At 41.4% G+C, this 72,089-nt stretch overlaps 1 long non-coding RNA gene across 1 annotated transcript; it reads left to right on the top strand.

The window, feature by feature from the left end:
• Positions 1–28,701: 28,701 nt before the first annotated feature.
• LOC131737353 (uncharacterized) lies at positions 28,702–47,365 on the top strand. The gene is made up of 3 exons (XR_009328975.1): positions 28,702–28,772; positions 43,238–43,280; positions 47,239–47,365. It is a non-coding gene; the product is annotated as an uncharacterized LOC131737353 (long non-coding RNA).
• Positions 47,366–72,089: the final 24,724 nt, after the last annotated feature.

The raw sequence follows: 72,089 nt of genomic DNA, 5'->3' as shown, positions 1-72,089 counted from the left end.
ACATATTGCAGTATATGTCAGTGGTACAATGCAGTAGACTTATGAAACTTTGTATAATGGTAGAGGACTATGAGAAGTAATGTCAGTAACTTAATGAAGCTGAATGGTTTGGCCTCCATATCGACATTTCGCCCACATTTTGCGTATTCCATAACAAGAACACTGTTGCATTGAAACTCTTCAAACTTTACACAGTTCTAGAGACCTATGAGATGATGGACATAATGATGTTTTGGCCACATTTTGCGCGTTTCACAACATGAACACCATTGTACGTAAACACTTCAAATTACACAGGGCTGTACAACCCTACATGAAGTAATGCCCACAGTTGAATGAAGATGATTGATCGCATGGATCTCACGATAACTGCTTGGAAGCCGTAAAGTTGCTCGCAACGCTAGTTCTTATTATTCTTTTTATTTTTTCCACCAAAAGTTGCTTGAAAACTGATGAAATTCGATAGGATGGTAGATACTTATGGGAAGTTGGTAAATGTTAATTGAATATATGTCGTAGGTCACATGGTTTGGCCGCCATATTGGATTGAAAAAAAAAACATTTTGCCTAAATGTAAAACTGCGTCTTTCGAAAACCTCTTATTGCAGGTTTTCGACTGGTGTTTGTAAGAAGCTGATAGGTTGTGTGGTATGGCAGCCATGCTGCATGATGTCATAAACACACGGTACAGATGTCATAATCACAAACTACAAATATCTTCTTCTCCCAAACCTCTAGTCCGATTGAACCAAAAATTGGCACACATAATCCTAGTCTTTAAGATTTGGTCAAGAGAAGTTGCTACAATAAAAAATATGGCGGCCACATTGGATGACATTATCAACATACAAAACTGGCTTACAAAAACTGTCTCTGAAACTGCTAGTCCGATTTAACCAAAACTTGTCACACATGATCCTAGTGTGGTTGTCTTGTAGAGTGCAGATAGAGCCATGGTTAGTATGAAACACATATAGTAATCCATGTATGCTCTATCAAAAAATGTCAAATGTAAAACTGGCTAATAACTCCTGAGAGAGTGCAGATAGGGTCGTGGTTACTATGGAACACATAGAGTAATATACACATTCCTCTTAAAATACAGCAGGCAGCTTGTGTATTGCAAAACTATAAAGAAGAAAAGGGGAGAATACAATGAATACTTCTTTTAACACTTTCTTAAATTTCATTTTGATGTGTTCTGGGCGTTTTGCCAAATGGAGGAGATAAGGAGTTCAGTCTTTGTGTTTTCCATGTATATATATGTACTAACTTTTGCAAGTCTGTAACCAGAACTGGAAGAGGGAGTGAAACTTGCTTGGAAACCATGGCTACACTGATAAGCAAGCCAGTTGGGAGCTACTTTAACTCCTTGGGTACAGGTACAGTGAAAGCAGCTAATGGGGTATGCTATTTTAAGCAATTAAATGTTATAAGTTTGAAGAAAAAAAAAAAAATTCAAGGACAGCTGAGTCGGTTAAGACCTATGGGTTTTTGTAACATCATTTCGAGAAAATAAATTAAAATTTTTAGCAACTTGGAAGTTTATTTTTCAAGTTTGTGAGATGTATTAATTATTATAACAGAGATAGCTGCTTGTAATAAGACAAAGAAAAACTCATATTTCAATAGAGACCTTGTGAATTAATAGCCGTAAAAGGTGAAACAGGTCGTTGAATCGAGAAGCAAGCACTTTTTTCTCTGTTACAAACTGCTGCATGAGGTATGCTTTCCCTAATAATAATAATGATAATAATAATAATAATAATAATAATAATACATTTAAAAATTATAAAATAAAATGAAACAAATAAACAAGGACCCATAGCATGAGCATTGGAATTTGCTGAACAGTTTCCTTATGCCCCAGTGATTTATGGGGCTTCATTTATAGAGGATGATCTTTAAATACCTTTCCAGCAGACCTTACTGTATAGAAATACATATATTTATGTAACTCCTGGGTGTGGGGAATGAAAAACATCCATTTCATAAAGCAGCAAGGATTTTGGAAACATGTTCATATGTGAAAAATTGAAGAAATAATAGTTTAAATGTTAACGCAAAATGAGCAAGTCATTATAAATGTTCCCTGGAATGAATAGAAAGTATAGGGGCATGTGTACAAGGTACAAATTGACTATTGCAAGTGTGAGCATTACAGTCCGGCTTCTACCACATATTCCGGATCTGGTACTGATTCTATCAAAAGAGCCAGAGGGGGAAAATGTCACAAATTAAACTAAAACCCATCTTCCCTTGTATAAGGTGCGATCACCTTTTTTGAGTGAAAGGTGCATGCGGCAGAGATAGATGGCTCTTTGATAGAAAAAGTTTAATTTATCTGAAGTCTTCCCACTGATGATGGGAATGAGAATGTAGAGATGGAAGCCCTGCTAACAAGATTTAAGTTTTTGCAGGTATCAGGCTTTTAAAGACACACCTGTGGTGGCTTTGACAAACTCACTGAGAGCAGAAACTGACCCAAGACTGTGACAGCTGCTGGAAGCAGTCTGATCTTTGGGATGCAAATTGAACATTTGTGAAACTGCATGTGTTAAAATGTTGCAATAACTGTACTGTGTTTTAACCCTTTGAGGTCCTATGTCAGACCAGGTCCGTCATTACAATTTTCCCTTTCTGGTCCATGTCGGACCCTGTCTGACATCATCAAAAAGACGTCATGCACAGGTCTCAAGTCGTTTTTTCTCCAGAAAAAGCAGAGAAAACCTTTCAATGGCCGAGTAGACTGATAGGAGCTGAGAGAAGCCGAAAAATAATAAATAAATAAAAGGGGCAGATCTGAGCAATACACAGTCTCTGCACCACAGAGATAACACGGACATAAACAAACAAGATAGCTGCTTCCGTGTCCAGCGCTCAAAGAATATCATGGACATTTGCCAAGCTTTTTGAGATGTTATAGTAATAAAATAATAACTTGGATCACATTATTGAGGAGTTTGGTGATAAAACGAGTGATCAGGAGATGATTTATCAGTATGCACGACTATGAAGAGGTATGTGATAAATACAGCGAACAAGGGGTGGGACGGGGCTGGAGATGCAGTACTGAGTGTCCTGTTGATATGCAGTGCCTTTTAAACCTGTTTTACTTTGAATAAAATTACTTTTAAACAGCGCGTGTAAAATAAACGGCATGTGTGAAAATAAATTGGACCTGACGTGCCTGACACACTGAATAAAGGGTTAAAAAATATAAAGCCAACAGAAATACTAAACATATTGTTAAAACACACTGTTCATACACAAAGTTATAATATGCTCTGTATTAACCTATAGTTATGTTAGCTCATTCTATATTCCTGTTTATTCTGTTATAACGGTTAAAAATATTATTGTATCTGTAAGTCTGAGTAAAAAGAGAGCTAGGTTGGGGACAAAACATCTGTGACATGAGCTAAGCTTGTCTTTGTCTGAACTACTGGTGCCAAGGCTTATGACCTTGAGGAGAAAGGCAGAAGCGAGCATCTCATTTAATTAACTTAAATGTTCACAGTCAAGTCTCTTATTTAGCTTGATCTGAAAGTAGTCTTTAAGCTAAACACATGTATTCTAGTATAATTCAACCAGAATATAAGTGTAAATGTTTTATAACAGAAGAACTGTAAGAGTTTGAAACTAAGAGAATATAGTGCAGAAAAGGGACTTAAAGTAAAAACCTTCAGTCAAAACATAACAATACCAGTCTGTGTCAAGCATATAGTAGGCTTGCCAAAGAGAAGGTAAGTAATCTTGGTAACCTTTGCTTGTTTGCAGTCGTGGGTAATTGAAGGAAATAACTTTTTGGCAACTAATGTGAGTTTTAATGTTTGGGGGGTTGTAATCCAAGGTTTCTATGATGAGTGATCTTTTACATAATAAGAAATACCTCCTCGTACAGGAAAGGGGAGTCAGTGGTGAACTATATATGGTTGCATTAAATCATAGACATTAATGAAGACCTGGTAAAAACAAGTGAGGGGGAGCAATAGCATAGGACCATGTTTAGATTTAGTAAGAATGCCATATGGCTAGGAAAATGCTTACAGAAGAGTCTTCTATTTATGATGAATGACCTCGACAGAGAAGCAGATGGTTTTTCACAGCCCTCATCCAATATGTTTTAGTTGATTGTTAAACCACATCTATACATGTAATAAAGCCAACCTATTAAGGAGGATGTCTTTGATGTTAAAAGGAAACTATATTTTAAACCCAGGTTTGAATAATTAAAGCAAAGTAGGTGTTATATATTAAACTCATCTTTCTATATGTATTCTTCATATACTTGCACTGTATTCACTTGTATGCTGTGTTCAGGAACAAAATAGAATAACATAAGTTCAAAAGTTCACCTTACATGTTTTGGAGATGTAGGAGAGGTGGACTATGGGATGATGACCAATTAATCTTTTAGAAGGAGTTACCGGGTGTTTTGAAAATGTTATTCACTTGAAGGGCATGAGCTGTCAGGGCATATTAATGTTTAAGATATAATTATGACTTCTGACATAAAAGGCAAACCAAAAACTATATAAAAACCGAGGTAAAATCCTAGTCAAGTATCATTCAGCTTGGTACTACAAGCTGATGTGATCCATACTCTGAAGATCTCTGATCAAGCTGATTGCTGTTTGGGTCGTAAAGAGAAATCTTTGCCTTTGAAGACAGTTCCTGTCCTTACACTATATTCTACACTTCCATATATATTTTGAAAGGTAAGAACTATTTTGAATGTATGCCTCTTTTATATTGATGCATTGCTATAAGGTATAGGATTTATGTTTTAGCTGTGGAGAGTGATATGTTAGATACGCTAGGATTTAGCGGTGGCCTTTTTTAGCTTGATGCATGCATAATTTAAGGGCAAAACATGTTATAACCATAAACGTATTGAAGTATTAATGCTATTATACCTGTTAAGGCACTGGACCTCCCAGATTGCCTGTCAGCTGGGATTCGACGTAGTCTGTAACTACTCAATCCATTTTTAAGCATTTAATAAACCGAAGGGGTACTAATACTACTGATTCATTAAAACTTCAAATCGTATGAGTCTGTGTGAGTTTCTTGATTATTAAAAGTCATCTGGATACGTTGGAAGCCCAGTGCACAAACGATCCACTTACAGGAGTCCGAAACATCTTTATGTCCTCCTGAATGTCTCCCCTGAGTTTAAGAGTGTGCTTAGAGCAGGGGTGTCAAACTCAAGTCCTCGAGGGCCACAGGGTCTTCTGGTTTTCATTCCAACCTAAGCTCTCAATTAACATAATTGATCTAATTATTTGCTGAATTTGACATATTTAATATTTTTCAAGGTCTTTTACAGTTGATGGTTTTAAAAATGCACTTGATTCAAGGTACACTACCTATGAAACATTTTGAGGCCTGAAGAGAAGTGTTAAATGTGTCCAGGTAATCAAATAATTAGATCAATTAAGTAATTGAGAGCTCGGGTGGAACGAAAGCCAGAAGACACTGTGGCCCTCCAGGAACTGAGTTTGACACCCCTGGCTTAGAGTATATATATATATATATATATATATATATATATATATATATATATATATATATATAAAGAGTACATGCAAATCTGACATTAGGCTTCCAGGCTCATAGGGGCCTTTGCTGGGATTCTTCTTCTTCTTCTTCTTCTTCTTCTTCTTCTTCTTCTTCTTATTTCCGACAAAAGTTGCTCAAAAACTCACAGAATTCGATAGGAAGTTGGTAAATGTTAATTGAACATATGTCGTAGGTCACATGGTTTGGCCGCCATATTGGATTGAAAAAAAACATTTTGCCTAAATGTAAAAATACTTCTTTCGAAAACCTCTTATTGCAGAGTGCTGAAAGTTGGTATACTTGTTGAGTGATAGTCCAAGATTAACTGGTGTTCGTAAGAAGTTGTGGCAAAGTGGTTAGCAGTGTGCAGGTGATCAATAAACAGACAAACAATTATAATCCAGGTGCAATGTTGTTTAATGGTTTATTAAATCCAATGGCCTGATGGCAAAACAACAGTAAATAATAACAATGGTAATGAAGCAATACAGCGGCGTGTATTGATTATTTGTAATCCGCGGGTTGGCCCTGAAATAATAACAGACCCGTTTTTAGTTCACCCACACGTAACACAAACACAAAAACAACACAAACACCAGTCCACAGTGCGTGCTCTAGTGCTCGTAGTGAATACAGTTCTTTAGTGTTAAACAAAAGTGCAGTGTTGTTGATCCAGGTTTAATGCTGGCCTTTGGCGACAGCTCCGGATCGTGTTAGCCATCCAAATAATTACAAACAGTATTATTAACGACAAACAAAAAGCTCACATTTCACAATACAGGTTCTCCTTCTGGTCCTTTAATATAACCATTCACAAAGGAAAAGATCACATCACTACGTCCCATTTTTATAATGTCATCCATGACCTCTTGGTCAACGAGCGCATCTGCTCCTCCAATCTGCGGATGCCACGCCGTTTTCCCGTCCGGGTCATTGAGTTCGTATACCGTAGCTTTGTCCCCTTTCTAGATGGCCGACTTCCACCTAACCCTGGGAATAAACTGTCATGCCATTTAGTCCAGGGTATTCTGTTCCCTTTATGCAGCTGCCTCGCAGGTTAGGAGGGAGATCTAACACCAAGAATCATTCGATCTCTATCATATATCCCACCGTTCAGAGTGGAGCCGAAGGAACACTCGGCTAAATCTGCTTTTCCCATTATTCCCCCCTCCCGGGAAAAATAATCTGCATTTTGGTGGTCTTTCCCCGCACGGTGTACCATGTGGTACATGAAGGGCTACAATGCCAGATGCCACCGAATTATCCAGGCATTGCTGTCCTTCATTGTGCTTAATTACTTGAGTGGGGTGTGGTCAGTGATGAGATCAAATGAATGTCCCAGCAGGTAGTATCGTAAAGAATGAGTAGCCCATTTAATGGCCAAACACTCCTTTTCGACTATGGAGTAGTTGCGTTCCCGAGGTAGCATTTTTTTTACGATGTACAGTATCGGGTGTTCTACTCCATCTACCTTTTGAGACAAGACAGCACCCAAACCCACATCCGAAGCGTCGGTGTGGAGGATGAATCTCTTAGTGAAGTCTGGAGTGATGAGAGCGGGGTCGTGGCAGAGTCTCTGCTTAACAGTATCAAATGCCCCCTGACATTCTACTGACCAATTAATTGAATTTGGTGCGCTCTTTTTGGTGAGGTCAACTAAGGGATTGACCACTGTGGCATACTCAGGGATGAATCTTCGGTAATAACCGGCTAACCCCAGTAGAGACCTCACCTGAGTCTTGGTTTTGGGGATTGCCACATCCACCAAAGCCTGGACCTTGGTGACACTGGGTTTCACCCTTCCGTTACCCATTATAAATCGCAAATATTGTGTCTTTGTTTTGCAAATGCACATTTTATCATAATTGAGATGCACGTTCGATCACAAAGTTTTATTAGCGTGGCTGGCCCTGAGGAAGGATCTCACAGATTGAAAAATCCTCTGGAAATCCCCCCATCTATCCAGGGCCAGCTGTGCGGGAAAGGGCTGGACAGACTCTCCGAGTCCATGCTGCATGTGGACTCGGTGTCCTCCTCCCTCTCCCTCAGCTCTCCATCGCCCCTCTCGATGGTAAAGCACAATGCCCTGATGTTGTTGTGTGAGCGCGTTGCACTTTATCTTGAGCTTCACTGGTCCTCCATGCGCCCCACCTCCAGGGGGACGCGGCGGGAGAGGCCGGTGGAGGGACCGTCGTGGGGACTGTCTGCACCCTCAACTTAGGAGACAGGCGCTCGGCGTACACTGCCGAGCCAGGTGATCTCAGCCCTGAAGGGACTGGCTGCTCTCTTTATAAACCCTGCACCTGGCTCTAATTTAGGTGCAGGTGATAACTAATAAAACAATTAAATTAGGGTTTTTCAGCCTGTGTCCTTCTGGGAGGTGTAGTCCTGTGTTCTCCCCGGACTACACTTTCTTACACATCCTCCCCCATGTGTGAAACACACCGACCATTCTACGGCCACCTCCACCCCTAAAACACAACTACCCACCCTCAAGTTCAAAGATTCCCATCTTCTCCTGATCCTTCAGGTGGGCTTGAGGATGGGTTGATTCCTCTGGCGACCTGGCGATGAGGTACCCAGACAGGGTGACCGGGGCGAGAGGCGTGCAGGCCGATCACGACACGACATCTGGGGCGTCTGGGTGAGCGGAGCAGGGTACCAGGTGCCTGGTGGTGCTCCGGACTGATCTTCAGGCCCAACGGCTGGAGGTCTGGGCATGCTGACCAGGTGTCCAGGAGCACAGGTTGCTGGACAGCACTGTTTTTCGGCAGACAAGCTCTCAGGTGTGGAGGTTGAGGTTGTAGTGGCAGTACAGATCTCACCTCCTCCTCCTTGTCTGAAGCCCGTGGTTCCGGAGATGGTAACGGCTTGTGACAGGATGGACGTGTGGTGACGCCAGGCCAGAGTGCAGGAACAGAAAAACAAAGGCAGTACTGCAGTGAAAAAGGCGTAGGGCGTGCCGTTTATTTTAAATAATACAAAAATAAAATAAATATTTAAACACAAAACACTGCTCACAGCAAAATAAAAGTTTAAACAAAATAAACTAAATAACCCATTCATCAGCAGAATGACTGGAGCTCGCCGTCTGCATAAAAATGATTTGCAGGTGTAACATGTTGACAGCTGAGAGACGAAATCGCTGTCTTCTGTGGACCAGAGAACATCTGAGGTGGCGGCAGAGAGAGTAGTGGAGTGTGTTATTCACTGATGAATGCTGTTTTGCCCTTGACAGACCTGACGGAAGACAACGTGTGTGGAGACGTCGTGGTGAGCGTTATGCTGACTGTTGCATTGTTCAAGCCAATTGTTGGGGCGGTGGAAGTGTGATGATGTGGGGAGGAATCTCCTTTAACACAAATAAGCCTTTGGTGAAGATTGAGGGCAATCTTACTGCTCAGCGATACATTGACAAAGTCCTTGAGTCAACAGTTTTCCGTTCCTGCAAGTCAATCCGGAAGTGTTGATTTTCCAGTAGGACAATGCAAGACCACAGAGTACTAGGATTACAATTGCACGACTTCAAGAAAACAATGTCAAGGTCTTGCTGTGGACAGCTTTTTCTCCTGACCTAAGTCTAGGGCTGTCAATTAATAGCAGTTAACTTCTGCGATTAACGCGTTAATTTTTGGGGAGATTAATTTGAGCTCCTGTCTTGCCCCTCTTCGCGATACTGTAAAGCTATCAACATTTGTGAGCCTTTTATTATGCGGGTTTTCGCGTATGAAAAAAAAAAGCAAACATTTTTGGCCTGAATATCAAATACCATTAACAATACATATTTCATATTGTAAGTGTATTGATGTATTACAACAGGTCGCCAACATTTCTGAAGTAAAATAGGTTTTATTCATCAAATATTTAGGTCACAAATATTTAAAACTTTACAGTATTCTTTATTTCTTTGGCAGAGGTTTGTTACTTTTGAATACAGCATACAGAGCTCATTGAAAGTTGCTCAAAGTACCCCGTGGTAATGATCTCTCCCCCTCGTCCCAAGACACTACCAAACTCCCCACAGTTCAGCAGCCACGTCACAGTGCATAAGGTCTTCCAGTTAAAGCTACAGCAGCATTAGCTGCGCAGTACAAAACAGAGTTCCAGCGAATCATTTTTGCTGTATTAATTCTACACCAATAACATTAATAAAATAATCTGAACAGTGCAAATACTGTAACTTAGCCAAAATAGAAAATACATTCCAACATTATGAGAGTATCAGTAATAAAACAAACTTAAATTAGATGGATGCAGTAATTCTATCAATTAAATATGCAATTAAAACCAAGATAAACTTTTTTTTAATCTTAAGATTAATCGCAATATATTTTTAATTGCTTGACAGACTAGTAATAATTTATAAAACTGTTTCTGTAAGTAAAAATTATTACCAAACATGCAATGTACTGGAGATCGCCCTATTAAGAACCATGTTGTTTCACCTCACAATCACACTTAGAACCATTACTATGCAGTTATTAAACATTAAATAACAGAAAGAATAACCTACCTTACCTAGTGTTTAGATCCCAAGTCCATCCTCCTATTTTTCATTGCAAGCTTGTCGAGTACTAATACTTATAGGTCTCGGGTTTACAAAAGCCTTTTAAAGCATGATTCGCACGGGACTAAAAAATAATTTAGTTCTACTTTGTTTTCCAAAAGCTACAATAACAATGTTGTCCTTTGAGTGATATGCATTTCCATAGATATCTTCAAATGTTAGCTTGCGTGGTTCAGGGGGTGTGGAGCTGGGGGCTTCTAATTTCCTGTTAATTAGTATCTATTTTCTATTTAAGCCCTGATCACTTGCACCTTTGCTGTCTAGTGTTTCATTTTCCTCCTTCTCCCCTCCTCCACCTTTCATACATGCCTTCGCATTGGTCGTCTCTGGGGGGCAAGTGAGCCTCACTTCCCCGACCTCAGGGCTAGGCATCCACCTCCCTTACCTTCAGGGGGGTTCTCACTATGTGAGTCAGAGCGAACCCCCGGCCATACTCTGTCCTGTCGCAGCTCCTGCGCCTATCTTACCTCACTCGAGGCCCTGTTCTATTCTGCCTTTCTTTCGGGACGTGGCCTCGTGCTCGAGTCCCATACTAACCTCCACACTTTGTCCTTATTTCAGGTCCCAGGCAGCGTGAAGTCTCGGCCAATCGGGGGTTTAACGAGCGCCCGTTTACAGAAGTCTCAGATGCTGGGTACCTCTCTCTCTCATCTACTTTCGTGTCCCGGTCTTCCGGTACCGACTTCCTCTCGAGGGGCGGCTCCCCGAGTCATAACCCTCGTATGTTTTCGGTCGCTGGGTCCTTTACCCCAGGGATGTATCGGCATCGTTGCCCTCAGTCAGTGACTACTTTTCTATCCTGTCTTCGGTTGCTGGGTCCTCTGCCCCTGGGATGTGTCGGCATTGTCGCCCTCAGTCAGTGACTACTTTTCTATCCTGTCTTCGGTTGCTGGGTCCTCTGCCCCTGGGATGTGTCGGCATTGTCGCCCTCAGTCAGTGACTACTTTCTATCCTACACCCCCCAGCTCATGACCTGTGAAATGCACAGTTAAAAGCATTCATTTTTTAAGAGTCGCCAATTACGTTTTGTATTTTCTATAATCTAAAGACTTAGACGTCTCATCGCACGTCAGTTTGAACAGTACGTGCACACGCCTTCTCCAATCAAAGGACTCAAAGGCTGAATCTGGTGTAAAAATGACAGGACTCTGCCCAACTAGATATGGGTTTGACTGACTGATCAGGTCTATATGTCAACGCTGCCAGGATTGTGTTAATGCTCAGGGAGGTCATACCGGATACTAACATTTGTAATGTTTTCATTTTGACAGTGTGTCATGTTTCATACTGAAAACTTATGATCTCTTGATCTGTATTTTTGTTCACATTTTCTGTTTTGTTTGATATCTATGTTTAACATATTTGATTAAATTCATTAGACCTAAGAGTGTTGCGTTTCTTTTGTACATCAATATATATATATATATATATATATATATATATATATATATATATATATATATATATATATATATATATATACACAGTTGTAGTCAAAAGTTTACATACCCCAATGGAAATTTCTTGAAAACAAATAATTATAGGAAAAATCTTTTGTAGCAAAAGTTTTACTTTTGTGGATTAGGAAAAAAAGTTACAAGAAATAATTGTCAACAATTATTTATTTCAGCATTTATTTTGTGCAAAACTCTGAAAATGCTAGTTCAAAAGTATTCATACCCTTTGATGCTATGATAGCATTGTCTACAAGGAGCTAGAAATGTCAATATGATAATGTAGAACCTTGGCCCCCATCAGTTTCACAGTTGTGCCTATTTGCTTTGTGCTGGACAAGGTTACCTCAATGGTTTCTTGAAACATGGCTTGTGTTTTTGATATCTCCACTTTAAATGGCTGGGCACTTTTGATAACTTGGAGTTTTTTCACATTTCCATTTACCAATCACCTTGAGAACTTCAGTTTGTGTGTTGTGTTTTGAACAAAATCCAGACTGATTATCTGATAGGATATTATTCTGTTCTAAGAAACTCTGTAGTTGTTTGTTTATCAAAGTCACAAATACTTTGGCAATAACTTGAAGTACAGATATAGGTTTGTAGTTTGTTTATCTACAAAAATAAACACATAATTCAGCAGTAATAAGTTCTTCAAACCAATTTGTAGTCTATACAGCTGAAATGGACTATTTTGCACATTCAATAAAGAAAATCTTTAAAAATGTTTTTGCTTTTTGTTTTCTTTTTACAAAATAAACAGGTGGTGGAAGGCACTTAGCCTAGGGCCTCAAGCCTCACAGCGCTCCAGGTATGCAGTATGATATGTCTAAACGCACACCCTGTCAGGGGTTATTGCTTACATAAGTAATACTACTACCATTTACAAAAGGAAGGAAATTCATTACAAAAAACTTTGTTAAAAACCTCAGCAAATTAATTTCCTTACCTATGATTTTTTCTGATCCCCTTATCATAGAATGCTACCCTGCCCATTATATCGTAGTATCAATGACGGTGTTTACATGGACCAGGCATGACAGTTTTCCTCACAATGTTTTGGCTGTACTTCTCAGGAATTGTGTTTCCATGTAGTTATGATTTAGAATGACAAATCGGGCCGTGACAATACAAATTACTGCAGTCATAGTGATTTAGGGGAGGGAATATTTAAATGTCCCTGTCTGCATACCAGTTAGGGAAAGAACAACTTTCAATATCATGAGAAGAGCTTGCATGCGTTGCCATGAAGATAAAAACATTTAACAAAATACATGAATTCACGTGTTGCCACACACATTCTGAATTACGCCACGCATTAGCTACTTGTTTGTGTGGTTACCTTTCCAACACACACACACACACACACAATTATATAAAATATAATTTCTACAAGTTTTACTACTTAGAATTTATATTTGTGTGTGTGTGTGTGTGTGTGTGTGTGTGTGTGTGTGTGTGTGTGTGTGTTTGTGGAACATCTAAAAGTTATATTTCATTAACACTAGAACCGCCTTTTACAATACATGTTTTTATATACAAGACTGTTGTTATCTCTACTGGACCTGGCAGCCATCAATTCCTTCGTTTTATACAAGGTAGGAGAGATTTCATCTTGAAGCTAGCCACAGCACTTCAGCAGAAACATTTTGATCACAAAACTGCAAAGCTGCAGCAGCTCAACCTGGATTCTGTGCTGCGAGTGACACACACGCAAGATAAATCATATGTTCCCTTTCAATTCAAAGATGACCACCAATGACTTTACGTATGGGATATGCCTGCCCATTGACAGAGGAAGCCAGTTCTCTTTTTCCTTCTCAAGATGGTACGGTATGACCTCTGTGTTGAGCTGAGCGTATTGATAGAAAAGAGCTCCTTGAGTTGAATCGAGTCGATTGTATTTCCCTTGCATTCGTGCTGAAAGCTGGCTCGCCACTTTCCCAGAATCAATGACAAGCCTTTTGCCTTTCTGTCTTTCAGTGGCCTCCTCGCTTGCTTGACAAGCCTTTTGCCTTTCTGTCTTTCAGTGGCCTCCTCGCTTGCGTGGTAGGCCGCTTTTTGTTATCTGTCTGTCGTGTGTGTGCGGCTGCCTGTGCAGTAACTCGTGAGTAGTTGTCTATTTCTTTCTGAGAGTACACAGTTTCTCCACGGGGCTAGGCCTTGCCGCATCCCCGCAGTCAAGTAGACCTCTCTGGCTGCTGCTCTCCCCTTTACTATCTTTCTACCGTGGTTTTGCTGTCTGCTTCAACTCGCCCACCGCGGTTTCGGCCCTTGTGTCCCCCTGGTTCACGCTACGCACTGACCAGGTGTGTGTGACCGTGCGGTTAGAGTAGGCACAATAGTAGGCACAATTGCGTAGCGGCCCCCCAGTGCTTCGGTACCGCAGCGCACACATAGCCCTTAGTACTTAGGTATCTCAGTGCACAAGTACTCAGTGCATAAGGCACACAGTGTCCATAGCTACAGCGTCAGGGCACAGTCACAGCGCTGCATGGTATACGGTGCACATAGTGCTCTCGGTACTCGGTGCACGGTACCCACTGCTACAGTGCTAGTGCACGAACGCACGGTGCTGCACGGTACACAGTGAACACAGTGCACAGTACTCGGTGCGCATGGTGCTCAGTTCAGTTCACAGTCAGGCAAGTCGGGGTTCCACCCCTGCACGGCCTGCAGTGAGAATACCCCGCAAGAGGATAAACATACCCTCTGTGCGCGGTGCTTGGGCGTCCAACATGCCACCTTGGCCCTCGAGAGGGACGTGGCCTGCAGCATCTGTGAGGCTTTTCAGCCCTGGGTGAAGGAAGCTCGTTTGGAGAGGGTCACAAAGACGAGCTCCATGTCCTCTATGGCTGGACCGTCAGCGGCTCTTGGAGCCCCAGAGCCCCACTTCCATGACCTGTCCCAGGACCCCCTACTGGACATCCCTGATGTGCAGGCCTCCCGTAGTTGCTCCCCATCTCTGCAGGCGAGAAGGGTGAAGCGTTCCAGGCAGGCGTGGGACATTATGGACCTCAAAGTCCACATGGCCCAGGTTCTGGAGCTCATGGCCAAACAGGCACCTGCGGCCCCGGCCGCAGTCCAGGCTCCGTTGCAGCCTCAATTGCCATACCCCCCCCCCCCCCAGGGGAGTACAGGATGAATGGGAAGAGGTGTCCCAGCTGGTGCAAGAGGACGCACGTTCTATAGCGGGCTCTGGGGAGGAGGCCTACTTCTCCTCTGACATGCAGATATGCAAACCCCTGCTGAGGAAAAACCTGGCTTTGAGGTAGCCTTGGAAGCCAGTGCTCCCCCATTGTCAAGCTCGGTTTCGGCACTTATGGGACGCGCTGCAGCCTTCTTACAGGTCCCCTGGACACCAGCAGCATAACCACGCCATTCCTCCTGGGATCGTCCAGCCTCAGGTCATAGCATGCTGAAGCAGGCTGCACAGCTTGCCTCTCTAGAAGGCACGGATAAGCCTGGCCTAGCAGGGTTCCCCCCGGTAGACTCCACCATCATCATGGCCCTGGTTAAAGCCCCGCTGGTGGGTGGGTTGGCTAGAGAACCGGCATGCCCGAACCCTTAATGCAGGGTGACGGAAACGCATCTCAAGTGGGCGTATGCAGCAGAGGCACAGGCAACTCGCCTGTCAAACATGGCAAGTGTGCTCACGGCTTATATGGACGGTGTACTGCTTGAGGTCCCGCTCCCTGAGCCGGTTGCCACAGGGTCTCCTGTCCAGCACGCTGCTGCAGATCTCCGGCCTCCAAGGGCTAGCTTAATTGTGGCTCGTAGACAGCTGTGGCTGTCACAAGCCAGAGTTCCTGATGCGGATAAGGCCGCGCTGCTAGACAAGCCTATATCCCCAGGACATACCTTTGCACCAGCTGTGGAGATCCCGCCGGGAATGCGAGGTGTCCCAGCAGGTGGCCGCATTGCTCTCTCCCCGTGCTTCCGCGTGGGGCAGGTCAAACCGCTGGCGAGCTCTTCAGACGCAGACTGTCACCAAAACAGTTCCAGTCCTCACAGCTCCACTGGGTGACCTAAGGCATCGCCTACAGGGCACACCAGCAGCAAACAACCGGGCCCACCCGGCAGGCAGAGGGAACACAGGATGTGGCCATTCCACACACCAGCATCACAGGAGGTGTTTCCAGGGCCAACGCCCTAAACAGCCACCCCAAACTGCCCTGCCATAGCCTCAGCAGCCCAAGCAGGGCCCCTGAAGGCTGGCAGCCTCAGACCCCCTTTTCAGCACAACAGCTGCAGTACTGGTGCACTTGCACCTGAGACTCCTTGGTGCTCGCCACCGTGCAAAATGGTTATGTGCTTCAGTTCCGCTTGGGACCTCCTCCCTTTCGAGGTATCACAAATACTTTTGAGACAGACCCTCTCCAGGCCTCTGTACTTCAGAAGGAAGTGACCGCCTTGCTGTGCAAGTGGCCATTCGTCTCGTAGACTCCACCTCCCATGGAGAGGGGTACTACTTGAGGTACTTTCTGGTACCCATCCTAGACCTGAAGATCCTCAGCGGGTTCTTAAAAGAAAGGAAGTTCCAGATGCTGATGCACCGTCACATTTTCCAGTGGGAGCAGTGTTAAACCACCAAGTGGTGACAACAGATGCCTTCAACTTGGGTTGGGGGCGGTCTGGGAAGGCAGAGGAGTACACAGATCCTGGCTGGACCGCTGGACATCCCTGCACATAAACATGCTGGAGTTGCAAGCGATCTCCCTTGCTCTCCATCACTTCCTCCCGGTGCTGAGTGGTACACATGTGTTTTACCGGACAGACAACACGACAGTGGTGGCTTATGTCAACCACCAGGGTGGCCTATGATCCCCGGGGTTGCATCACTTGGCCTTCAGGCTATTGACATGGGCTCAGAGGAACTTGCTGTCCCTATGGGTGACGCACATTCCCGGAGCGGTGAACTGGGCAGCGGACGTCCTCTCCAGGAACGGTCCGCATCCGTCAAAGTAGTGACTACACCCTCAGAAAGTGAAGTGTATTTGGGAACGGCGCATTGCCCCCTGTGGTTACTCCCTCCACCGCTTAGGTGATTCACTCGGTGTAGACGCCCTAGCGCATGAATGGCCCAAAGCGTTTTTGTACGCTGTGACAGGATAGCCGCAGAGGGAAGACTCAGAGTCAGGAAAATGCAGTGAAACAAAATACTTTTATTTACCAAAACACAAAATAAAAAGACATGAGGGCCAAACAAAAGGTACAAACACAAAACAAAGGTTTCCAAACACAGGAACAAATAGGAACAAAACACAGGAACAAATAAATCAAATTAAACAAGTACCTATATATACACTTTACAGGTAACACTTACTCTCTGTGTCTCTCCAAAACAAACCACTCCACCCAAAGGATTCCTCCTGGCTTTTATAGTCTGTGACTGGAGCCCAATTAATCAATAATTAACAATTAGCTAATTAAGGCTCCCCTCCTTGCTGATCCAAAACAAACACAATAATGAAAACTAGGTGGTCTCCTCACCTCCCCCAGGCGGTGCGGGTAGTGCTGTCGGTTCCTCCAACAGCAGGGAAAAGGCTGTTGGTTCCTCCGACAGCAGGGTAAAGGCTGTCGGTTCCTCCAACAGCAGGGAAAAGGCTGTCGGTTCCTCCAACAGCAGGGAAAAGGCTGTTGGTTCCTCCGACAGCAGGGTAAAGGCTGTTGGTTCCTCCGACAGCAGGGAAAAGGCTGTTGGTTCCTCCGACAGCAGGGAAAAGGCTGTTGGTTCCTCCGACAGCAGGGTAAAGGCTGTTGGTTCCTCCGACAGCAGGGAAAAGGCTGTCGGTTCCTCCGACAGCAGGGAAAAGGCTGTCGGTTCCTCCGACAGCAGGGAAAAGGCTGTCGGTTCCTCCGACAGCAGGGAAAAGGCTGTCGGTTCCTCCAACAGCAGGGAAAAGGCTGTTGGTTCCTCCAACAGCAGGGGAAAGTGTGTCGGTTCGTCCAACCATAGGGGAAAGGATGCTGATACCTCCAGCAGCAATGGAGGGCTGTCCTGCCCTCCTCCCCCCCCAAAAAAAATCAGGGGGGTGAGCCTGTAACTCTTCCCATTCCAGCTCTGGAGACGGTGGCTCCACCTCTTCCGGCTCTGGAGACTGCAACGTCGGCTCCTCCCCTTCCGGCTCTGGAGACGGCAGCTCTAACCCCTCTGGCTTGCATGATGGCAGCTCCACCCACTCCGGTACGTGGAATGATAGTATCTCTGCCATATCTTAAGTCAGGTAATGGATGCCGGGTGGTGCTGTCTCTCCTAAACCTCCCATTGCTCCCCATCTCGCCCCCACAGAGCGTTGTTGAACAAATAAATCAGATTAAACAAATACCTATATATACACTTTTACAGGTAACACTTACACTCTGTGCCTCTCCAAACCAAAACACTCCACCCAGACAAAGGATTCCTCCTGGCTTTTATAGTCTATGGCTGGAGCCCAGCTAATCAATAATTAGCAATTAGCTAATTAAGTCTCCAGCCATATTCTCACATGTATTTGGCAGGGATTTAAACCCCTTCCTGCCGATCCAAAACAAACACTAATACAATCACAAATAATGAAAACCACAATAATTATAATGAAAAGTTTGGTCCCTACTCCAGACTCTTCCATGCCTCCCAGCACCCCCCTTCATTTCACATCCCCCTCCTTCCCATCTCTCCCCGCTGCAAAGTAATCAACCTGCGTCGCTCCACTCCTTCCAACCTGATTTACCTCACCCTTATAGTATAACCTTCCCTCCCTCGTCATCACCCGACCGCCCCAATCCCTGAACCTCCCTCCCTTCACTCCCCAATCAAATTAGGTCTATGGAACGCACGTTCAGTCTGCAACAAGCCTGCAGCCACCTTAGATGCTTTCCTCTCCCTCCACCTTGACATCCTCACACTCACTGGAACATGGATCACACATCATAACACAGCCACCCCCGCTTCCCTTACCTCTTCAGTCACCACCTTCTACCATGCCCCCCGCCCAGTTGGTAAAGGTGGCGGTACAGGCCTACTTATGCCCTCCTCCTGGACCCCTGCATACACGCAGCTGTAAGGCTTTAAGCTGCAATGTTTTCTGATTAAAGCAACTCCAGATTTAACTCCGTTGCAGCTTAAAGCCTTACAGCTGCATGTATTTTTCTGATAACAAGCTGAAACTCGGAGCAGCTTTTAAATTAAGCGGCGTTCTGAGACACGGGGGAGGCACGGAGCCCGCAGCACAAACAAACAAACAAAAGGCAGGCAGTCTTCCCAGCGACAGTGTGTGGAAGCGACATCGTGGGAGAAGTACAGTCGTGGAAAAGTACAGCGCAGTTAGAAGCAGTTTGAACGCAGGATGACATCTGCAGAAGCTAAACTGAACTTCCAAAAAAAACCAAAAAAAAACATGGTCTTCAAGCCAGTAATCTGTGACAACTGCATGATGTGGGAAAGCCGAGAAAACCCACAAGTGCTCAACCAAGTGTGTGTAAAGTGCCGCACAATCCAGAACTTGCTTCAACAATTAAGCCTGCTAGAAAAGGAGCTGGAGGAAATGAGACAGCAACAGGAGCTTGAGGTGCTGACACACACACAATTCATGGAAGTCTGCATCCCTAGCAGACTGAAAGCCACCACAGAGATGGAAGAGAGTCGAAACAGCTGGGAAAAAAAGAAACTTCATCAAACACAACCACCGGAAATCCACACATCCAACAAATTTGAGCCACTTCAACATTTAGATGACCAAAACCAACATCAAGAGAATGAAAGGAACAGCATCCAGGACCCTATAAACAGTGCTGACCAGGCAGCAAAAAGAAGGGAGGTCATGATCGTTGGGGACTCCATATTGAGAAACACAGCAAGTTCAGTTCGCAGTTTGGACACCCTTACTACAACAGTGTACTGCATTCCAGGAGCCTCTGTCACGCACATCACTGAGAACGTGGTCAGGCTCCTAGAACGAACAGGAGACGACCCGGTAGTAGTCGTCCACATCGGTACAAACAACATTGGAAGAGACAGACCAAGATCCCTGCAAAACAAATTCAGAGAGCTAGGAAGGAAATTAAAAGACAAGATCAAAACTGTGGTATTTTCTGGGATACTGCCGGCGCCTTGCAAAGGACAATATGGACAGCTGGAAATACAAAATCAAAATGCATGGCTGAAATCGTGGTGCACACAGGAAGGCTTCACCTTTCTTGAACATTGGAGCACATTCTACAACAAGGAATATCTATATAGGTGGGACAGACTGCACTTAAACAGAAAGGGAACCAATCTACTCGGAGAAAGGATCCTTAAGGAGGTCCAGAAGCATTTAAACTAGAAAGGAAGGGGGGAGAAAACAAAAAAACAGAAGGGAGACCACATCAAAAAAAGGGCAACAACTCGGGTAAGACAACTATTAAATGTATTTATCTTAATACTAGAAGTCTCAGAAACAAAATGTTAGAACGATGTGATAGGTGTTACAGAAACTTGGTTGTCTGAGAGTGATGGAGACAAATATAATATTAGTGGGTACACACTGTATAGGAAAGACAGGCAGGACAGAAGAGGCGGAGGGGTAGCGCTATACATAAGAAATAGTCTTCAAGCCCAGGTGTTAAATCAGGACAAAGAAAACAATGCAGAATCAATATGGGTCAGAATAATGGACACAAATTCAAAGGGCATAATAATAGGAGCATGCTGTAGACCGCCAAATTCAGACGCTGAGCAAAATAATTTGTTATACAATGACATTTGAAATGCGTGTAGAAAAGGAGAAACCATACTAATGGGGGATTTCAACTTCCCCTGTATAAAATGGGAAAACCCGATGGGGGGCACGACGGACGAAATTAAAATGGTGGAAATGACAAATGACTGCTTCCTAACGCAATTTATCAAGGCACCGACTAGAGGGGAGGCATGCCTTGATTTAGTCTTTTCAAATAATGAAGACAGAATAACTAAAACAGAGGTCAGAGAGCCATTGCATCCCAAAAGTAGACAAATCTAAATCTAAAACAAAATGGCCAAAATGGTTTAATAGATCAATTTAAAAAAATATTCAGCGAAAAAAGACTACAGAGTGTTTAAAAGGGACCAAAAACAAAGTACACAGAAAGAGTACTTGGAACTGCAAACACAAGTCAAAAAGGAAGTTAGAAAGGCCAAGAGAGAGATAGAAATCAATACTGCTAAGGGGGCTAAAACCAATTCCAAAATATTTTTCCAATATTATAACAGCAAGAGAACATTCAAAGAGGAGGTTAAATGTCTGAGAGACACAAATGGCAAAATCATAGATGAAGAAAAAAAAATAGCAACTATATTAACTGATTACTTTTCACAGGTTTTTACAAAGGAGGACCTGTTCCTATCCAGTTTTAAATAACTTTAGCATAACAGAGGCAGAAGTGTTAAAGGGACTAGGAGCTCTTAAAATAAACAAATCCCCTGGGCTGGATGAGATCCTCCCAATAGTACTCAAAGAAATGAAAGAAGTTATTTACAAACCGCTAACCAAGATCATGCAACAGTCTCTTGACACAGGGGTTGTACAGACAGACTGGAAAATTGCAAACGTAATACCGATCCACAAAAAGGGAGACAAAACCGAACCAGGTAACTACAGACCAATAAGCCTGACTTCTATTATATGTAAACTTATGGAAACTATAATAAGATCCAAAATGGAAAATTACCTATATGGTAACAATATCCTGGGAGACAGCCAGCATGGTTTTAGGAAAGGGAGATCGTGTCTAACTAACCTACTTGACTTCTTTGAGGATGCAACATTGAAAATGGATAACTGCAAAGCATACGACATGGTTTATTTAGATTTCCAGAAAGCTTTTGACAAAGTCCCGCATAAAATATTAATTCGGTAGGGCAGTAGGGATTCAAGGAAATGCATGCACATGGATTAGGGAGTGGTTAACATGTAGAAAACAGAAAGTACTGATTAGAGGAGAAACCTCAAAATGGAGTGAGGTAACCAGTGGTGTACCACAGGGATCAGTATTAGGTCCTCTGCTATTCCTAATCTACATTAATGATTTAGATTCTGGTATCGTAAGCAAACTCGTTAAATTTGCAGATGACACAAAAATAGGAGGAGTGGCAAACACTGTTGCAGCAGCAAAGGTCATTCAAAATGATCTAGACAGCATTCAGAATTGGGCAGACACATGGCAAATGAAATTTAATAGAGAAAAGTGTAAAGTATTGCATGCAGGCAATAAAAATGTGCATTATAAATATCATATGGGAGATAGTGAAATTGAAGAAGGGAACTATGAAAAAGGAGTTTATGTTGACTCAGAAATGTCTTCATCTAGACAATGTGGGGAAGCTATAGAAAAGGCCAACAAGATGCTCGGATATATTGTGAGAAGTGTTGAATTTAAATCAAGGGAAGTAATGTTAAAACTTTACAATGCATTAGTAAGACCTCACCTAGAATACTGTGTTTAGTTCTGGTCACCTCGTTACAAAAAGGATATTGCTGCTCTAGAAAGAGTGCAAAGAAGAGCAACCAGAATTATCCCGGGTTTAAAAGGCATGTCGTATACAGACAGGCTAAAAGAATTGAATCTATTCATTCTTGAACAAAGAAGACTACACGGCGATTTGATTCAAACATTCAAAATCCTAAAAGGTATAGACAATGTCGACTCAGGGGACTTTTTTGACCTGAAAAAAGAAACAAGGACCAGGGGCCACAAATGGAGATTAGATAAAGGGGCATTCAGAACAGAAAATAGGAGGCACTTTTTTACACAGAGAATTGTGAGTGTCTGGAACCAACTCCCCAGTAATGTTGTTGAAGCTGACACCCTGGGATCCTTCAAGAAGCTGCTTGATGAGATTCTGGGATCAATAAGCTACTAACAACCAAACGAGCAAGATGGGCTGAATGGCCTCTCGTTTGTAAACTTTCTTATGTTCTTATGTTCTTATCTCCTCTCCCAATAACTACCAACTTACCTCCTTTGCCTCCCCCCACCGCATTACCTTGCTTGTTATCTATTGTCCCCCCCGGCCCCCCCTCCTCATTCTTTGACCATCTGGACTGCTTCCTCTCCTCCCTCCTCCATCTTCCCCACCCTTGCGTCGGGCAGAGCGACTCTGGAAGTCCTCCCCCTCACCTTTGAACCTCCAAGCCTACCACTCCCTCCTCCTCAATTTTCACTCTGCCAAACATGACTACTTCCTAACCCTCATCACTGCTCTGGCCCCCCATCCCTGTCAGCTCTTCTCAACCCTCAATAAGTTACTCCGTCCCCCTCCCTCATCCCAATTTCCACCCCTCCCAACCCTCATTGCTAGTGATCTCTCTGACTATTTCACCACCAAAATACTATTTGACTACACCTCCTGACTCTACCCCAGACTAGCCCCCACCCCCAGCTTCCCATTCCACCTCCACTTACTCCTAATGCCCTCTTTACTGCTTTCCTCCCCACATCCTTACCTGAAATCTCCTCCACCATTGCCAAGGCCCACCCTACCTCTTCCCCCCTGGACCCTGTCCCTGTCTCCCTCATACCCCCCACTCCTCCCTCTTATCCTCCCTTACCTAGTCTCCCTCTTTAACTCCTCTCTCTCCACTGGTATCTGTCCTGCCATCTTCAAATCAGCTACCATCATCCCTCTGTTAAAAAAACCCTCTCTCGATCCTGCCTGCCCTGCTAATTACCACCCAATCTCTCTTCTCCCATCACACTACATATCCGCCAATTCACTTTACCCCCGACCACCCTCCTCACTGTCCAGAATCATCTGGCCAACTCCTCCCATGCTGGCCTCTCCTCAATTCTCATTCTCCTTGATCTTTCCTCTGCCTTTGACACAGTCCCCATCCTCCTCTCCACTCTTTCTAATACCCCTTGGCTGGCTGCAGTCATATCTATCTTCACTCACATCTGCTGTTGCTTTCAACAGCCTCACTCCCCTCCCCCCCCCCTCCCCTCTGACTGTCGGTGTCCCCCAAGGCTCTGTCCTTGGACCCTTGCTATTCTCTGTACACCTCACCCCTTGAAGCTCTTATTTCCTCATTTAACTTCCCCCATCATTTCTTTGCTGACGACACCCATATTTTCTTTTCATTCCCCTCCTTTACCCCCTACCTTGCCGCCCGTATAACAGATAGTTTGGTTGCTATCCAATCTTGGATGGTGCACCAATAACTCCTCATCAACCCATCAAAAACTGAAATCCTTTTCTTCCCCTCCCCCTTCTTACCCCCACCCTGCCCTACCATCTCATTCCCTCCCTTGTCCCTCAGTCCATCCCTCTCTGCACGTAACCTCAGCATCATCTTCAACTCCACCCTCTCCCTTTTTTACCATATCTCAGCCATAACACGCACCTGCCGTTTTCACTTATTCGACATCTGCAAAATACGCCCCTCCGTTTCATTTTCACCTGCCTCAACTACTGTAACTCCCTCCTCCTGGCCTCCCCTCTTACGCTTTTACACCATTACAACAAATTCAAAACGCCTCTGCCCATATCATATTCAATCTCCCCCGCTCCTTCCATACCTTCCCTCTCCTCCTCTAGCTACACTGGCTCCCTGTCTATTATCGCTGCCTGTTCCAATTCCTTACCCTTGTGTATAAATCTCTCCATGGTCTTGCCCCACCTTATCTGGCTGCACTGATCACCTATTATGTTCCCTCACGTCCCTTCCGCTCCCAATGCCTGCTGTCCCTCTCTGTCCCACCCTCGTCCTGTGCCCAATCCCGTTTCCGTTCCTTTTCCCTTCTTGCTCCCCTTCATTGGAATAGACTCCCACTTAAAATAGTCACCCACACTACATAGTTTCCGCTCTTCCCGCAAAATACATCTCTTCTCCCTAGCCCATCCTACTGTTACTCCTGGCCCCTAACCTCCTGTTTTGACCCTGCTTGCCTGACCCTGACCTGCATATGACTGGAGACATGCATGCATTCTCTCTCTCTTCCTCTCTCGCTCTCTTTTTCATATATATTTTTCACTGGACGCCTACGAGAGCGTGAGAGTAAAGAAAAGCATTGAGGGGCAGCGAGCTTGAAGCATGCGAGTACTTGAGTGACAATAGTGTTAAAACATAGGACAGGCTGGACAGATCCCTGTACTCAAAGGACCGGGTCAGGCAGCACCCTCTGGCTGCTGAGCGGCTTGAGACGAGTAAGGGCCAGGACAAGACATACAAACAAGACACTCTGAACTCTCACCAAAGAGGATGAGAGACAGAACATACAAAAGACAAAGCTCTCAAGTCCAGGCCGGGTCAGGCAGCATCCTCTGGCTGCTGGGCGACAAGGAGAATGAGAAGACAAACATGAAGGACACTCTCAAGTCCAGGTCGGGCCAGGCAGCATCCTCTGGCTGCTGGGCGACAAGGAGAATGAGACATAGAGGACAAAAGGACAGATCCTGATCACTACTCAGGCAGCATTGGCTGGCAGCTGGGTGGCGTGGAGAGTTAGGGAAAGAAGTGTCTCAGGTCCGTATAGGAGAGACGAAGGAAGAGAACCCCCCCACCCCCCGCGCACGCGCACATGTGCACAGGGCCCAACTCAGTGGGTGGGGGACTCGGCCTGCCTCAGAGGGGGCAGAAAGGTGCTCGGACCTAGAAAAGAAATTAGGGAGAGTGATAGCAGGTTGTGGACTGCGAAAGTATAGATGGTGGACCTGGCGGAGAGGGCGCCCCCACTCCGGGCATACTAACGAGGGACTGGTGAGCTGTTGCAATGTCCGTGGGAGTTGACCCGATATATTCCTCCACTGCTGAAGAGGACCAGCGCCCCATGGGTTTAATCGCGTGCTAGTTGATTCCAACGCGTGCTGCAGAAGTGGCTGCTCCGATCCAGAAGGAGTGGGGAGAATAAAACTGAGGGGAGAGCCTGGACCTGGACAGAAGGGTGTTGAGATGGGAAGCAAACCAATGTCTTGTAATGACGATTCATGCAGAGTCGATGAAGAGAGGATCTGAAGGGAGACAAGAATTCCTTGATGTTTTTGAAGTTCTGATTTATAGGATGAAGTTATTGAGTGAAGTTGAAGCGCCGCAGGCTGATGGCTGGGAAACTGGAGATTGATGGGACTGAAAACTCAGAGCAGCGCAGGAACCCAAAGAAGGTGACTAGGCATGGAGCTTCCATGACGATGCCATCGAAAAGGGTGAAGCAGCCGCGACGGAGGGAGGAGATGAGGCGAAGGAGGATATCCGATGAGATTGGTTGTCTTGATGGGGAGGAGGATGCGAGACTCTCAGGCGAACCACCGGGATTGAAAGGAGCATGGAGGGGTACTGGAGGCAGAACTGGTGCTGGATACCTGAGAGGTAATTCTTGATGGAGGAAGGGGCCAGGTTAAGGGATAGCCTGAGGTATGTGATAAAGGCGAGGAGGTGCTGAAGGTTATAAGTGGTGAGAGAGATCCGATTGTGGGTGAAGGAAGACCAGGTGGTAGAATAAGAAGAGCGAGTGGAAGGGGCGAAGGCATTATCCCTGAAGCTGTGGGCCGACTGGAGGAGGCCGGAGAGTGTGGAGTTTAGTGGAACACCAGCTGATTGAAAGGAGGAAGCCGCGGGTTGGGGTCTGCTTCTGGGATCAGGCTGTGAAACTTGTGGACCATCACACAACCCCCCACCCCCCCATAGGATGTCTATTGATATAGGGACCCAGGAGGGAGCGGCAGGGGGGGGGTGCTCTTGAGGATCTCTCTGAGTGTCAAGCAAACTGATGGGATGGATAGGAGTGTTGGAGAAGGGACGGAGATGAGGCAGCAGAAATACTGAATTCCGGAGATGTAGGCTTTAATGGTAGTGGCGCGAATCGCGAAGAGAAGAGAATCCCTTGCATGGGCGATGGAAGCTAGAATCCGTTGTTCATTAAATCGGAATGGGATGTATTTTGTTTTGAGTGCAGAAAGTTGTAAATGTTTTCCCTCCAGTGGTAAATGAAGATTTGGTCGCTGGGGCTAAGGGTGTGGCCATGTAGTGATGAGCAGATTGCAGAAGGTTGGAGAGTGTTGTATTTAGTTAAATGGCAGATGTTGGTGTTGCAGAGTTTGATGAGGTCTGAGGTGGCAGCTGGAGCTGAACAAATATATGAAATTGACTGCTGAGTTGTTTCTGGAAACAAAGTCAGAAAGATGAGATGCCGACCATCTTGTGCTAGTTAATACGGGATCGATCAGCGGTTTGCTACCATCATGTCTGTTTGGAATGGAAAAGGCGAACTCATTCAGAGATTTGGGTTTCACAAATCCAGTCATTCTCCTAATAGTGGAACTCTTTAATTCATAAATCAAGACAGACTTCCAGTCTTGTACCATGTATTAAAGCTTGTAGTATCTGAGAGGATGAGCAGACATATGACTAAATTGCTGAGGAAGTCAAGCACGTCGTATATATTTATTTATTTATTTAATTTATTTTTTAGATCCGGTATTGGAGGAATGCTGAAGCGTTGGAAGCTCTGGAGTAGAGCAGTTGCAGATTTAAACAGTAAACTAAAGCAACTTTTGCATGCTGCAATAGTGAGCAGATCTGAAGAGAGAGCCGAGATTTGCTGTAATTAGGAGATATTAACAGTAGAGGCAAGATCTGCTGAACGGGAAGAGATCTGAGGGAGTAAATGATGGAATGCTGTCAGTCGTGTACAGTGGCCTGTTGTAGGAAATTGCAATTTGAGAGTTAAAGCGTTTTTAGATGATGTTGGAGATGGGGCTGCCTTTGGGCAGAGATGAAGAATACATAGATCTGATGCCACTGCAGAACCTGAGAGGATGAGAATGCGTTGCACTGAGGCTGCTGCAAAACCTATTGATTTGATCAGGAGCAGTCTATGAGTGTATTGTCTATTGCGGTGTAGGAGGACGCTTTGATTGAAATATTGATAATCGTAGGACACAGTTTCCGTATGTGACTGGTAACTCAAATTGAATTAAATGGACAAATGAAAGTTGTATTAAGTGCCTTGATGAAGTTGGGGGAAAATTAGGAAGTGCAAATCCGGGGAACAAGAAGGTTGCAGGAATGGCCTGATGCAGGTAAGCTGGAAATTAATGTGACGGTGGATTCTTAGCATCTCAGAAAGCTGATAAGCTTGGCTTCATGACCAGGTCCTCGAGGGAAGGGGTTTGGATTTAAAAAAATCAAGTTAATATATGTAGCAAAAAAGGGTGAGGCAGGAGGGGACTGAGAATCCCTCGGAGTGACAACAAACTGCAGGAATTGATAGAAAGTTTGGAATGTGCGAGATTCGCAGCGATAGCAAACCAGCTTAAATTATGTAGAGCTTGTGGTGTTATGCTGCCATCTAGAAGTTGTGATTGGAATTTAAACTATTGGCTTCAGTGAAGCAGGGTCGCATATATTTGGTTATTGCGATTAAAATCCTCTCTATGTAAAAAACATTTGCTTCAAAACAGTTAGTGATGATGTAAGTAAGTTAACGTAGGTCTAGAAGAGGAGCCTGCAGTATTTAGATGTCACAATTCAGCAAGTTGAACTCGCTCTCACGTTGCAAAAGCGCAGCAGCAGGAGTCAGAAGATTGCAGTACTGAGGCACAGGCTCACATTGCCTGTTAAAGCTGCCTGGTCGCCATGGCAACTTACCACTCCCAGTAGTCACTCAATGAGGCGTTGCCGTGGTAACCATGGTCTGTGAGGCGCCGGTGGGAAAGTGTTGCAGTACAGCAGTGTCGTTGGGGCCAGACTTTCTCATGAAAACGCAGACCTAGTTGAGTAATGACACTGCGCTTTGAACGGCGCTGTAACTGGGCTGGAGACTGGATGGAGCAGGAAAGGCTAACGTTGGAGCTCTTGAAGCCGAGAAATGCTGAATGAAAAGAAAGATCACCTGAGCAGGTAGGAAAATAGCTGATACTGTCTTAACAGCGCTGTGCAGATAAATGACCTGCAGTGAAAGGAGCGAGGTTTTATATATGGGCGTAGGGCGCAGGACACAGGAAGTAGTGCTAGGTTAATATAGGAAAAAGGGGGAAGATTGACGGGCGGAGCTGCTAAACGGAACTCCCGGCGCTGCCCTGGCCACGCCCCTTGATTGACGTGGCAAGCACTGCGCGAGGCTATTTAGAGATGACAAGAAATGAGCTGCCCCCTTCCACCCGGATGTGATTGAGCCAGCTGATCACTCGTCCCCAGGCGGAGCGCGGCTGAGGAAAGCTAGCGTGGACAGCATAGAGAAATGAGGTAAACAGGGAAAAAAGGCAGTGAAAACGCTCTCTACGGTGTCCCCCGAATTACGCAGAAAGGCTTATATATGCATACACACACACAAGGTATTCCATTGGTTTGTATATATTTGAAAAAAGCACTGACAAGTGACAACCCCATAAGCACTGTACTTTTTAACTATTAGAGGAAATATTTACAGAATACTTCAAAACTGCTGCTACAACCATGTTGCATGATTCATTTTTTATTAATAGCGTTATAATTTATTATACCAAATCACGTTTTTATTTACAATGAAGCAAACCTATACTGTGTTGCCCAAATGCTTATGTCAGCAAAAACATATATTATTATGTTTTCCCTTCCTTGTGAATAAAAATGTGATTTGGTATAATGTATAAATGAATCATGCAGCATGGTTACAGCTGCAGTTTTTAAGTATTGTGTAAATATTTTGTCTAATAATAGAATTCTATGCCGAACTTGACCATGTTTAAAAGCACAACCTTTAATTTTGTTTTAAATATGTTTCTGAAATCGGAGGGTAGTGGTGAGATGTAGGTGTTGTGTCAAGTTTAAACATTGCATACTCGCTAGTCAGTTTTATAAGGCGATATTTAGCTTAATAAGTAGATGCTGCTGCATCTACAGTACATTACATGCTGAGTGAGACTGCGTGGTGATTTCTCAGATATCTTTGAATAGTGTTAATGCTACTTTTGCCTCGGAGTTTTTTTTTTTGTTCTGTTCTCTGATTAAATAAATACCACAGTATATTTGCCAATATTTCTGTAATGCTTAGTGACAGAGATGGGGGAAAAATGATTGTTGAGTGGTTTAAATGCTATTTCAGTTGTATGTTGACATTTTTACCTACAGAAACGCTGTTTAGATAAGTGTTACTATTAAGGCGTAGTAATATTAATAGATCAGGTAAGTAAAGCCGGGCTTACACTGCACGATTTTTGCAATCGGGAGACGCAGCGCCACTCACACTAACCGATTGAGCTACGATTTCTCAGTGTAGATCAGGGATTGCAAGCTACACACACTACACGAGACATCTTGTCGCGGACTGCGCCTATTTTCATTGCAGAATCGTAGACATCATTCGGGAGAATCATGGACTCAAGCGAGGAGGCGATCGCTGTTGTCTGTGCATTGTTTTGCACAGAAAAAAAGAAGAAAACGTGTACCATGTGTGTATAATAGGACCGCGGATATTGCTAATTTCATACTCCGCAAATTCCAGCATGAGGATTTATACGTCAGGGCCATAGACTGCACACATGTTAAATATTGCGAAAACGTTTATAACAGTTATAACATTATAGCAATGTCAATATTTATTTCCTTGACGTCTGTGCTCTGAACCAAATCAAGTCGAGGTGCATCCAAATATATAAAATCTAATCTGTTCAAAAAGCGCAACACTCGCTCGTAGTACAAAATATTGATTAGATTAAAAGATTGTCGTGGGAGATTGGCCGTCAAGCGATCTTCATCAGAATACCAAATTCTGATGAATAATTTGAAGACTTTTAAACTAATAAATATTCTGTACTACGAGCGAGTGTTGCGCTTTCGAACAGACTAGAATACAACTTTAATTACTATTAATTGAATTAATAGTATTGCTACTGCAAGTTTGTCATAGGTTTAAATATGCAACAACGTAATCTACATTCTCTCTATTTCTCACACACACAGACGCGCACCCCTCCTCGTATTTTGATTAAATGAGCAATGCAAGCATAGTAGGGGGTTTGAAAGGGATATCGAATACGAGTGACTGTAGAAATTGATTGCCATGAGAGCACACACTACCACACACAGTATCTGCTTCGGCGTTAATAAGTTATAACAATTATTTACTTACCAGGTACCTGAAGTTGCAAAGCAATTTCCCTCCATCTTTGTTCCTTCCATGAGCGATCGTGATAGGAAATGTCACTTATGTCAAAGAGACACGGGTGTTCTTGCCACATCTCCACCATCCTTTCCTCAATTTCAAGGCTCCACACCTTGCGGGGCACAACCTTTCTCTTCGTCGCCATTGTTGCTAGCTTGTCCTATCGGCTACTGGCAGGATTCGTCAATAAATCGGCCCGTAGCCCCTCACACATTTCACAAATTGCTTTGTTGGGGACTAAAGTTTTCTGACATGTTAGAAATTTGTCGGGATGTCGTAAGAGCGTCGGGAGATCAAAGAAGCCATTATCGGGGCATCGTAGACCCTCTCACACTTACAGACAATTTTGTCCCCGACAACCTCATTTTGTCCCAGATTTTAAGAAATTAGTCGCCGACTCCTCAGCTCGTTGGGAATCAACAAAAATCGTGCAGTGTAAGCCCGGCTGAGGTCATAGCCGTGTGGTAAGACAATTATTACCGCAGTCATGTGATCTTGTTCAGCCAATCACACTTAATTTATCCAAACAATTTTATAAATATATGTATAATAGAGAGTGAATACATGCAAGTCTCTATTCCTAACGTGGTGAACTCGTTGGTTGCTGACCTTTAGACTTGCGAGTAAGTATAACACACTAGTCGCTATTGATCGCAGTGTGTCCTGGGCTTTGACTGGCAACATATCTCAATACACAAGTGGTCTTTAAAGCACAGTTTAAATAGAGACCAGTTTGTTTACTCAAAACAATAAAACTAGCCTGTGCCTTGGGAGTCCCCTTGAAAACCAAGAACATCAGAGGGGGTCCTTTTAAACAAATTGTCCTTTTGTTTACAATGGAGGTTTTCCTAGAGACATGTAGTCTAGTTTGAAAGCAGGCTTTCAAACTGTCCCCAATATATCAGAGGTTTTGTGAGAAAGATCCAGTTAGTTTTGGTTAAATCCTTATATAATTTAGACAATATATTTAAACATTAATACATTGTATACCATTTATACTTCACAAAATGTAGTGGATCTCCTTCCAGCAGCTGATGAGTTAATAATACTGACATCAGCATAAGACACAAACTTATCTCATCTAGAGAGCTTAGTTGAATGGTAAGACGTTGTCTTTGAATCATGTGGTTCGTGCCCAGCCCATGCCTTTACATTCATTTCAATAGGCTGGGATGCCAATCCATTACACATGCAAAACTAAAGCTTACTGATTTTTAAAATATGTATTGTATTTAACCTGTATTTACACTGTAGGTCATATTAAAAGGAAAATATCTTTTACCAGAGAGATATGTATGCAAAACAATTAAAACATATCTTTAAAAGGGCATCTTGTATCTTTTAGGAATGGACAGTTCAGCTTTTCTCCAGACAGCTTTAATAAAGCATACAGTAGTTATTATCAGTTGCCCATTCCAATTGGTCTCATAATAGTCCTACTTTTGTGAGTGGCATTAATTGCATGACTCTTGACCTTTTTTAATATAAGCATTTCTATCACAGTAATATGGATTTTTAAGTGTGTTAATGTAACAGTAGTATAGTGGTTTCACTAGATTTTCATTAGGCTGTTGCTGTCACTTTAAAAAGTCAGACAATTTTTTCCTCGCAAGGCTTCAGAGTAATGGACAGTACCATTATACAAGTAATGGGTAATGTGAATTGTATAACATACAGTGCAGTAATTATTTCTAAGGAAATAAACATTTTCTGACTTGAATTTTCTAATTATTATGGAGCTGTATGAGCAGTCTGTTTAGGAAAAAATAAATAAATAAACAAACAGCGGAACAATGACATTGAGTTATTTTGGTATAGTCCAAATGTAAGGAATGGTACTGAAACGCAATCGTTTTTCCTTTCCCGTCTCAGAGGCAGGTACGTTGTTTTGCTGTTGTCTATTAAATTGCATAAAAATCACTCAAAATGCACATTTGTTAACAAAGAAGGACAACATTATAAACGTAGTAACTTTGGGTAATGAAAAAGTATGTTGAGAGGATGTTTGGTGTTAATTAATGTTTTGCTAAAATAAAATAAAATAAAACGTTCGTAGCATGCTTAATAAAGAAAAATCCCTGAAAACTGTATATCACTTTGGACATATGAATCCGAATATTAGACAATAATATGAATGTGATAAAAATGTAAGTTGTGAAAATGTGTTTATTGTGACACAAAGAAAGTTTTAAAAGTTATTATTTTTGTCTCCCGTGGCCTACCCACATGTGCGTGTGAGTGCAGCCTTTTTCCACTACGTAACCTCCATTACAAAACCACTGTATAGCTATTCAATGTAAAGAAAAGAGAGACTGTTTAAATGCTGTTAAGTGTTGTATTTTTGTTGTTTGGGCTCTATATCTTGAGTAATTAGTTTCTTTTAATTACTGAATAGGTAGATGCAGATGCAGTAACCAGACTGAAATGCAATTTTCTTTTCATTTTCAATGCAGGTACAGCATTACAGTTTAATTATTTTTCACAAATTAAGCTAAATACGGTATTGGTTTTTGTAAATCTTGTATAACTGAATTTAAAATGCTATGTAGCATTAATGTTGCATATATTTTCTTATATACTTTTGATGGATGTGTGACAATGTAAAGTTAGTACAAAAACAAATGTTAAATTATGTTATGGTAGTTTCTTTTTGTTTTGTTTTGTTTTGCTTGTTCCCTTTCTTGTCTTTGAAGTCTCAGAGGAAGGTGGATGCAGATGCAGTAACCAGACTGAAATGCAATTTTCTTTTCATTTTCAATGCAGAATATAAAAACAAAGGCGATACTGAAAATGCATGTTTTTGTGTCATCATCGTTAAAAAAAAGAAACACAACGCAGAGTACAATAGTCAACAGGGTGAACAAAGTAGTCCTGTTACAACTGGTGCCGTGACTCGACAACTGGTCAGCGTGGAAAGCAGACCGCCGCCGTTGCTGCAAGCCTTTGTTACTGCATCGCGTCGCTGCTATGAAGTGCATTGGATCCACAGACTGGGAAGGACTCACTGGACTTTGTGGTAGCATAGAAGTTTCTGTGTATTTAAGTGCACTTTCTGTATTTATTTTATGTTCCTCTGTTGTTTTAAACATGTATAGGCAAGAGTTTAATGTAGGTAGGAGTAACACTACATGAATGTGGGGAGGGGGAGAGGAGTTCCTTTATTGGATGTGCCTCCACTAGAACAGGTTGTTGACACAAATGAATTCTGTTCCTCCACTCCTGTTAAAAGTGGTTTTGGAAGAGGGGGGATTTCTACTCCATACTCTGTCTCACCTCCGCAGTTTACCCCTTTGGTGTCTATTGAGGGTTCTCCATCTTGTGGATTGGTCTTTAGTGCTAAGGATGCATCAACACAGCAGTTTAGTGAGCTTATAAAACAGATTGGTGCAGAAATTGGGGAGTCCATCAAAGCAAGTTTAGCCCCCAGTTCTGCCACTGAGTCCACACCTGCTTTAGCTTTTAAGAGTAAACCCACTGCTGATTCTCCTGGTCAGTGTAGCTCGACCACGATTGATGCTTCCAAATTAAATTTAGTTTTGAAGTCTGATGTTAAGGAGCCACCTTATTTTAGGGGTGATGGCTCCGATAAGTATTCTGTGCAAGAATGGGAGGAAATAATGAAAGTTTACTTTCGGAAGAAAGGTTACACAGGGCATGAGCTAATTGAAGAGTTAGTGAGCAAACTTGTGGGGAAGGCTGGAGACGTAGTCAAAGTTTGGCTGCGCAATAATCCTGTATTAAACAGTTCTCATGATTCTGATGCTGTTTTTAACATCGTGAGACAGCATTTTAGTGAATCTATTTTTTCAAGTATGCCATTGGCCGACTTTTATGCTACTAAACCAAAACATAATGAAGGACCGTTAGATTATTGGATTAGGCTTAACAAGGCAGCAGAGGTGACTGAACAGTGTCTTAGAAGTCAGGGGAAAGTAATGGATAATCAGAGTTTGGAAATTGCTGTCATGTTCATTCGTAATTGTCCTGACAAAGAACTAGCTTATGTTTTCAAAAGTAAGTCACTGAATAAATGGACAGCTTGTGAGGTGCAAGAGAGGTTAGAGGAGTTTCACAGGGAACATAAAGCAGCTCCTAAAACCTTGTCTCAAAACACTTCAACTACAACTGACCACAATCAAAGGAGGGTGGGTTCTTCTGTTAATGAATGTAAACAATCTGATGTTTTGTTGCTTCCAGAACAAGTGTGTGATGCGGATTGTGCTATGTCTGAGGCAAATACTCTTGATAGAGTTATAGGCATGCTTGAACGTGCCTTGGGACACAATAATCAGGATGTGCGGAACTGCAAATCCTCATGTGAGCAAAAATTATGTCAAGTTAAGTGTGTAGCTAGTGAGGGGTTAGTTTGTAGTATTTGTAAGAGCACGGAACATACTACCATTTCACATTGTCGAGCGAATAGACTGTGTTTTAAATGTCATGGCTCAGGACACAGAAGGGCAAGTTGCCCCAGGCATATGGGTTTGCAGAATCAGGCTCCTGTGCAAGCTAATCAGACACAGGTGCAGGGAAACTAAGAAGCCTCCATTTGGAGGAGGGCAATTGCAGGCTTCATGTTAATTCCTCCACTTTTGATGTTGATTTGGAATCTGTGTATTCTTATTATTGTGAGACACTACCGAAAGGTAACAAGGTTGTTGTACAGAACACCATGAGAATTAATCAGAATGACAGTCTATTTTACACTACTGTTAAGGTTCAGGACTCGTTAGAATTCCAAGGGATGCTAGATAGTGGATCTGTGGCTACAACTCTGAGTGCTGAGGTTGTGCCTTGACTTAAGGAAGCAGGGTTGGTTAGCAATGATTTTCTAGCTCCTTCAAATGTTGTTCTGGTAGGATGTGGTGGGAAGCAAACAAGCCCTATTGGTATGTGTGAACTCAATTTGGAAGTGTATGGGTTTAAGTTCAGTGTGCCCATTTTAGTTGTTGAAGGGCAAGTTGATCAGCTCATTTTGGGTACTAATGTTATAAATCTAAATCTCTGATTAGACAGTTCAAGAGTAATGAGGGGTATTGGAGAGTGATAGGGAAACCTGATGCTGCAGACCCGAATGACAACAGCCAATTTCTACGTCTGTTGTCCAACCTGGAAAGGTGGAGGGGGGATTCAATTTCTGATAAAGTTGGTACAGTCAAATTAAAAAGGGCAGTAACTCTTCAACCCATGCAAGAACATCTCGTTTGGGGACGGTTACCACCAAAGTCTACTATATCTATGTGCAGTACTGTTATTATTGAACCAAGCATGTCTCGCTGTGTGCCTAGAAATATATTGGTAGGTCGTGTGGTCACGCCTCTTTGGGGGGATGGGTGGCTCCCTGTTAAGGTTATCAATCCCACTGCTAAACCGATTACCTTGCGCAGAAATGCTAAACTGGCTGATGTATATCCTTGCATTGCACTTGAAGGTTTCCACGAGGAGCAAGAGAGCTTGTCGGTTGCTGCAAGTTCATGTTATCAAAATGTGGGGAAACTGGGTAGTGTCAAAAATGGATGTAGTAGTAGCACACATGGCAGTCTAACTGCTCTAAGTACACTTAGCGCTCCGGTAATGGGAGGTAATAGCAGGTTGCCAGATCTAGGGTTGGGAGACTTGCCTATTGAGAGTTGTCAGGTCTCACCATTCTGGAAGACCAAGCTGGTGGATTTAATTGAGCGCTATGAGAGTATCTTTTCAAGACACCAGTTAGATTGTGGTGAGGCACGCGACTTTTGTCACCGAATTCGATTAACTGATGATCGTCCTTTTCTGTTGCCATATCGTAGATTGTCTCCAGCCCATTACCAAAAGCTGAAAGAAACTTTGGATGAGATGGAAGAGAAAGAGATAATCAGGAAGTCTTGTAGTGAATATGCTTCACCATTAGTTCTGGTGTGGAAAAAGAATGGTGATTTGAGAATATGTACTGACTTTAGGTGGCTCAATGCTCGTACTGTTAAGAATGCCCACCCTCTGCCTCACCAAGCTGATGTTCTTGCTTCCCTTGGAGGGAACGTTTTTTTAGCACAATGAACCTGACCTCGGGATACTACTATGTGCCTCTGTATGAGGAGGACAAGAAATACACAGCATTTACCACACCTCTTGGCCTACATGAATATAACCGTCTTCCGCAGGGTTTGTGCAACAGCCCTGCTACTTTCATGAGAATGATGTTGACTATCTTTGGTGACCAGAACTTTCAGAGTCTTCTCTGTTATTTGGACGATTTGTTGGTGTTTGCTAAGAATAAGGAGAAAGTCTACAGAGACTGGAAATGGTGTTCCGGCGTCTAAGGGACCATAATTTAAAGTTGGCTTCCAAAAAGTGTCATTTAATGCAAAGGTCTGTTAAATTCTTGGGCCACATTATTACTCAAGAGGGTGTAGCGAGTGATCCAGACAAAGTGAAGGCCATTGTGGAAGTCTCTGAGTTAGATTTAATGGAGTCTGACGGTGCAACACCATCGGCAAAGAAAGTCCGATCCTTTTTAGTCATGATTGTATATTATCAGCATTTTATTGAAAACTGCTCAGTTATAGCTAAACCGTTGTTTAATCTGACTGCAGGTCAAAAGAGACCCCGGAGAGGAAAAGGGGGGAAGCGTCCTGTTGTATGCAGACGACTTGTTCTTGAGGATTGGTCTCAGGAATGCAGGCAAGCATTTAGCCATCTCAAGACTGCCTTAGTTGACAATGTATTGTTGGCTCATCCTGATTTCACCAAGCCATTTTTGCTCTCTGTAGATGCATCCACGAGTGTTCTTGGTGCAGTTCTGTCACAAGTGCAGCCGAATTCTGACAGAGCTAGACCGATTGCCTTCGCTAGCAAATCACTGAATTATGCACAATCTAAATATCCTGCTCATCGACTTGAGTTTTTAGCTATGAAGTGGGCTATCGGTGATAAGTTCAGCCATTGGTTGAGAGGGCATCGGTTTACAGTGTGGACTGATAACAATCCACTAAAATACATACTGACGAAACCAAAGCTTGATGCATGTGAACAGAGGTGGGTGGCTAAATTTAGCGCCCTATGACTTGGACATTCAATACATTCCAGGTCCTAAAAATGTGGTGGCTGATGCTCTCAGTAGAGAACCGTTTGTCAACTCCAGAATTCTACATCACCTGACAAGAACACCATACAGAGCCTTACTAGAGGAGGCCAAAGGACTGGCTGTTGATGTGGTGCAAGACATGTTCCGTTGGTCCACTGAGATAACTGATGACCAAGTAGCCGGTGTTGAGGGACAGTCTGCAGTGACACAGAGGGTTCCAGTGTGTGTGAATAACCCAAGTAATTATTTGGAAGGTGGGCAAGTCTCACGTCAGGATGTTTCTGCGGTGCTGAATGCGCATAGTCACTGGAACACTGGTGCGAATGTCCGGGCAGTTTCACATGTTCAGCAGTTACAAAGTTGGACATCATTGGGACAGAGCCCGCTCCCTGTGCTCTCCCATCAGGAGTTGTATGACAAGCAATGTCAGGACACTGCATTAGATAGGGTCAGATATTTTGTGGAAAGACACCGTAGACCGTCTAGACGGGAACGTGTTTATGAGTCTAAGGAAACTTTGAGAACCTTGAGACAATGGGGGAAACTGACTACTCGCTTAGGAGTACTGTACCGGGTGTCTAAGAACCCTGTAACTAAAAATAAATCTTTCCAGTATGTGGTTCCTTCTGCATTGAAGGGAATGGTGTTGTAGGGAGTACACGATGAAGCTGGTCACCAGGGGCAACAACGGACTGTGTGGCTAACTAGACGTTAAAAAACTAGCGTTTTTACTGGGACACGCTCGAGCGGGATGTTAAAGAGTATGTTCAACACTGCAAGAGGTGTGTTGTTAGTAAAGCACCTGAACCTGAAGCGAAAGCTTCTCTGGTGTCAGTTGTTACATCAGCGCCATTGGAGATAGTTTGCATTGATTTTTGGACTGCCGAGGATGCCAATAACAAGTCTATTGATGTGTTGGTAGTAACTGACCATTTTACAAAGCTTGCTAATGCTTATCCATGTCCTAATCAATCTGCTAAAACTGTGGCACGTGTGTTGTGGAATAATTTTTTTTGTGTTTATGGGTTTCCGGGATGCATACATTCCGACCAGGGCGCAAATTTTGAAAGTCGGTTAATTGCTGAGATGTTGAAAGTGGCAGGGGTTGAGAAGTCTCGCACCACCCCTTATCATCCCATGGGTAATGGGCATGTAGAACGCTTTAATCGCACTTTGGGCAACATGGTTCGTGCTTTACCCCCTAGATCTAAAACTAAGTGGCCACAAATGTTGAAGTCTAACGTTTGCATATAACTGTACGATCCATGAAACAACTGGATTTCCCCCATTCTTTCTGATGTTTGGCAGGACGCCACGGTTGCCAGTTGACATTATGTTTGACTGTGTTTTACTAGATGAAGATGTTGTGGCTCTGGATGCCTATGTGAAGTCACTGAGAGAGGTGTTGAAAGAGGCAATACTCCTGGCACAACAACATGCCGAAAAACAACAGAAGCATCATGCAGACTTTTACAATTGGAAATCAAAGGGCCAATCTGTGGAAGTCGGAGACAGAGTTTTGTTGGCCAACAAGGAGGAACGGGGCAAAAAGAAACTGGCTGATCGCTGGGAGAGTACAGTGTTCCTTGTAGTGAGCAAAAATGCTGCTTTGCATACTTACAGTATTCAAAATACTAGAACAGGAGTTGTTAAGACGGTTCATAGAAATTTAATTATGCCTGTGAATTTTCGGCCTTTGCCAACCTGTAATGAATCGGATGAACAGATGTCTGATTCTGAGGGAAGCCGATGTACCGAGTCATCTGTGCAGGCAAGTGAATCTGAAGGGACGGAAGAAAGAACTGCTGTGTGGATTGCAGGACTGCCAAAGACACTTTCTGAGGTTGCAGAGGAGAACCAGGATGGAGGTCAATCCTCACATGATGTTGCCGAGCTGAGTTCTCTGAGAAAAGACCTAGCATCAAGTGAGAGGGGGAACTGCTTGCCTTGTCAGACGAGTGTAGATGAGGAATACATGGAGGAAGAGCTTCCAATGGATGCATCCCATTTGGATTTGACCAGTGAAGTAGAAGAGCCTCAGGATTCGTTGCATATATTGGACACAGATTCTATAAATCGTAGTAGTGTGGGTGCATCGTCTCTGTGTATAAACCATGGGGTAGCTGATGAGGGGGTTAGGAATGGTTCAGTAGCATCGTCCTCTAAAGCTTCTTTTAATAATGGTGTCACTATGGTTGATAACATCTCGGACACTAGGAGTGGGGATGTCATTCGTACCAGATTCGGTAGAATAATTAGACCGGTTGATAGACTGATTCAGACTATGTCTAGCCAAAGGATATGGAAGACTATCAAAGCATAGATGCACATTATTTAGAGTGATCATTCTAGTAGTAAGTCGATGATTTCTGGTCTCATTTTCCTCTTAAAAAAAAAAAAAAAAATATATATATATATATATATATATATATATATTATTTTTGTTATGGATCACTAAATTTCTTTAAGTAAATATTGTCTTTTAAATAGGACAATGCCAGATAAACACGGGTTGCGAATTGTATGTACGAATATGTATATGGCATATTTTTCTATGGGTGTTTTGGGGACTAGCTACCCCCTTTTCACTGTAATCCTTATTTAGGATAGCCCTTTGGCTGAAGTAACTTATAATGGAGTTACAATTATTTTTTTCGCACTGCGTTAGTTTAGAGACTATATGTTTTTCATTGATTCATGTAATTACTTGGGGTGAAATGTTTTCACAGTGTTTTTTATTTTGGGTTTTCTTTTGTTTTTTGTTTTTTTTCTCTGTCACACATGCCCTGCATCTTTACTATCTCTGCATTAATACTTTGAAAAAAAAATAAAAGAAATATGTTTTGGTTTGGTTATGGTTTGGAGGGTTCTATAGTGTAGAACTTCTACCCCAATGAATAATCTAGTGAAAGTCAGTGGGGGTGAGTGTAACAGTAGTATAGTGGTTTCACTAGATTTTCATTAGGCTGTTGCTGTCACTTTAAAAAGTCAGACAATTTTTTCCTCGCAAGGCTTCAGAGTAATGGACAGTACCATTATACAAGTAATGGGTAATGTGAATTGTATAACATACAGTGCAGTAATTATTTCTAAGGAAATAAACATTTTCTGACTTGAATTTTCTAATTATTATGGAGCTGTATGAGCAGTCTGTTTAGGAAAAAATAAATAAATAAACAAACAGCGGAACAATGACATTGAGTTATTTTGGTATAGTCCAAATGTAAGGAATGGTACTGAAACGCAATCGTTTTTCCTTTCCCGTCTCAGAGGCAGGTACGTTGTTTTGCTGTTGTCTATTAAATTGCATAAAAATCACTCAAAATGCACATTTGTTAACAAAGAAGGACAACATTATAAACGTAATATCTTTGGGTAATGAAAAAGTATGTTGAGAGGATGTTTGGTGTTAATTAATGTTTTGCTAAAATAAAATTAAATAAAAAGTTTGTAGCATGCTTAATAAAATCCCTGAAAACTGTATATCACTTTGGACATATGAATCAGAATATTATTCAATAATATGAATGTGATAAAAATGTAAGTTGTAAAAATGTGTTTATTGTGACGCAAAGAAAGTTTTAAAAGTTATTATTTTTGTCTCCCGTGGCCTACCCACATGTGCGTGTGAATGCAGCCTCTTTCCACTACGTAACCTCCATTACGAAACCACTGTATAGCTATTCAATGTAAAGAAAACAGAGACTGTTTAAATGCTGTTAAGTGTTGTATTTTTGTTGTTTGGGCTCTATATCTTGAGTAATTAGTTTCTTTTAATTACTGAATAGGTAGATGCAGATGCAGTAACCAGACTGAAATGCAATTTTCTTTTCATTTTCAATGCAGGTACAGCATTACAGTTTATTTATTTTTCACAAATTAAGCTAAATACGGTAATGGTTTTTGTAAATCTTGTATAACTGAATTTAAAATGCTATGTAGCATTAATGTTGCATATATTTTCTTATATACTTTTGATGGATGTGTGACAATGTAAAGTTAGTACAAAAACAAATGTTAAATTATGTTATGGTAGTTTCTTTTTGTTTTGTTTTGTTTTGCTTGTTCCCTTTCTTGTCTTTGAAGTCTCAGAGGAAGGTGGATGCAGATGCAGTAACCAGACTGAAATGCAATTTTCTTTTCATTTTCAATGCAGAATAAAAACAAAGGCGATACTGAAAACGCATGTTTTTGTGTCATCATCGTTAAAAAAAAGAAACACAACGCAGAGTACAATAGTCAACAGGGTGAACAAAGTAGTCCTGTTACATTAAGATGATAAAATATGCATAACATGTTCCCCCCACTAGAACAGTTACTTTCAGTGTTGTACTTTAACATACCTTTGCTGTGTCCCCTGTGGTCCATATTGTAGTTATTTTTTATTTTTAAACATATTGCTGAAGTTTTCTGTTCCTGTATGGTAACGTTATTGTGTTTGTTTTTCCTTTCTGATAAACTTGTACCTATGGGGGGCTCCTGAGTGGTGCATCCAATAAAGGCACTTTGCATGGAGTGCAGGATGCACCCTATAGCCTGGAGATCACTGGTTCGAGTCCAGGCTATTCCACTGCCAACCGTGGACAGGAGTTCCCACAAGGTTGCACACAATTGGCCGAGCGCCGCCCAATGGTCAGCCAGGGTGTCCTCGGCTCACTGCGCACCAGCGACCCGTGTAGACTGGCCGGGCGCCTGCAGACCTGCCCAGAGCTGTGTGGTCCTCCAACGCTGTAGCTCTGAAGTGGCTGCATGGCAGGCCTGCAGAGTGAAAAGAAGCAGACAGCTGACGGCACACATTTCAGAGGACGCGTTGGGGAGAAAATTTGAAAAAATAATTGCTGTTTCCAAATTTTAAAAAAAAAATAACAAAAATTGTACCTATGGCAATTTGTATTAAAGAACTTTAAAAAATGCAGCCCAACATTTTAAATAAACAAATATAAATATTTGAAGAGCAATACAAATTTAATAATGTTAAATACTACAGATATAAAGAATCATACCTTAAAACAAAATATAAAAACGGGTGTGTCAGCATAGGTTCCTGCAGTGGGACCTCCCTGTATAGTGGAAGCTGGGCTGCAGAAAATAATGTACTGAAAGATAGACCAGGGGCCTATTGCACAAAAGTGGTTTAAAGAGCTGTCCTGATAACTTCCAGGTTTAATTGTGAAAGTCAGGCTTAGTCTATTGCACAAAACAAGATAATAACTCAGGCTTAAATCCATGGTAATTTATCACGACTAAACTAACCTGCTTCAGAGCAGGTTAACAAAGATGAATCCAGACTTTTAAAACGGAAAAAAAGCCCTTACTCATATACAGGTACTCTGCATAGGTCTAAGATTTATGCCACCCTGGCTTTATTGGCAGTGGCGGTTTTTTGTTTTTTTGTTTTGTTTTTTTTTTGTTAAAAAAAAACAAAAAAAACTTTTAACATTATCATACATTGAAACTAAGATGTGTTGCTGAGAAGCAGTAAAAAAAAAGTCTCAATTTTTTCAGGTAACAGAAGGGAGACCACTTCAAAACAAAGGCAACAACTCAGGTAAGACAGCTATTAAATGTATTTATCTTAATGCTAGAAGTCAGAGAAACAAAATGTTAGAAGTTGAAGCTACTGCACTAACAAGTAACTACAATGTGATAGGTGTTACAGATACTTGGTTGTCTGAGAGTGATGGAGACAAACATACTATTAGTGGGTACACACTGTATAGGAAAGACAGGCAGGACAGAAGAGGTGGAGGGGTAGCGCTATACATAAGAAATAGTCTTGAAGCCCAGGTTTTAAATCAGGACAAAGAAAACAACGCCGAATCAATATGGGTCCGAATAATGGACAAAAAAGGGCATAATAATAGGAGCATGCTATAGACAAATTCAGACACTGAGCAAAGTAATGTGTTATACAATGACATTAGAAATGTGTGTAGAAAAGGAGAAGCCATGCTAATGGGGGATTTCAACTTCCCCCATATAAAATGGGAAAACCCGGTGGGGAGCACGACGGACGAAATTGAAATGGTGGAAATGACAAATGACTGCTTCCTAACGGAATTTGTCAAGGCACCGATTAGAGGGGAGGAATGCCTTGATTTAGTCTTTTCAAATAATGAAGACAGAATAACTAAAACAGGTCAGAGAGCCATTGGCAAACTCAGACCACAACATGGTCTCATTTGAAGTGATTTTTAAAACCCCAAAAGTAATGACTAAAGCTAAGGTTTACAATTTTAGAAAAGCAAACTATGAAGATATGAAACAGAGACTAACAGAAGTAGATTGGAGTAAAGTAGAGCAAACATCCACAGAAAAAGGATGGCTGTTTTTTAAAAATGTAGTACTAGAGGTGCAAAACAATTACATCCCAAAGGTAGACAAATCTAAATCTAAAACAAAATGGCCAAAATGGTTTAATAGATCAATTAAAAAAAATATTCAGCGAAAAAAGGCACTTTACAGAGCATTTAAAAAGGGACCAAACACAAGTCAAAAAGGAAGTTAGAAGGGCTAAGAGAGATAGAAATCAATATTGCTAAGGGGGCTAAAACCAATTCCAAAATGTTTTTCCAATATTATAACAGCAAGAGAACATTCAAAGAGGAGGTTAAATGTCTAAGAGACATAAATGGCAAAATCATAGACAAAGAAAAAGAAATAGCAAATATATTAAATGATTACTTTTCACAGGTTTTTACAAAGGAGGACACGGACAACATGCCCCACATGTCGACCTGTTCCTATCCAGTTTTAAATAACTTTAGCATAACAGAGGCAGAAGTGTCAAATCGACTAGGAGATCTTAAAATAAACAAATCCCCTGGGCCGGATCCTCCCAATAGTACTCCCAATAGTACTCAAAGAAATGAAAGAAGTTATTTACAAACCGCTAACCAAGATCATGCAACAGTCTCTTGACATGGGTTGTACCGACAGACTGGAAATTTGCAAATGTAATACCGATCCACAAAAAGGGATACAAAACCAAACCAGGTAACTACAGACCAATAAGCCTGACTTCTATTATATGTAAACTTATGGAAACTATAATAAGATCCAAAATGGAAAATTACCTATATGGTAACAATATCCTGGGAGACAGTCAGAATGGAAAGGGAGATCATGTCTAACTAACCTGCTTGATTTTTTTGAGGACGCAACATCGACAATGGATAATTGCACAGCATACAACATGGTTTATTTAGATTTCCAGAAAGCTGTGGTACACCACTGCTTTTGACAACGTCCTGCATAAAAGATTAATTCTCAAACTGAACGCAGTAAGGATTCAAGGAAATGCATACACATGGATTAGGGAGTGGTTAACATGTAGAAAACAGAAAGTACTGATTAAAGGAGAAACCTCAAAATGGAGCGAGGTAACCGGTGGTGTACCACAGGGATCAGTATTAGGTCCTCTGCTATTCCTAATCTACATTAATGATTTAGATTCTGGTACAGTAAGCAAACTTGTTAAATTTGCAAACGACACAGAAATAGGAGGAGTGGCAAACACTGTTGCAGCAGCAAAGGTCATTCAAAATGATCTAGACAGCATTCAGAATTGGGCAGACACATGGCAAATGAAATTTAATAGAGAAAAGTGTAAAGTACTGCACACAGGCAATAAAAATGTGCATTATAAATATCATATGGGAGATACTGAAATTGAAGAAGGAATCTATGAAAAAAACCTAGGAGTTTATGTTGACTCAGAAATGTCTTCATCTAGACAATGTGGGGAAGCTATAAAAAAGGCCAACAGGATGCTCGGATATATTGCGAGAAGTGTTGAATTTAAATCAAGGGAAGTAATGTTAAAACTTTACAATGCATTAGTAAGACCTCACCTAGAATACTGTGTTCAGTTCTGGTCACCTCGTTACAAAAAGGATATTGCTGCTCTAGAAAGAGTGCAAAGAAGAGCAACCAGAATTATCCCGGGTTTAAAAGGCATGTCGTATGCAGACAGGCTAAAAGAATTGAATCTATTCAGTCTTGAACAAAGAAGACTACACGGCGATTTGATTCAAACATTCAAAATCCTAAAAGGTATAGACAATGTCGACTCAGGGGACTTTTTTGACCTGAAAAAAGAAACAAGGACCAGGGGCCACAAATGGAGATTAGATAAAGGGGCATTCAGAACAGAAAATAGGAGGCACTTTTTTACACAGTGAATTGTGAGTGTCTGGAACCAACTCCCCAGTAATGTTGTTGAAGCTGACACCCTGGGATCCTTCAAGAAGCTGCTTGATGAGATTCTGGGATCAGTAAGCTACTAACAACCAAACGAGCAAGATGGGCTGATGGGCTGAATGGCCTCCTCTCATTTGTAAACTTTCTTATCTTCTTATGTTCTTCTTAACACACTCAAACAGTTGGTTTCACGCACATAGATAGAAACATTAACCCGGCTTGAGTTATCTAGATTAATTTAAATGCAGTCTACTTTCTTGCAACAGAGTTAGCTGCTAAGTTATATCCTGCTAACTCAAACCATATAACTTAAACTAAACCTGGCTTTTTTAAACCACTTTTGTGCAATCGGCCTCTGGACCAATTCAATTTGTCAAATGGTTTGAACTTGAAAGGGCAGCACGGTGGCGTAGTGGTTAGCACTGCTGCCTCACAGCGCCAGGGTCCTAGGTTCGAATCCAGCCTAGGGTACTGTCTGTGTGGAGTTCTCCCCGTGTTCGTGTGGGTTTTCTCCGGGTACTCCGGTTTCCTCCCACAGTCCAAAGACGTGCTGTCCAGGTTGATTGGCCACTCTAAATTGCGCTGTGTGTGTGGTGCCCTGCGATGGACTGGCATCCCATCCAGGGTGTAGTCTCGCCTTGCACCCTGTGTATGCCGGGTTAGGCTCGGTCTCACCGCGACCCTGTACAGGAGTAAGTGGTTAATGGTAATGGATGGATGGTTTGAACTTGAGAACTCTGAATGTCAACATTCAGTTTGTTTGAGTGTGAACCACTATAGTCTTTTTATGTTCAGTAGGTTTTTAGGAGGGACAATGTCAGTATAGAAAATATACTAACATGAATGATAATGGCATTTCACCACTTTCAGTTTGAGTCGTTCCTTAAGTGGCATTTCACTGCGCTCACTAGCGACTTCTATGTGCATCAAGGCACAGTCACTGTGGTGAAACAACTTTGTGTCAACATTACAATACAGAATACCGCTTCATTATAAAAAACATCATTATAAAAATAAAATGTGTTATCACTATGAGTTAGCAATACCAATATTCTTCACTCTTGATTTGCTTACATTTTATATCTGCATGACGATCATTTTCCATACAATAGCTGTATCTGGGTATTGCAGATAAAATCTTAGGCCTCTGGCACACATTATTTGGCAATGGTGTCAGCCGTTTTAAGGATATTTCAAATCACACTTTAAAAATTAACCCAATACTCGCCGAAGTAAAATAATGCGTTTAGGAGGTTTGCACAGTTATTGTAAACAGCAAATACATTTTTTTTTTTTTTCTGCAGGGATCCAAGATTAACACATCCTCCGATCTGTGACGAGCGAATTCAGGATTTGCACAGGTGAAACTGAAAAGTCAAACTGGAAATTTACAGTCTACCCGTCTAGAGAAGCAGGCTAAAAGGAAATCATGTGTCATTTGTTGTAAATATTTGTTGCAAAACTAGTAAATCTAAAGAAAAAAAATATGGCCGGGTGGAAGTTCTCTCTATCTCTAATAGTTTATTTTTATCAATGTTAACACAGTGTCCCTTGTTGGGTTATACTCGGCATTGTGATGTCCTCTGTGAAGTCCCTCTGGTGCCTATTGTTGATCAGCATCACTTCCAACCCTGCTTGATTTATTAGGGAAAGTGTACATGGTCAGAGATATTTACTCCCTAGCGAGCCTGCTGTCACTGAAAACCTCACTGAAATGTGAGACATAGGCAAAAAGCACAGGTTAAACCAAACACTCTTACAATGTTTGAGCTTTATAGAATGAAAACAAAATCAAAGACCTAGACACCAACTGGGGCATTCCAAATGATCAACTACAGGGTTATTATCCTATCTTACCCACCAACATATTTCTAGTCAATCAGTTTGCTTCAGTGCAGTAGATTACTGTATGTCAGCATTTTGTATGATCCGTAACAACACAAAGTGAGGCACAGTACCTGAAATTATGCTTTCTGTCCACCTGTCCTTCACAATCTCTATATCACAAACAAGTGTCATGGTGGTCACAGGTAAACTTACAAGGATTAGGAAACCTTTGACCTCCAAAGTCATGAAATACTAAGTCAATCCTCAAGAACAGGTGATTCAATATGAAAAAAAAAACTGTTAAACAGTTAAAGGTTAGTTTTGGTGCCAACTTGGTTCTATTGGGATGGAAATGGGTCATGAAAGCCATAAGAAATAAGCCAATGTAGTGTTCATCTTTCGCAAAGCAGGAGTTGAACCGATGATCTGATTTGGATAAAAAAAAAATGGTTCAAATGCACAGTTAGGTATGAACTTGGGTCATATTTCATAGAAATTCATTAGATTTACAAGGCACGGTGTAGAGTCTATCACAAAGTTGTCAGATGCTGGAATACATTATTCCAGTTTATGTAGCCATTTGTTCAGTAGTTTCTGCTTAAACTTATGACTGTTTTCTTGGAACAGCACCTCAAAATGTCCAATCTTGCCTCAGTCGGCCCCAGTCTCTCTTATTAAAGGTATAGACTTCTTTGGTCGCTGTCTGCTTAACCTCTTTTACTCCCTATTATTTCCCTCTATAATGATGTAACCTACTGTACATGCAAAATGAAAACATTTAAATTCTATTATTGCATGTTATTAACTTACCCACCAACTGGTCTCTCAAAAATGATGTTGAACTCAGCTATCAGCCTGCTGTCGGTGGTGTTCAACAAAAAGTTACAAGTTACATGATGTTAATTAAGTCTGTTATGTGTGAACAGAAAGGCTTGAAAGAGGATAGTCAATTAAGATATTTACATATCTACAAAAATCTACGTAATGCTGCAGCAAAGGAGACAGGGCTGAAACCCACCAACCTACCCACAAAAACTCAGGATACCAGCAGCAGCCTGCTGCGAAGGTTGTCAGGTGTGACTGTGGATGCTGGCTGGTGCTAAAATAATGATTTTATTATCTACTGTGGGTCAGCGCACCTCTGCCAACCACTCTTAGATTAGAGAAGCAGGAGGGGGAGTCTTTCACACAGGTGACAAACAGCTTACTGTGGAAGTAATTGTATATTAAACTAATCAATGGCAGGCAGAGAAGTAGAGGGAAAGCTACAGTGCTTTAACAAGCCATCTCTTGTCACTTGGTTGTGTGCTCTTGCTCTGTCCCATTTGACTCTTGGCGTAATCTACATTTCAGATGATTACGTTCGGAAATTGAAGTGGTAGTGACAAGGATAAACTAAGCTTGTTAAAGTAATAGCTGCACTAATGCCCAAATATGTGACCCCTCCCCCCCCACCCCAATACGCATAGCAACCACTACCAGCCCATGAAACAGGCAACCCAAAGAGCTGACAGCAACCCACCTCCCCCTCCCTCGATCTCCCTCCCCCCTGGGTTTGTCCTCTACCGCTGCCACATGATGAATGGCCCTGTCGAGCAAATTCATCCGGGGCCCAATTAAAATGGGCAGGAATGAACTAGAGCTGTCAACTGAGGAAAAAACGAACACACACATACGCTCTCCCTCTCTTTACCGCACACACACACACACATACAAAGTCAAGAAAGCTTGGAGGCAGCGAAGTCATTCTGTCAGAAAATAGCCATTTAATGCTTTGCCGAGCTCACGACAGATATGTCATCCAAGGGAAGCGCTAGTGGAGTCCCAGGGTATTTCATTTATTAATTATCAGCTACAAGGGGGGATTGGAGAGGCTTCTCACAGGCACTGTCTGTCGGCACCCCTCCTGTCAGAGCTACTCATTTAAGCTGTGGAAGTGTACTGTAAATAGGGGGGAAAAGTTTGCCATTTATAAAAGATAAAAAATAAATGATCTTATACTTTTAATATATATTTGTGTGCGAGTGTGGGGGAGACAGTAGTAACACGTCCATAAGTAACAGACTCCAGTGCAATCCTGTTTAGACTTCATAGCTACTGACTCACTGTATGTGGTCAGTACCACCAAAACTCCATCTGCTTGTTGAATGTTATAGATCCCTGTGACAGGGTAGCGTCACGGCCCAAGCTGTTACTGGCAGGAAAGAGACCCAGAGAAGAAAGCTGCAGTTTATTTAACAAAACAAACACAAAACAGGAACAAAATAAACACGGCACATGGGCCAAAATAAAAGTTTCAAATAAAACAACAAAACACTTGCTGGCTGGGCATAAGCCTTCACTTCAAAGTTACAAAACAACACACAAATTACAACTCACTCACTCAGTCACTCACCCCACATGCCTGTTAAAATCACTCTGTGAGACGCTGTGAGAAAGTTTGCATACAGTAGGTGCTGTTAGTTCCGTATTAGGAAGCCGGTGCTTGGCGGTTGAAAGGTTAATTGAACTGCACATTTATGGGGTTACTATTCCCTCTAAACATACTTAAAATTAACAAATAATAAGAATGAACAAAAATGTGAGTCTGCATCATTTATATTCTAGGTCTATGTTTATTCTAGGTTGGTATCATTTTTGTTATACTGTATTAGCATTTTCAATCATCATGAATTCGGTTCTATTCATTTAACTTTCAGCATCAGTTATTTTTGTAACTATAAATTTCTGAAAAATGAACATTTCAAAAATCGAATACACATTTCCTATGTTGTTCATTCATAACCAATTAGCAATATCACAGTATTAATCATTCAAGTAAATATTTAACACACAAATGTACCAGTTGTAAAGTTTGTTCACATGTTCCTGCACTTTGGGGCTGATATAAGGATAGGCACAGTGCAAACAATTGCGGCTGCAAAATCCAAATTGGGTAGCGGCCAGGCAATTATTTTGCACTGCGGCCTATGTAAACTTAACACTAGAACGACCAAGGTGGGCATTTTGGAATTTTAATTTAAATTACTGTGTGTGTGTGTTTAAGATACGGAGCTGTGCTTTCCTGACCTTTCCTAAATACATGTACTAATTACCCTGACAAAGAAATCGTGTAGCTGCAAAAATTAGGGAGATAAAATACTGGCATACCTATTCCGACCAGGAGCTGTCAAATTGACAGATACATATAAAACATATTATAACAATTAAATGTTGCGTTATTATTTGTATTTATCAGTCAGGACTTGCCGCCATGTATTGAATTTTGCTTCTATCAGTCTTCATTCCTCAGGTGCGCGGTCTTCTGACATTTCTATTGTTTCAATGAGCCTCCTAATAGTCCATCAATCAGCTTTCTCCAGCGGTAGCGCCAGCACCACCTGGCACTCAAGACGCTGGTAAAGATGGCACTGTTTGGAACACTATAAATCCTGGTGTTGAAGCTGCAGGTAGAAGGGGTGAGCATAATATTTTGAGGGAAGTTCCAGGGCCCACAGCAGAGGAGGCTGTGTGGTCAAGAAAAGGGCTTGTAACCAGGAGGTCCCCGGTTCAAATCCTACCTCAGCCACTGACTCATTGTGTGACCCTGAGCAAGTCACTTAACCTCCTTGTGCTGTTTCGGGTGAGACGTAGTTGTAAGTGACTCTGCAGCTGATGCATAGTTCACACACCCTAGTCTCTTGGGTAAAGGCGTCTGCTAAATAAACAAATAATATGCACAACATTGATGAGAGCGCATTGAGTGCTTTTCACATATTGATTGACATGCATACACTTCACCACATACAACGCTGCACTAAAGCAGAAGCCCACCGACAACTACAAGATGATTCCTGGTCAATGCCCTTGGAGGAATTAGAAGCTTTCATTGTACTAGTATATGCTTGTGGAGCATTTGGTGCCAGAAGCCTGGATTACTTTGATAGCTGTGCCAAATGTGCAAAGACAGTCTGCGGTAAGTGCACTGCATATTTTGAAAAACGCAGGATCTGTGATTTGTGCCAGCACTTAGACTTTGTAAACAATTGTAAATGTAGCCCATTCTGTTCAAATGTTTATTTATTCATGTCAGTATGTCTGTGTATAAATGCATAGCTTCGGTTGCGTATATGTGCTTTGTTATGTTGGCAATATAAACCCATTTATTTAAAAAAAATGTTTATGTAGCATGCACGGGGGAAGACAGCAGTAGGGCTGGTAGGTGACGTAATCACACACAAAGACATAAGCCCAATATACGCTCCTTGCAAGGGAGCCAGCTCTTTTGTACAGCGGTATCGGCACTATACTTTAGTGCGAGAGGTCCCGGGTTCGTGCCCACCCTCCGCTGGTGTGTGGATTGCCTCGCCCTGTGTGATGCGCCTGCCTGCGGGAACCAGGATCACCACATATACTTATTTACATAGTTTCAGTTGTACAGTTTTGTATGTACATGATATGCATTTATATACACAAATTTATTTTCAAATATTTGTTTATTTCATTTTTTTTTTACTGTTTTTTGAGGTTGCACTATGTGATATGTCTGTATATAAACATATTTCTGTTCAAATGTCCATTGGTATCTCATGGCATGCACTTTTTAGAAGCTACACCCAGACATTTAACGAAAATCTGTAGTCAGAAACAGTGGGCCTCATTTAGAAAGCGTTTACCGTACGCAAAACATGATTATCATGTGCAGTTCTGTCCCCGTCCTATTTACTGTTCCCATTTCCATACGGAAAACAAGGATTTAGCTGTTAAAAACAGATAATGAGCTGCCATACATTCATGAGCTATTCACAAAGGTGTGACAAGGATTTTGTGCAGACAAAAATTACCCCAAAATTCCGCCAACTGAGTCGCGACCTGTGGCTTGAAAAACTGGTGGGGCACAGCCCCCCCCCCCCCCAAATAAATAAATAAATAAATTAACTAACGAACAATTTTTATGTAAACATTAAGCTAGCTCTCTGGCGTTGGTGGTTTAGCTTTTTTGTTGTAGAAAAACTCCAAACGTAGCTGTCTTTTTGCCATTAACAGGGCTACATGAAATTCACTCAGTTTTTAGCACATATTTTCGCTGACTGAAAAAGTGAGTGTCTCACACGAGAAGAACTATAACGGTGAAGGGTCTTAGACACTCTTTGGTTATGTTATTAAGGTTTGAAAATAAACTGCGCACTTACATATTCTCTACCCACTTATGAAAAACAGAAAAATATATATTTTTATTTTTAAATAATAAACCCTGGCAGCAGTGGCGTAGCCAGAATTTTTTTTCAGGAGGGGATGGAAATGGTAACTTTTTTAAGGTAAGTAATTAATCATAGTGGTTCAATTGGCAACCTGATTTCTCATTCGTGCATTGACGTTTTATTTTCAAAAATAAAAAAACAAATACACTGTTGTGCAAAATAGTTCAGTTTAGACACTTCCAATTTAAAAACAAAAAAGGAAATACAAAGCAAAGGACTTGAACTTTGAACATGCGCATCAGATTTCAATTTCACATTATGATAATAAATAAAAATAACTATAGAATTTGTACTTATGGTTGTTCATTTTTGTTAACTAATATTTTGTGTTCAAAGCAAAGCAAACCATTTTATTTAATCTCACAAATCCTGACTAGTCTTTTGTGAGTGGCGGTTCATGTGTATACTAATTGAAAGCGGTACTGTTTGAAGTGTACTGAGGCTTCCCCTACGTGTCGCCACTGAGCCAAACGAATGCTGCCGCAAAGCAGAGCGCATAGGCGGCAGAAGCTGTGTTTCATAAAAATACAGATTTTAAATTGCAGATATTTAAAGTCCTGTAGATCCATAACGTGTTCATGCGACACTATGATTTATTTTGAGCTAATTATAAATAGACTCAGATAAAAAGAAAATATGCTGAAATAATTTAGTTTCAATTTTAAATAATATTTTGTTATCTACGCGTCCTCAACAATGTGAAGCCTACAACGCATCAGCATGGGTTGTTTTGTACTGTATTGCATGTAGGATAGACTACAAAAAAAAATAAATAAAGCCTGTTAGTTATTCATTTGATTTTACTACTGTACTGTTTAAGCCTATTGTACATATCTATAGTACAATGTAATGTGTACAAACACATTAATGTTATTTTAATATGCCCTTGTATTTATTAGGCTATATATATTACTCTAAACTTTTGCCCAATATTTCTAAGATAGTTTGGAAACACTTGCGGATTCTACATAATTCAGAAAAATGTAAAAAAGTATTTCTTAAGGCCCCAGTTTTAGCATTCGAAAGAGAAGCTAATTTAGGTGATATTTTAGTTCACAGTAAACATAAAAGAATAATTGACAAAATAGGTTCTACGAACACATGCACTAGTAGATGTAAAGTGTGTAAATACATAGACAAACGTAAAAATATAATTAAACATAAGAACACCACATAGCCACTAAAAACTAATACCTACTGTAAAAATAGCAATGTTGTTTATGGAATAGCCTGTGAAAAATGTGATGAAATCAAATATGTTGGAGAGACTGGAACTACTTTATATAAAAGAATTCAGAACCACCTTTCATTAATTAGAAATAAAAAAAATGAATGAACCAATAGTACAGCACTTCACCAGTCAGGGACATGACATAAATGATGTAAAGTTTGTAGTATTAGAACAGCTCAAATTAGACAATGCGACATATAGAAGAACAAAAGAAAGTAAATGGATAAATAGACTGAACACGATTATGCCAGCGGGACTCAACAGAAAAGAATGAACTACAGACGTGCTCAAATTTGTTGGTACCCCTCCACAAAAAACGAAGAATGCACAATTTTCTCTGAAATAACTTGAAACTGACAAAAGTAATTGGCATCCACCATTGTTTATTCCATATTTAATAGAAATCAGACTTTGCTTTTGATTTTTTATTCAACATAATATTGTAAATAATAAAACAAATGAAAATGGCATGGACAAAAATGATGGGACCCCTAACCTAATATTCTGTTGCACAACCTTTAGAGGCAATCACTGCAATCAAATGTTTTCTGTAGCTCTCAATGAGACTTCTGCACTTGTTAACAGGTAGTTTGGCCCACTCTTCCTGAGCAAACTGCTCCAGCTGTCTCAGGTTTGATGGGTGCCTTCTCCAGACTGCAAGTTTCAGCTCTTTCCATAGATGTTCGATAGGATTCAGATCAGGACTCATAGAAGGCCACTTCAGAATAGTCCAATGTTTTGTTCTTATCCATTCTTGGGTGCTTTTAGCTGTGTGTTTTGGGTCATTATCCTGTTGGAGGACCCATGACCTGCGACTGAGACAGAGCTTTCTGACACTGGGCAGTACGTTTCGCTCCAGAATGCCTTGATAGTCTTGAGATTTCATTGTGCCCTGCACAGATTCAAGGCACCCTGTGCCAGGAGCAGCAAAGCAGCCCTAAAACATAACCGAGCCTCCTCCATGTTTCACTGTAGGTATGGTGTTCTTTTCTTTGAAAGCTTCATTTTTTCGTCTGTGAAAATAGAGCTGATGTGACTTGCCAAAAAGCTCCCGTTTTGACTCATCTGTCCAAAGGACATTCTCCCAGAAGGATTGTGGCTTGTCAATATGCATTTTAGCAAATTCCAGTCAGGCTTTTTTATGTTTTTCTGTCAAAAGTGGAGTCCTCCTGGGTCTTCTTCCATGGAGCCCACTTTCGCTCAAAAAGCGACGGATGGTACGATCAGAAACTGACGTACCTTCACCTTGGAGTTCAGCTTGTATCTCTTTGGCAGTTATCCTTGGTTCTTTTTCGACCATTCGCACTATCCTTCTGTTCAATCTGGGGTCGATTTTCCTCTTGCGGCCGCGCCCAGGGAGGTTGGCTACAGTTCCATGGACCTTAAACTTCTTTATAATATTTACAACTGTTGTCACAGGAACATCAAGCTGCTTATAGATGGTCTTGTAGCCTTTACCTTTACCATGCTTGTCTATTATTTTCTTTCTGATCTCCTCAGACAACTCTCTCCTTTGCTTTCTCTGGTCCATGTTCAGTGTGGTGCATACAATGATACCAAACAGCACAGTGACTACTTTTCTCCATTTAAATAGGCTGAATGACTGATTACAAGATTGGAGACATGTGTGATACTAATTAAAGAAACTAATTAGTTTGAAATATCACTATAATCCAATTATTTATTATCTTTTCTAAGGGGTACCAACAAATGTGTCCAGGCCGTTTTAGAATATCTTTGTAGAATAAGCAATAATTCATCTCTTTTCACAGCTTCTTTGCTTTATTCTATGACATACCAAAGGCATGCAAGTATACATGATAAAATAGCTTTTAATTTCATCACTTTTCAGGAGGAATGAAGCATTATTTCAATGAGCTGTAAGGGTACCAACAAATTCGAGCACGTCTGTAATTAACTTCAATAAATATATAACATTTAAATAAATAAACAAAATTCATTCAAAAGTTGTGCATGCTGATGCGCTGGGGAGGCCAAATCTAGAATGATCCTCAAAGCCAGCATTGCATGATATAAAAAAATTTAAGTTTATATAAAGTAGTGTTAATTAGAATTAATACAGATTCAAAGATAGAAGTAAAAATGATGTCACAATATATAGAACACCATTACATCATGTAAGAATAAATCATGAATTTGAATGTAAACAATAACAAATAATATCAAAAACCTATAAATACCTCCAATGTTTGGATTCAAACACAGGCTCCCTTGAGAAAGATATGTACAACATATCGAAACGTTGGGCAGCTGGCTCTTTGAGCTAATATATATATATATATATATATATATATATATATATATATATATATATATATATATTTATATATATATATATATATCGACATTAATTAAAGTACTGTGTAAGTATTTGTATGTTTTCAACCTATTTATGTTTGTTTAGTATATATATATATATATATATATATATATATAAAGAAGTAACCCATGGCAGGGTGTGTGGGTGCTGGTGCGGTAAGACAGTTCTTACCGCAAGCCCTGAAGTGGGTTATTTTGCTTATAAAATGGCTACTTTTTTTTTTTTTTAAATAATTACACAAACTAGCTTTTTAAAGGAAAAAATGAGAAATATATTTTTGTCCTTTTTTTATTTGCCATAAACATTACATTGAACATTGTCATTTATAGCAAAATTGACATTTTTACCTACAGAAGCACTGTTTAGATAAGTGTTACTATTAAGGCGTAGTAATGTTAATAGATCAGTTAGTAAGTTGGTCTATGATGTCGAGCCAATTATTACCGAACGGTCATGTGATCTTGTTCAGCCAATCACAGCACTTAATTTATCCAAGCCATTATATATATATATATATATATATATATATATATATATATATATATATATATATATATATATATATATATATATATATATACACACAATATACAATATATGACTAACAAACAACTAAACTAACAAATAAATAAATAAATAAAACCTAAGTTAAAAAAAAACATGCCCCCAAAGCCTGAATAATTTTTTTTTGCGAAAAATGTATGATTTCCATTACACAAGAGTAGATGTTAAAACTTCATGCTGATTTGAACTCGGCTCTCGCCAAGGTAAGCACCAACTAAGACGTAGCTTTACAGTAAACTAATATGATCCATCTGTGTCTCCATCCATTTGCGTTTCCTTCCATATGATGATGTAGATATCCTTCTGTCTGGTGTTGATGGCTGAAGTGTAATGCTGGCTCCAGGGATCAGCTTATTGCCTCCCTAGCGCATCAGCACACAAAACGGCTGCGGTGCTGGCTCCGGGGATCAACCACAGTGCGGTCTCCCCAGCGCATCAGCATGACAACCGTCTGGATTGAGCTAATTATGGTACATCTCTGGGGTCTTCAAGTGGGCACCTTCCATCCTCAGTGTTTCGTCGACTAGCCCACGACACCTCAAGAGGGCTCGACGGTGATTCTGGCATCCCAGCATCACCCCCCTCCATCCCCCACTCAACTCAGCCCAGCTTACTTACCCGTACATCAGCATTTCTTTCTTTCTATTGTGCTTGAGATCCCCAGCCAGAATCTTTTCATCTCAATCACAGCCAGTTGCTGCTCCTCTCTGCTGCTTCAGATAAGTTCTTCACTGTGTGACGCTACTCTTGGCCACTGAATCCGACATCTCTGAGAAACTGGGTTGTAGAGTGTGCCACAAATCCTCGACAACCAACCTCCACTGGGTAAACCCGGACTCTCCATCCTCACTGTTCCGCTTCAGTGGCTAGTTGAGCACACCGCAGTTTCTTCCTCTCATATGCCTCATCTACAGCATCCTCCCATGGCACTGTTAACTCTACCAGGTGAACAAGGCGTGCTGATCCAGACCACAAGACAATATCTGGTCGAACGTTAGTGGTGGTAATCTCAGGTGGAAAAATAAGCCGTTGACCAACATCTGCCAGCATTTTCCAGTCTCTAGCAGCTTCCAGCTATCCTGGGTGAGGATTGCTTTTAACACCTTTTCTTGGTGGTTGCTCTCCTGGGCAGAGGAATGTTGTCTTTTGTGTGTAATGTTTTGATGGAACTGGTGGCAACTTATTGGTTATGATACACTTGTCTTCCAATGCTAAGGCCAAACATCGCAGCACCTGGTCATGGCGCCAAGTAAACTGTCCTTGGCTAAGAGCCACCTTACATCCTGTCAAAATGTGCCTTAATGTTGCAGGTGATGAACACAAAGGACATGAGGGAAAGCACCAGAGTTTTAGTTTGCCTGTGATGGGAGAACATCATATGTTGACGTGATGAGGAAACTGATCCTGCTCTGTTCCATTGACCATAGGTCTTGCCAGCCAATCTTGCGTTGTTCCACACTCTCCCATCTCATCCATTCTCCCTGCTTAGCCTGGGAAATGGCCTTTACGCACCTCATCCTCTCCCCCTGCTTTTGCACCTCGTTGATTACCAGCTTCCTCCGTTGAGCTGGGGCTGCCTTGTGGCATGTAGGAGGAGCTGAACTGAGACCAAGACCCCCTCTTCCATGCTGAACTTGCCCCATGATATCACCAATTCGAAGGGCAGCCTTTGCATCCTCCACAGCTTTCTTTGCCGCCCACTTTCTTCCAGTTTTCAACACAGGTGCTGCCTCCCTTACGCATTTGTCGCGTGACTCTACTAATGTCATTTCCAGTCTGACCTTGGCGCACTTAAACTCCTCGGTTAGAGCGAAGACTGGTAGCTGCAGTATTCCTTTACCATAGAGGCCCACTCTGCTGAGGCAGTGTGGAACTCCCAACCATTTCCTGATGTATGAACTGATTAAAGCTTCCAGCTTCTCTACTGTTGTCAAAGAAACCTCGTACACAGTCAGTGGCCACAGCAACCTCGGCAGTAGACCAAACTGAAAGCAACAGAGTTTTAGTTTGCCTGGTAAAGCGCTGCTGTCTATGCTCTTCAACCCTTCCACTGCTTGTTGTCTAACTTCTCCCACACGAATTGTGTCCTTTAGATCCCTGTCATACCATCTCCCAAGACTCTTCACTGGCTTCTCAGACACTGTTGGTATTGCCTCACCATTAATGAAGAACGTTTGATCTACTACTTCACCTTTAATTATAGAGATGCTCCTTGATTTAGTGGGCTTGAATTGCATTTGTGCCCATTCAATGTTATTGGTTAATTTGCCCAAAAAACGATTAGTGCAGGCTACTGTTGTAGTCATGGTTGTCATGTCATCCATGTATGCTCGAATTGGTGGTAGACGCATTCCAGAAGCCAAGCGCTCTCCTCCCACTACCCATTTTGATGCCCTAATGATTACCAGTGGAGAAATGGTGCATCCTGCCATTATTCCAACTTCACTGGCATTGCCATGTAGTGCTGAATTCTGAAGTTGAAAAACTAAAATCTCCAAAGTAGGCTTTCACTAAATTTGTTATTGTCATCAGTGCACTGAAAAAATCAAATGCTGCCCAAAGAAGTTCATGTGGCACTGAACCATATGCATTAGCCAAATCCAGGAATGTCACATGGAGCTCCTTCCTCTCCTTTTAGCTGATTTGATGAGTAACCTGGAATGCCCACTTTTTGTATTGAAGTGTCAATGAAGCAGTTCTTTAATAGGTAAGTTGACAATCTCTGAGGAATAATGCTGAAGAAAATCTTGCCTCCTACGTTTAATAGGGAAATAGGGCGAAACTGACTGATGCTTGTAGAATCTTTTTCTTTAGGTATAAAGACTCCACCTGCTCGGCGCCATGCTCTTGGTACAACCTGTTTTTCCCATGCCACTTTCATCAATTTCCACAGGATTCGTAGAACTCCTGAAGCACTCCATTAGGCCCTGGAGATGATGAAGCCCTTGCTTTTTTCACAGCTTGCTCTACTTCTTTCCACTTAGGTGCACAGTCCTCCATTTGGTATTCTGGTGGATTGATAGGTGGGATGTCTGAAGGAATTGACATTTTTGAATCTGTATGTGTTTCCTCCAAATATCTCTCCAGCTCAAACTTAGATGCTTTTAGTGTGCCATTCTTCTCACTGGTGAATAACTTATTTACAAATTTGAATGGGTCTTTATAAAAGTTAGTTCTCGCACGCTCCTTTTTGTAGCGTTTCTGTAGGCGCTCAGCTCTGCGCAATGTTGCAAGCTTATCTTTTATGACCCTTTGTAAGAGATTGAGTCCCTCCTTCTGACTTTGTTCTGCTCTTCTCCATTGCTTCCTCAGCTGTCTCCTTTCTCTATCTAAGCGTTCAATCTCCTGCTGCCGTCTAGACTTTCCAGGAATAGTTTGTACTTTTTCCTTCCTTTTTTCAACTCCAAACCTCTCGCTTCCATATGCGTAGATGATGTCCCCAAATTTATCCAGCTTCTTTTCAACTGTTCCACTTAACCTTTCCAATGCAAAGCAGAGATCTGTGTTTACTGTGTCCCATGCAGTTTTCTCACAAGCCCTTGGCCATTTAACTCCAGGCTTGTGCCCGTTGAGGTTCTTTTCTCTCTTATGCTGGTTTGTCTGACCGGGTTCACAAGGATCATTAGGTTCATCACTAACTGTGTCCATGCAAGTCCTCCTCAAGTCTATGACAGGGGTGCTGATATCCTGCGAACTGTGGTTTGCTTCCTGTCGCTGGATTTCATTCGACTCACTTGACTGACTTCGTAAGAAGTATTGATCAATGCAAGGCCCTTGTCCCTTCTCCCTCAAGCATTACATTCTCCCTTGACGAATCTTCAAACCCCTGACCGTTGTCGCCTTGCTCCAGCCGCAGACACAAACCTGGAGTTCCATGTCTTTGCTAACTACAGATCTTGAAGTAGTCTTTTGTGAAGTACTCTCCATACTCATATCCGTTTCTGTTTCTAAGTCGTTAACTGTGTTGTCCAACGTTGAGTCATCTTCCACCCCCGCTCTCGCAGACTCTAGGGGTATTTTTCTCTTTAATTTCTTAGAAGCCTTGGGCGGGTGTCTCCAGCATCCTGTAAACACAGCTGGATACTGCCGACAAGGGTAGCTCACCCTTGCCAGCCTCAATGGGGTCTCTTTCCTCCTGTCAGCTGTCTCTCCAAGCTTTCCCTTGTTGCCAGCTGCACTATTCATAGCAGCACTGGACGTATCCAGATCTTCATGATTTCCATTACATAAGAGTAGATGTTAAAACTTCATGTAAATATATTCTTAACCTCAAACAAAAAAACAAAACAGGTCCGACCTACAATTGAAGTCAAATCTGGCATTGTAGTCCTGAGAGGAGGATCCTGGGTTCAAAACCAGGACACTGCTACTATGTACTAAAATTTACTAGAATGTGTATGTAAAATAACTAATTGTAAAAAAGCGTCAGACAAATAAATAATTATTATTATAAATAGGTGTGAGCACCATAGTGCTGACAAAAAACTCGCCTGAACCGACCTTTATTTCACATTTCGTTTCCAAAGTTCCATTTGGGATGAAAATGATGCACGCAATAAAACTAAGTGAGTATAGCATAATACTGAAAAAACCTACCCAACCGCCCTTTAAATACCTTTACAAAATTCATCACAGTTGTAATTAAACATAGTTACTAAAATTGTAACTAAACATAGTTACAGTGTACATTTTTCTGTAGGTTATTTCAAGCTTTAACAAAGTTGGGAGGCTACATTGTAACAACAAATTTGATGAATCTTGAAACATTGTGTCAAACAGTTGGAGTTCAAATTCTGGTACCTATTTATACAGTTGGGTTTTTACTGGAGCCAAAACATATTCCCCCCAGTGCTTTTTAATGGTTTCTACATTACGTTCGCTGACCCTGCATGCATTTATCTGTATTTTAGTTTGTTTGTTATTAATATATTTGTTTCGATATTAATTAATTAAAGTACTATATATGCATTTGTATGTTAGTAAAAAATATGAGGGCATATTAAAATAACATGAAAGTGTTTGTACACATTCAATTATGTAAAATTATAGATATGTACAATAGGTTTAAACATTACAGTAGTAAAATCAAATGAATACCTAGCAGGATTACATGTAATACAAAACAAAACAAACCATGCTGATGCATTGTAGGCTTCACGTTGTTGCAGGACACGTAGATAATAAAATATTATTCTAAAGTGAAACTAAATTATTTGAGCATATTTTCTTTTATCACTCTCTCATATTTTTTATCCCTGCCATCACCAGTAAATAAGCTCTTTCATCTGTTGTCAATAGAATAAATTCAGTGTGTAACTTCAAACCTGTTGCCACCCACAATTTGTATGCTAATTACATTTTTTTTAAGACCAGTATTATTGCTTCTAATTAGTTATTAAGTAGAGTGTGACACTTTGGGAAATACCATGCACAGTCATCTCAATTTTCCTCCCACAATTCTGGCCGAATTACTGCCACTTAGTAAATGAGGCCCAGTGTGTTTATTTTAACATACCAATAATGCTTACTTTCCGATTTCCTCATATTTTCCCATAATTTCTGTTTGCATTCTTTATCTAGATAATTCTTGTGCTGCTTATCATAAAGAACAATGTATTCTGCACTTCTATATTCAGACGTTGCCCCATCTTGCCTGTGATATTTGACGTGCAAGTCTGAATACAAAAATAGCAGCGAAATGTCGGTCGTAAAAGACGCAGCGAATAAACGCTATAGTGTGAATAGCCCTTAAGCAAATTACTCAACACGCACAAATAATGATCTGCAATCATGATAATGAGGGTCGCAATGGGCGCTGCCTGTGCATCGGGCTATTTAGTGGCTGCACTTACAGCCCAGAGGTGAGGTGAGTTAGGAGTGCAGAGAGCAAAGTCCTCTTGGTGCACAGATAAGAAAACAGTTTTCTGAGGAGGAGCTGAGAGTCCTTCATGCTGAGGTCACTCAGCATAAAATTGCATTATTTGGAAAAGCCTCAGCCAACATCAGTTATGATATGGTCTTCTATAGTGGAGAAAGTCAATGCTGTCGGTGTTACCAGGAGGACAGTCAACCAGGTGATGAAAACGTGGCAGGACCTGCGTCAGTGAACAAAAGCAAAACTCGCAACGCAGCACAAGCATGCAGCAGGAACAGGAGGAGGGTCGCCATCCACATTATATTTGACACTGCTGGAGAGGCAAGCGGAGAGGACAATTCATCCCAAACACAGGTGAAAACCATTCTTTACATATGCCACATTTTTAGTAGCCGTTAAAATCCACTTTACGGATGCTTAGCACGGTTTGCAGTCGTAAATCACTTTGCACGTATCCTTACACCAGCCCCTTTGTTTACCAAACAATAATATTATTGATATTACCATATAGTATTGTATTATTTATTTGTATTACCCAGAGCTAATGACAAACCCATTACCTATACCCACATTTTGTATACTGGATTTAAATAGAATGCTGAACCAATCAGATATTTGTCTTTTGCACATTACATACACGTACATTAGACAGCTTCAGTCATGTGTACCTAACTACCTACAGGAAATATAATTTTGCAGGTGCTTAATTTGTAAACAAAGGCATGCAAGATGCAAAGATGACAGGGGCCTTGGAACTTGGAATCAATAAGACCCTTCAAACACTCATTTTTACAGTGCTCAGTAAGGACAGTGGAAAGAAAGTTATAGAAATTAGGTATGTTGAGATCTCGAGATACATTATCTCAGGATTCTGACATTTCAAACTATGTTGAGATCTCAAGATACATTGCCTGAGGATCTTGACATTTCAAACTGTTATGCTGAGATCACAAGATAATTTATCTTGTGATCGCGACATTACATTATTTTTTTCCATGTCCTCTATGAGTCACCGTAAATGTTGCTCCAATGCTAATTTAGTTTGAGGACATCATGTCAAATTCTGATGAAACCTGCTAAGAACCTTCGTTAACAAAAGGTATTTGAGTGTCACATAATCTGGGGGTACGTGGAAGCACCCTGTTTGTCAGTCTGTCTCCCAGTCCAGTCTAGAAATAAAAGTGCTTATTGAATTAACTTGAATATACTTTAGCAACAAACTATTGAGAATATCACAATCTAGCGATATATGAAGACATCTAACTATATTTGGTGATTATATTGCTGAATTTACAGGTGTCGCTGGGGATGATTGTTACTGACATGTTTGTTTTTCCTTAAAAACTAATGCTTTTAATATTAATCTGCCAGAACAGAAGCTAATACAGATTACTGTATCCCTCACTGCTGCACACTCTGTCCCAGAAAAAAAGCTTGCTTTCTCTGGGCTATACAATGCCTTTAAACATACCCAAGTGCTGGCAAGTGCATCTACACTCAGCTGCTTTACAGATTAAACATACAAGTTAAAAGTGACCCTTAATACACAATTGAGAAGTCCCTATTTCCCCAATCGCTGTTAAGGATTTTTTTTTTTATCTTTTGTATAAATGTCATCCTGTGCAGAGAACATACTGTACGGTAAAGTTCTTAAGTTAAAAAAAAAAAAAAAAAAAAAGTTTGTGTTTAATAATAGTTTATGAATACAGTCTTAGCTTTTTGTGGTTTATAAAAAAGAATATGTGATGTGTAGGGTGTCTCTTAATATAACAAATTATTTTGAACAATTTGCGCTCATCTTCGCTTAATGACCCTGTAACAGAGTGATGTGTGGGTTGTCACTGAATAATATTGAGGCAGACACAGAGCATTGGGTATTGACACGCCACACAGATTTAATTAACACCACAAGTGCTGACACTAGGGTACCAGCAATGGTAGCCCTAGTGTCACATTTAATAAAGAAAACAAAACAAAGCTAAAAATAAAAGTTTGCCACACAAATGGCGAGCACTAGTTTCACTAAAAGAAACATCCCGCTCCAGGAACCTACTACCCTACGGTAACCCTCTGAATACTTGTTTTGGGATCTACGTCCCCTAAACTGACCTATTAATGTTGCTCCCGAAGTCCTGGCCTCCCAGCGACTCTGAGTCGTTGTGACGGTCCTGGCTGAGCAGAGCCTTCACAGGCACCGTCTTGCAGTTGAAGGCTTCCGTAGTAGTTCCTGCAAAGCGGAAGCTCCCCTCCTTGATGTCAACAAACACACTTTCCCTCAGTGCCTGTCTGTGTGTCAATGGCCGTGCAGTAGCCCCAAGCTGTGGCACAGATGTTTTTATTAACTCTGCGCAGCATCCAAGGGCACTCCCCCCAAGCCAGTCCAGAGCAGCAGATCAGCTCAGCATAGGGCGAGCCCACTGCTCAACTGGTCACCTAACAACGCATCACAGCTGCTTTCCCAAAGGCGCACACACACTCCACGAACCAGCGACAGGGCTCCCTGTCACAGGCCCTTTCACCCAAACTGCATTACATCTCTTATAATAATAACAGATTCCCTCCACATGCAGTATTAACTTATAAACAACTAAACAAAAAAGAACACTTTGAAAGAGATACTGGTCAATAAAGTGGACCTGGGGCAATGCCTTTGATAGATAAGCAATAGTCTCATAGCATACAGTAAAAGTTAAAAACCTGATGCAAATCCAGCTAGTCTGTGTGTGTGCGTGTGTGTGTATGTGAGCAGCGGGGAATGGAAAACAAGTAAAGATTTTTCTTGTCAAACCTGTATTCACTAAATGCTAATGGTAGTCAATGATTAGAAACGGTAGTTGGCAAAGCCTCCTGTGGTCTTCCGACATGGCTGATAACTTGTCAGTTCAGAAAGCCTTTTCAGCAAATCAAACTTTACTGCATTTGTTAAATCAATGGAAAACATATTGTTGTTCCTTACGCTTCACTGTGTTGAAGCCAGCTGGGACTTCCAGTCCAGTGACAATGACTGCGTTATCATCTCTTGCAAAGTCAATATCAAATAACGAGGATACATTTGTCAGACTCAACCCTGAAAATGCAGTTCTTCTGCTGGGACTCACACATCAGTGTGATAATATCACCCAGCACAAAGGAACTCGATAGATCGATAGGTAGATATACTGTATAAACATATGGATACTAGAGATACATCAATTGATGATCAGATACCCATACTGCTATGTAATTACGCTACCAGCAGTAGTGTAGTTGAGGCGGAATGCGCTGGAAGCACCGGGACGCGCTGGAAAGCTGTACCGCTACTTTTTTCTATAGGCAGAACCTTGACTTAAGAATTAACTTAAGACTCTTTACTGATTTGTTATGAAAATGCTTATATGGCGCCTGACCGTTCTAATTTCGGTGCCTGGGCATCAATAAAGTAATCTATTTTCCATGGGGAAATCAAATTAGTCTTTCCATTGAATAGGCACTATGAACAAATAAATCCGCGTGTAATTCCCTACATACCAGTTTTGATGGTACACGCTGAATCAGAGTCTCTGATAACCGGCACGTATTTTAAATGTTTGTAGAGCCAAGTCAAGTCACACAAATACATCTCCTGCACAGTTGTCTGATTTCAGTGAGTTGTCCTTGTGATACAATGAAGAGAACATTAGGGACTTCTATTACAAACTACAGTACTACATTAAAAGGCTGACAATTTTTTTGGTAAAAATGCTGACAAAGAAGACCGCAAAAGTGCATCCTATGACTGTGGCCATAAACACTGGTTTAAAGCTGCTTTATATATATATTAGTCAGTACAGAGATCTGGGGTTTGGAATGAACGATTGACCTGGCTTTTAAGATTTAATATATATTTCAAAAGCACAAATAAGTGCTACACAAAAAACAATGGTAAGTAATGTTATAAACTATTTATTTGTGTATCTGCTTTGCTTTTTTTGTCTCACAACTTACAGTACCAGAACCGCTGTTTTTTTATCTGATGAGATCAAATGTGGTAAAGCCAGGAAAAAAAAAAAAAGATATTCAGAATGTAGTGTAAAATTAAATTGTCCAGAACTGATAGTCTTTAAAAATACATTAAAAAACAATCCTAATTGTACTGATACAGTTCTTAAATTGGTGACAAATAAAAAATAACTGAGCGCTTGTGTGATTCGTAATTTTATTGAATCCAGAGCTCCAGAAAAGACGGGGAGGATGTGATATACAGCAGGGCATCGTGGTGAGTGAAGTTCTTTACATGGGCAGTAATTAGGATAAGCTCATCTATTTGAGAGTAGGTGGTAATTGGCCACTGTGAAATCATCAATCCAGCACCACCTGGGTTTTATATTTATATATATATATATATTATATATATATATATATATATATATAGTAAATATGGACTGCCAGCCCGTTATATTTGTTTACATCATCAAGTTGAATTTGTTTGAATTTCAGAAACTCCGAAAACAGTGACAATGACAATTAATCACCATTTTAGTGTTTGGAGCATCTTTCTTTTGTAGTACCGGTGGTGCAAGGACGGCAATAGTTCAATCTATATTTCCTCCTATGATGAGGTTTTAACCAATCACAGGTCAGGATTTCCAATCACTATATATATATATATATATATATATATATATATATATATATATATATATATATATATATATATATATATATATATATATTGTAAAGGATGGTCAGTTTTTAATATGAGGAGAAAGTATCAGGAACATGGAGATACTGGTATTTTTCCCTCATATGGGAAAACAAAGGAGAAAATCCTTGTCTCTAGAGACAGACTGGTAAAACTACAAAACTCCATTTACTAGAATCCTGAGCATGGTAGGAAGTCAGGTGATCTGGGAGCAAAAGAACCAGAGGATAAGAAGGACACAGTGTACAGGTGTGGGTGTAAAGGCAAAGTGTGCAAATGTAGGCTGCAAGGTGTATAAACGGGCATTTAGTGCATAAATTCAAATAGAAAACTAAAGTATTAATATTGCCAACTATAAAGTCTGAAGACCAAACGAAGCAAACAAAAAAAGGACAACGTGAATCGGGACGCTGTAAACAAAAGGAACGGTGTAGATTTTTCAACGAATGGACAATGTATTTAAAAGACACTACAGACAATCTCAGGAAGACGCTAAGGTTCAAGCAATGAAACTGAGTAAAACCTTTTCTAACAAAACTGCTGAGAAAAGTGTTTTATAGTGTCTAAATGGAAATAGAGTGAAGCGTTGTTTTACAGCTAACTGTGGGGCGTGCAGAGCCCAAAAGGAGAATGGACTGTTTTTAAATGACAAAAGCGCACCAAGCTGGCAAGTAGAAACAAAAACACGTTCTAAAAGCAATTTGTATCCATTGGATAGTAACCCATGATTACAGAATGTTATAAAAAACTGCTGTGTTTGTGAGAGCTGTGTGTGTGGGCCTACAACCAGGTGCTTATCTAAAACATGGACTGTTTAACCCTTTGCGGTCCTATGTCGGACCTGGTCCGACATTGCAATTATTCCTATCCGGTCCAATGTCAGACCCTGTCCGATAAATTTACCGCGCATTGGGCTTATGAAACCAAACTGCTTGTTTCACCTGCTGAGAGAGTAGCTCCTACAGGGCTAGTTAACAAAATGCAAAGTGAGTGAACAGAAGAAAAATCTAAATCAAATCCATATTTGGTGTGACCACCCTTTGCCTTCAAAACAGCATCAATTCTTCTAGGTACACTTGAACAAAGTCAGGGATTTTGTAGGCATATAGTCAGGTGTATGATTAAACAATTATACCAAACAGGTGCTAATGATCATCAATTCAATATGTAGGTTGAAACACAATCATTAACTGAAACAGAAACAGCTGTGTAGGAGGAATAAAACTGGGTGAGGAACAGCCAAACTCAGCTAACAAGGTGAGGTTGCTGAAGACAGTTTACTGTCAAAAGTCATACACCATGGCAAGACTGAGCACAGCAACAAGACACAAGGTAGTTATACTGCATCAGCAAGGTCTCTCCCAGGCAGAAATTTCAAGGCAGACAGGGGTTTCCAGATGTGCTGTCCAAGCTCTTTTGAAGAAGCACAAAGAAACGGGCAACGTTGAGGACCGTAGACGCAGTGGTCGGCCAAGGAAACTTACTGCAGCAGATGAAAGACACATCATGCTTACTTCCCTTCGCAATCGGAAGATGTCCAGCAGTGCCATCAGCTCAGAATTGGCAGAAAACAGTGGGACCCTGGTACACCCATCTACTGTCCGGAGAGGTCTGGTCAGAAGTGGCCTTCATGGAAGACTTGCGGCCAAAAAGCCATACCTCCGACGTGGAAACAAGGCCAAGCGACTCAACTATGCACGAAAACACAGGAACTGGGGTGCAGAAAAATGGCAGCAGGTGCTCTGGACTGATGAGTCAAAATTTGAAATATTTGGCTGTAGCAGAAGGCAGTTTGTTCGCCGAAGGGCTGGAGAGCGGTACACGAATGAGTGTCTGCAGGCAACAGTGAAGCATGGTGGAGGTTCCTTGCAAGTTTGGGGCTGCATTTCTGCAAATGGAGTTGGGGATTTGGTCAGAATTAATGGTCTCCTCAATGCTCAGAAGTACAGGCAGATACTTATCCATCATGCAATACCATCAGGGAGGCATCTGATTGGCCCCAAATTTATTCTGCAGCATGACAATGACCCCAAACATACAGCGAAAGTCATTAAGAACTATCTTCAGTGTAAAGAAGAACAATGAGTCCTGGAAGTGATGGTATGGCCCCCACAGAGCCCTGATCTCAACATCATCGAGTCTGTCTGGGATTACATGAAGAGAGAGAAGCAACTGAGGCTGCCTAAATCCACAGAAGAACTGTGGTTAGTTCTCCAAGATGTTTGGGCCAACCTACCTGCCGAGTTCCTTCAAAAACTGTGTGCAAGTGTACCTAGAAGAATTGATGCTGTTTTGAAGGCAAAGGGTGGTCACACCAAATATTGATTTGTTGTAGATTTTTCTTCTGTTCACTCACTTTGCATTTTGTTAATTGATAAATATAAACTATTAACATGTCTATTTTTGAAAGCATTCTTACTTTACAGCATTTTTTCACACCTGCCTAAAACTTTTGCACAGTACTGTATATATATATATATATATATATATATATATATATATATATATATATATATATATATATATATATATATATATATATAATATATATATATATACACTACCGGTCAAAAGTTTTAGAACACCCCCATTTTTCCAGTTTTTATTGAAATTTAAGCAGTTCAAGTCCAGTGAATAACCTGAAATGGTACAAAGGTAAGCGGTAAACTGCCAGAGGTTAAAAAAAAAAAAGTTTAGGTTACCAAACACTGTAAAATAATGTACATTTCAGAGTTATACAAAAAGGCCTTTTTCAGGGAACAAGTAATGGGTTAACAACTTACAGCTGTTCTGCAGCAATGGAAGTAAATTAAGCCTTGAAAGTTGATGCTAACAATTCCTACAGGTGTCCCAACTTTTGTTGAATACTTACAAACCCTCTGTCTGTATAAAAGCAGTGTTGGAACAGACTGTGTTACTACACCCTCTTAAGCATTATTTGGACAGTATTGTACTGCAGGAAGTAGTATATTGCTCACATAATGGCGAGAAAAAGGCAATTAACAAAGGAAGACAGACAGACCATTATAACCCTTAAAAATGTAGGTCTTTCCTTTAGAGAAATTGCAAAGAAAGCCAAGGTGACAGTGAGTACAGTTTCCTACACCATCAAAAGGCACTTGGAAACTGGAGGAAACTCTGACAGGAAGAGGTCTGGCAGACCCAAAGCCACAACAGAATCAGAAGACAAGTTTCTGAGAGTCAACAGCTTGCGTGATAGGCGGCTCACAGGACAACAGCTTCAAGCACAGCTTAACACTGGTCGAAGTAAGCAAGTCTCAGTTTCAACTGTGAAGAGAAGACTTCGAGCTGCAGGTTTGACAGGTCGAGTGGCAGTAAGAAAGCCATTGCTAAGATGGCAAAATAAGAAAAAGAGGCTTGCCTGGGCCATGAAGCACCGCCAGTGGACTACTGAAGACTGGAAGAAGGTCTTCTGGACCGATGAATCAAAATTTGAAATCTTCGGTTCATCACACAGGGTTTTTGTACGCCGTCGAGTAGGCGAAAGGATGGTTCCTCGGTGTGTGACACCAACTGTCAAACATGGAGGAGGAGGCGTGATGGTCTGGGGCTCTTTTGCTGGATCCAGAGTCGGCGACTTGCACAGAGTGAGTGGCACCCTGAACCAAAACTGCTACCACAGCATTTTGCAGCGCCATGCAATACCCTCTGGTATACGCCTAGTTGGTCAGGGGTTCATCCCACAGCAAGATAATGACCCAAAACATACCTCAAGGCTATGTCAGAACTACCTTAGAAGAAAAGAACAAGACGGTAGGCTTCAAATCATGAAATGGCCAGCAGAGTCTCCAGACTTAAACCCCATCGAGCTGGTTTGGGATGAACTGGACAGAAGGGTGAAAGCAAAGCAACCTACAAGTATAACACATTTGTGGGAACTTCTGCAACAGTGTTGGGAAGAACTTTCCGAACAATATTTGATTTCCATTGTAGAAAGAATGCCACGAGTGTGTTCAGCTGTTATATCTGCAAAAGGTGGCTACTTTGATGAGTCAAAAATTTAGATTAAATTTTGTTAAACAAAACGATTCCATGATTTCTTTTTTATCTCCAATTGTTTTATTTGTTCTATGCTTTAATTTCAGAGTACATTGAGACATTAAACTGCGTAAATTTCAATAAAAACTGGAAAAATTGAGGTGTCCTAAAACTTTTGACCGGTAGTGTATGTATATATATTCTTTGAAAAAAAACTTTGTTAATGCATCAGTTAGGGTTGATATTAAAATGACAAAGGTAGGGAAATACGATGTTAGGGTTTTCAAACCTAACTCTGCATTCCTTCCCACCCCCTTACAAGCAGTGGAAGAAGCAGTCATCATCATTTCAGATGAACAACATGCAACTCTCTGCAGATAACACAAGAGACATCCATCATCATGGTCCACTAGGTGTA

The sequence above is a fragment of the Acipenser ruthenus genome, chromosome 1, assembly GCF_902713425.1.
Source record: "Acipenser ruthenus chromosome 1, fAciRut3.2 maternal haplotype, whole genome shotgun sequence".
Classification (NCBI taxonomy): Eukaryota; Metazoa; Chordata; class Actinopteri; order Acipenseriformes; family Acipenseridae; genus Acipenser; species Acipenser ruthenus.
The sequence above is the reverse complement of the archived record's forward strand: the minus strand, read 5'-3'. Positions and strand labels throughout refer to the sequence as shown.